The 72,089-nt window shown below is 37.4% G+C and overlaps 2 protein-coding genes across 8 annotated transcripts; both read left to right on the forward strand.

The window, feature by feature from the left end:
• The first annotated feature begins 16,861 nt into the window (after positions 1–16,861).
• Positions 16,862–20,368, forward strand: SPINK7 (serine peptidase inhibitor Kazal type 7). Its single transcript, XM_004042777.4, has 4 exons — positions 16,862–16,983; positions 17,813–17,838; positions 18,543–18,667; positions 20,089–20,368. Exons 1-4 carry the CDS (start codon positions 16,923–16,925, stop codon positions 20,132–20,134), a joined length of 258 nt encoding a protein of 85 aa, XP_004042825.1. The 5' UTR covers positions 16,862–16,922; the 3' UTR covers positions 20,135–20,368.
• Positions 20,369–24,431: 4,063 nt separating this feature from the next.
• Positions 24,432–44,245, forward strand: SPINK9 (serine peptidase inhibitor Kazal type 9). 7 transcript variants are annotated; one of them, XM_055387406.2, is made up of 7 exons: positions 24,441–24,520; positions 26,845–27,059; positions 28,098–28,286; positions 37,066–37,253; positions 40,831–40,862; positions 42,871–42,998; positions 44,060–44,236. In XM_055387406.2, exons 4-7 carry the CDS (start codon positions 37,226–37,228, stop codon positions 44,103–44,105), a joined length of 234 nt encoding a protein of 77 aa, XP_055243381.1. In that variant the 5' UTR covers positions 24,441–24,520; positions 26,845–27,059; positions 28,098–28,286; positions 37,066–37,225; the 3' UTR covers positions 44,106–44,236. The 7 variants fall into 7 exon arrangements, 6 of the variants coding, with proteins under 6 accessions (XP_063562930.1, XP_063562932.1, XP_063562931.1 ...); XR_010133962.1 differs by lacking the exon at positions 26,845–27,059 and having other exon boundaries at positions 24,432–24,520; positions 37,066–37,243; XM_063706860.1 differs by lacking the exon at positions 26,845–27,059 and having other exon boundaries at positions 24,432–24,520; positions 44,060–44,245.
• Positions 44,246–72,089: the final 27,844 nt, after the last annotated feature.

A 72,089-nucleotide genomic window follows, 5' to 3' on the forward strand; every position in this document is an offset into this window, starting at 1 on the left:
GAGTTTCCTAATTTATCTAATAAGGTTAAATAAATAAAATTTTTAAACAGGTTTATCTAAAATTAAGATAATTCTAAAAATTAAGAAGATATAATATAAATTATTCTATTTTTTTGGACTGTTATACATTTTGAGGACAAGTAGTGCTGGAAGAAGGATGAGCAAAAGCCCTAATTTGTACCATTTGTTCATTTTCACAGGGTAAATACTCTCAAGTGGTCAAATTCAAGCTTTGTGCCCTTAGCAATCAGTTTGCAAAATCCCTGAACACTTACTTGAAAACCAATTCTCAAGGGCTGATGTAAGGTGACTCCAGCACACTACCTTAAGTAAAAAAACTAAGCTTAAAATACTACATATTGTATCTTATCGACATTTAAAGCTATTTAATTCTTTCGCTTTGTTAAATAGCCTATTAAAAAGATGGAAAGACAAACTCTAGACTGCAAGAAAACATTTGTAAACCACATATCCACTAAGAACTAGTGTTTAGGATATATAAACTCAACAGTAAAGAACAAACAACCCAATAAAAAATGGACCAAAGTCTCTCTCAGGGTGTACTGTCTATTCTACACCTAACTTCCAAATATTATTTTTCCTTTGTAATAAATTGCCCTGTGCTGCACCTCATTTGCTGTGTGTCTCTTGTTTCAATTCATTTAAACTATGAAGACAAGAACCAGGGTCTCACAACAGCCATCAACATTGTTGGTGATAGGTTATGTTATTTAAACTTTTATATACTTAGCTATATTTTATCCCCTTTGACAAGCGAATGTCTAATACTAAGAGTGATGTGTTAAAGTTTTCTATTATTATTTTGTTTCTGAACACTTCTCCTTGATAGTTCTGCATCATAAAATTGGCTGTATTTATTGTAATTGGAGGCTTTAGCATTGTAAAGTGTTCATATTTGTCTTAATTTGATGACTTTTGGCCTAAATTCTACTTTGTCTGTTATTGACTAAGGATCAAGGGGCTAAGAATAGCAGAAATAAGCATCACTGGAGGATGGAGTTCATACATACATAATTTATCTTCCCATGTTTCTTCCCTTGCTGTATTACTACAGTTGCCAACAACAACAACAACAACAAAATCTGCCACCTACTACTGTGTTGCTTAGGACAGATCCCTGATCCTCTCTGAGATCTACCTTCATGTGTAAAATGCAGGTATCACTTCTTAGTGCTGTTGTAAAGACTAACAGCACTGACAGCATTGGCAAGTTGTGAACTTTTTTTATGGTTATATTTGAAAATGAGAGTGATACAGGCTTCATTATCAATGATAAGGTAGAAATGTCTTCTAGAAAGGGTACTGTGTTGTCACAATATCCTGGATCAGCCTCCACTGGTAGAGGAACTCACAGGAAATCATCCACCCAGACTGGGCCTAGATTTACTTCCATGGCACTTTGATGTTCCCTTCATGTGCTCCAGAATTAAACAAAGATATCCCAGACAACCTGCAGGGAATTCATTGAACGTACAAAAGACACATGGATATATCCAGTCACACTCACAGGAGAGTGAGGGAACACCTAGTTGTATTGACTATTTCTTTCCTGTCTCAGAGAAGAGACATGGGTAAGAAAAAGACTCAAATAATTGAACCAACCCTTTATTACATACTTTGCTACCAATAAGTCTATACAAATCCCATGGATACAGATTCTATCTCTGTGACTTACCATGACACATGACCACAGAATTATTAAGTAGGTTGATAAAGTGTGTTATGGAAGCATGAATGTCACAAACCAAAAAGAATACAGAAAAGGACTGAACAACGTTTCTAACGAGCACAGTCATGGGTAAGAGAATGAAGACAAGACAGATTCCAGCCCTTTCCTCTTAATCCAGGAAGGCTTCTTAGAGGAGGCAGGGTTTCACAAGCCAATTGACTATATAAACAGTTGAGCTAGGTTGGTTCTTGCATTGCTATAAAGAAGTGCCTGAGACGGGGTAATTTATAGAGAAAAGAGGTTTAATTGGCTCACGGGTCTGCAGACAGTGCATGAAGCCTTGTGCCAACACCTTCTCTTCATACCTTCTGAGCTCTGTTGCACTCTCAGATGCAGCCCTTCATGCTCTCTGGTTCCAGTAGCCTTGGCTGCCACTGTCTCTTTCACTTTCCCCTCTTGCTGTCATTTCTAAGTTTTTATTTCTGGAAGGCAGATATTCTTCTTTTACTGACTTGTATCTCCTAAGATCATTTGGTTTATTTTCCTTCTTGGCCTTCAGGGGCCAAACTGCCTAATTCTCACAGCTATACCATTTCCTGTAAGTCTCTTGCCTTAGGCTTTACCCCATTTTTCAATGACTCAAGCCTCTTCTAATTGGGCCAGTCCTGCCTCTTGGGCTCCTTTCATCATCTGGTTTTCCCTTCTGTATTACTAAATGTTCCCAGTTCCTCGGCTCCCTCTATCTTCTGTGGCCTCACCATTTGTTCTTTTGTCATTGCTCTGGCTTTACGTGTCACTTCCATCATTCTGTCTCTTGCACAGTTCTTATTCATTTAGCTACTCCCTCACTTCAACTGCTTTCATTTCCTCACTGCCCCAGTTGTCACCTCATGGAGAACTAGAGTAGAGATTCATACGCACATTAGAATTCCTAGGAATTTTATAGACCATATCTGTCTCCAAGCTCCTCCACTTTGTTTTTCTACTCTGTTTTCATATCAGTGAATGTCTATTCTCTCTACTGTCCTTATGTCAACTTTCCCTCTTTCTAAATGCTATTCATCTTCCTTGAGCTGATTTGAAAAGTGTTACGCTCCCCCAGTGCCATTTCTTGCTTTGGTGATTTAGCTCTTCTCAGCTACACAGCTTGTCAGCTAATCTCACTGACCACATCTCCATCCCTTCCTCAAGACACACTTATTTTGCCCTCAGCTACTTTTTACTCCTCAGTTGCTCACCTATCCCAGATGCTCTGATAGTATGGAACCACATCCATTTCCTGAACTTTTCTCATCTTCTCCACTATATAATCCACCGTTGTGCTGTCCACCATTTCCACTCTGCTCATTTCTTCAACTTTTCATATATCCTACTAAAATGTTCCTGCAGCTATAATCTCTTGCCCTTGCCAAGCCACTTGAGTTGTCCTGATGTTCCTGATCAATTGTCAGAAACTGTCCTCAAGGGCTTTTAAGAAATTTATTTCTTCATTGCTCATTATACTAATTGTCTCCTTGCTCCTTTAATTCTTTCAAATTTCTAGTTGATGCTAAACTTCAGCCTTTCTCAGACTCTTAAAACTGTTCCCAGCTGTTCCTGCTAACCTCAGTCACAAAGCATATTTACTATCTTGCTCTATGCCCTAAAAAGTGCACTTTCCTATTGTTTGCATTTTATTGTATTTGTTTTGCTTCTAATTGATATTTAAATTATGCACATGTTCATTTCCTAAATTGTTCCCGTATCCCACATTACTCCCAAATTCAGTAATTACCCCTATCTGGAGTTAGCCAAACTATGGAGATCAAGGGCATAGTCCTTCACAACAAGACTGCTCTCACTTCTGACACAAATTGCAAGTTCAGAAGTTCCTATAACCACTCACGGGTTCAACAATTTGCTTGAAGGACTCACAGAACTCCCTGAAAGCTATTATACTCATGCTTATATTTTATTATAGCAAGAAGATACAGATTAAAATTAGTCAAAGGAAGAGACACAGGGCAGGGGAAGGCAAAGCTTGCTTTGTCCTCTTTCTGTGGAGTCAGCACACATTACTTTCTGTGTAGCATCAATGCGTGACAATACATGTGGAGTAATACCAACCAGGGAGTTTCCATAAGCCTTGGTGTCCAGAGTTTTTATTAGGGCTTTATAGCAAAAGCATGATTGATTGATTGCTTGATTGCCCACATGGTCGAACTCAGTCTCCAGGTCAATTGGAGCCCTCAACCTAAATTACATTGTTGGTCTTTCTGGTATGAACAGCCCTACCCTAAATTGTCAGGTGTGGCCAGCCGCATCCTAAGATCTGTTGTGGCCAGATGCTGCTCTAAACAAGGACACTCTGACTTAAATTACATCTCAGAAGTCAAGAATAAAGGCCATATCCTTTTTTGGAAAAGACCAATTTCTTCATGACACAATTCCGTATTCTCTTTACTACACAATTCCATATTCTCTGATGCTACCATGTCCTATACAGTTTTGGGGTTAATTTAGTACTCATTTCTTCAGCTCTTTTTTGTCTGTATTTGTGCTATTATTACTCTTTAGCTTCTTTCACTTTTCCTATTTCTCAGACATTGCCCAAATAATCTCACTTCTTTTTCATGGTTCCCATTTCATCATATACTTTAGTTTTTTTCATCTCCTACATAAAACTGGAATTGGAGTTTGTAAGGAGGTCCCATTTTTTAAATTGAAAAGCTACCACTACCTGGCTGGTCACGGTGGCTCACACCTGTAATCCCAGCACTTTGGGAGGCCGAGGTAGGTGGATCACGAGGTCAGGAGTTTTGAGACCTGCCTGGCCAATATGGTGCAACCCCGTCTCTACTAAAAACACAAAAATTAGCTGGGTGTGGTGGCGTGCGCCTGTAGTCCCAGCTACTCAGGAGGCTGAGGCAGAAGAATCGCTTGAACCCGGGAGGCAGAGCTTGCAGTGAGCCAAGATTGTGCCACTGCACTCCAGCCTGGGCAACAGAGCAAAACTCCATCTCAGAAAAAAAAAAAAAGGAAAGAAAGAAAGCTACCACTACCTTTACCTATATGTTTCTAATCCTCTTGCCATCATCAGGAATGCATTTTCTGTTGCAGTGCTTTTCCTTCAGTACTGTCCCAGGGTTCATAAGAGCCTGATTCCTTTCTTTCATGCTTTCTTTTTCTCCCCTCAATCCATCTCCTGCATCAAGGCTTTTATCTCAGGGTCTGTCTCATTTCCCATTATCATTGTTTAAAAAAAATGTTTTCCAATGTGGAAAAAAAGCTTAAGGATGTTTTTCATAGTTTAAAATTTGGGTCAAATTATAACAAACCCATTAAACAACAATGTCATTAGTAACAAAGAACCAGCTGAGATGGGTGATATAATAACACCCATCTCTGAAAGTTAACAAGACATTTCATTTTTATTGCATCAATGCATCATGGATTTTTCCAGCAAAGCATTTTGATTTATAATATTTATTTGTATTCAAAATGGAAGCATTACCTTGTCCTGTTTAATAATTTAAAATATCATGCATTATGTTAAGGCAAGTTAAAGAGTACTACTAAATTTTAATAATTGTATTTGCCATTCTATTTGCCATTAAGAACATTTGTGATTCATGGGAGGAGCTCAAAAGAACATTAGCAAGGGTTTAGAAGGTGAATACAACTGTCATGGACAACTCTGAGGGGTTCAAGACCAGTAGAGGAAGTCGCTGCAGTGTGGTGGAAATAGCAAGAAAACTAGAATTAGATTGGAGTCTGAAGATGTGCCTGAATTGTTGTAACCTCATGATTAAACTTCAATGGATGATGAGTTTTTTCTTATTAATAAGTAAAGGAAGTAATTTCTTGAGATAAAATCTACTGCTGATGAAGATATTGTAAACACTGTTGAAAACACAATAAAAAATTGAGAATATCACCTAAACTTAGTTGATAAAACAGTGGCAGTTTGAGAGGATTGACAATTTTGAAAGGTCTTTGGGTAAAGTTCTATCAAAAATCACTGCATGCTATAGAGAAAACTTTCTTGAAAGAGTCAATTGATGCAGCAAACTTTACTGTTGTCTTATTTTTAAAACTTTCCACAGCTACCCCAACCATCATCAATCACCACTCTGATCAGTAAGCAGCCATAAATATCAGATCCTCCACCAGCAAAAAAACAACAACTTGTTAAAGGTTCAAATAACTGTTAGCATTTTTTAGCAATAAAGATTTTTTAATTAAAGTATGTCTATTGTTTTTAGACATAATACTATTGTATATTTAATAGACTACAGTGTAAACATAATTTTTATATCTACTGGGAAACCAAAAAAAAATCCGTGTGACTTGCTTTATTGCAATAATCACTTTATTTTTGTGCTCTGGTAATGATCCTGCAACATCTGCAAAGTATGCCTGTATATCAGACATGAGTAAAGGAAAGTCTTTTGAATCCACAATACATTGACTGAGTTTAACTTGGGTATAACCACAGGTTTTCAGAGTTGAATGAGGACTCAGAGACCATCTAAATCATCTCTGATTTCTTTCGCAGTATTCCTAGTGGACCAGCATCTACAGGATTTTCCACAAAAAGGAAATGCACCTCATGATGAAGCATGAACGTTGCTATAGAGATCTGATTGATAGGCAGCTCTGCTTACCTTAAATCCACAGCTACATTTGTGATGCTTTCAACCTTCAGAGCCTTTCACGACAGAACAGGTTTTTACTCTCTCCCAGTTAGTCATATAAAATGCATATTCCTACTTCTACTTAATGCATTCTCAAATTTTTCTTCTCCATTAAAAACAAAAACCCTCAAGTTACTAGAGTCATTTCTCACGACCTTTTTTTTTTTTTCTTTCTACCCTGGGCCATTTGATCTGGACATGCTACATTTAGGCAGTATCCATGTTTTAAGTAAGTAGATACAACCTTAATTAATAAAGCCTTTTGATTAGCTGATAAATCTTTTTATAGACTATGTCTGGGCACTCCTAGGACTGGTGTATTCCTTGTATTGATGCAGTGATGGTAGCAGCTAAGGGGGAGTAGGCAATGGTTCTCCTTCAGCCCTAAGGCATACATTTATCCTTTGGCCTTCTCTCCTAACAGCAGCTCTGCAAAGGGGTCTCTGCATGCTCAGATAATAATTATTTCAACTTAAACATTATTATGAGTCATTGGGGGGGAAGTGAAAGAAAATATGTTAAACATCTTAGTTTCCTCTTATTATTGAAATTAAATTCAATAAAAAATGGTTAAATTATTTTTAATTCCAGTGAGGTAAGTTTACTTATTTTGTTTTAATCCACTAAAGGAAAAGATATGATTTCTCCCGAATGCTGGATGAACTGTGAGTTACTCTACAATTTGGCTAATGTTGTGGAATCTTAGGGCTATTTATTAATTTAGCAATTATTTATTGCCTAGTTCCTACTCTGGGCAATGCACTGTGTGAGGTGCTAGATAGGCAAATTAAAAACAGGCAAGAGCCTGGTCTTGTGGAAGCTGAATTCAAGTGGTGAGATACAAATAGTACACAAATAAATAAATAGGTGATGTCATATAGTCAGTATGTCAGTAATGAATGCTGTCGTAAAAATGAATTAAAAGTCATATGATAAAAAGTGAGGCATATAATAGGAATTGAATAGATAGATGTTGAATGGAAGTTTGAGACTATAAACTCCTGGACAGAGACTCCAGCTGAAATCACTGGAAGGAACACTTGCAATAAAAAATAAGAAGAGAGAACCAAGGAAAAAGAAAAGGTGATTTAAAAAAGAAACTAGATGGAAGAAGTTTTCAACTCAATGCCATGTAGAATTCAGTATAAGACATTTTGCCTAGTTACAGAAGATACAGGCTACAACTTGCTTGATTTCCAAATTGAATGTTTTAAGGAAAAAACAGCCATTTTATATAATGCTGGAATTGAAGAAAACAGAATCCTTTAATGTGTTACCACACCAGCTATTCCCTCTTCACTACCTGAGCTTTTTGCACTCCCAGACTGGCTCCTCATAATTAAGTTGTCCTTCAAATATCACCTTCTCTGAGAAGTATTCCCTAGTCACCCGATCCAATTCATCCCCCATTTCCATGTTACCTCCTATCTCAATATCATGATACATATTTTTAAGATACTTGTCAGGATCTGGAATCATCTTATTATATTTTCTTGATTTTTTTTTCTTACTCTACAATAAAGTAAGCTTCATGAAGTAGGGATCCTGTGTGTCTTTTTCAACTCTGTATCTCTAGTGTGGGGAACACTGCCTGGAACAGAGAAGGGAAATAGTAAAATTGGTTATTACTTGGTATTTCATTTTTATGAAGCAAACTTGTATTAATATGTCAGCATAGGGAGGACTTATAAGACTATGTACTATAAGGGGAAATATTAAGAGATCTATTCATCTGGAGAAAAAAAGACCTTGACAGGGCACTCTAGAACTGCCTTTGCAGGTCTGAAGGGCTATACTTGAAAAGAGGGTGCAGACTTGTTATGTTGGGCTCCATTGTTGAGAACTAGAATGTTGGAGGCCACATCCCAGTGGAGCTCTGTTCAATGTGATAAAGAACTTCTGAGCGGTCGAAAAAGACCAAAAATTCAGTGACCTTCTTTGGTGATGAATCTGGAAAATTGGAGTAAATCCTTATTTTTTTTTTAATGTTCAAGAAAACACTGGCACCTTTTAGATGTTAGTAAGTGTTCTATAACATGATAAATAAACTGTAGCCGGTTAAGTTTTGGAAAAATTGAGTTAAATAAAGTGAAAACTTTCCATATTGCAAAAAAATGTAATTGAACCTTTAATAAAATAAAATGTATTGTGAATTCCTCAAAAAGAAATGGAGTACCCAGAGTTTCCCATGTCTGGTTGATCAGGGAATCTTATTTTCAAGAAACACTTATTAACATTTTATGAAATACCAGGGTCTTGAAGATCAAAAGTCTATAGTTCTCCACATGTGAAAAGAATATGCATATTGAAGGTCTGGGGGTAGAACGTCATGGACTGAATTTTGTGTCCTCAAAATGTATATGTTGATCTCTGATTTAAAAAAAAAGAAAAAAAGAAAAACTTCATCTGAATTACATTTAAAGAAGTTGAGTTTAACCGAGAAATGAATGATTTGCAAATTGGCAGCCTCCCTAGCAAGAGTAGGCTCTGAGACTCCGGCGCAGTCATGTGGTGGAAGAAAATTTATAGACAGAAAAAGTAAAGTGATGTACAGAAAATGACAGTGAGGTGCATAAACAGCTGGATTGGTGATGGCTCAGCCTTTGCCTTATTTGAACACAATTCGAACAGTTGGCTACATTTGATTGGCCAAAACTCAGTGATTGCCACAAGTGTAGGCTATGGTCTGTTTACACCTCCACTTGTAATAGTTCACGATGTACAGAGAAACCTTTAGACTGAACTTAAAATATGTAGGGAGGCAGCTTTAGACTAAACTTGATTTAACATCTCCAATGTGACTATATTTTGAAATATGGCCTTTAGGATAGTAATTAAGGTCGAATGAGGTCATAAGAGAGGGACTCTAATCCAATAGAACTGGAGTCCTTATAAGAAAAGGAAGAGACATCAGGGGCATGTACACGGAGAAAATACCAGATGAGCACACAGTGAGAAGACAGACTGTCTGCAAGCTACAGGGAGAGGCCTTGGGAGAAACCAGACCTGCTGGCATTTTGATTTTGGATTCTAGAAGTGAAAAAATTTCTGCTGTTTAAGCTCCTCAGTTTGTGACATTTTGTTACGGCATCCCTACAGACTAATACATTTCCTGCTGTTGGCTAACTCTGAGGTTACAGGTATCTTTTCAGCACTGAGCACAGGAAACATGATTATTTATTTATTTTTAAATGTTTTTTTAAATTGACAGATAACATTACATATTTTTATCTTGTACAATCTGATGTTTTGAAGTACATTTACACTGAAGAATGGTTAAACCTAGCTAACCAACAAATGCATTACCACTAATAGTTATCATTTTTGTGGCAAGAGCACATAACATCCACTTTTTTGATATTTTTTCAGAATAAAAATGAATATATCATCATTAACTCTAGTCACCCTGCTGTATAATAGTTCTGCTGAAATGTATTTCTCCTAACTGTAATTATGTCTCCTTTGACCAATGTCACCCCATCTCAACCTTCTTCCTAATAACTCTAGCCTCTGGTATAGGCAATGTCCTACACTTGCTTCCCTGGCCTTCTCCCAAGCAGGTATCTATCTCTCTCCAAGCTGTGCTGCCTGGGGTTAGAGGAGGGGGTTGTGGGTAATATAAAACTGTCTTTTCTACCCTCTTCAATGTATATTTTCTTCTTCTTATTTTTAAACTAGGTACTCTTACCTGGTTTATTTAGCTCTTGTCAAGATTTTTCCTGTATGGGTAATTGTTACAAATCAATTTTTCTGTTCAGGGACAATCACTGGAGAATCCTACTCTGCCATCACGCTCTGCTCCTTCCTAGTAAACATGATTTTTACCAATTGGAGCTGGGAGCTGTGTGTGTGTGTGTGTGCATGTGCTCATGTGCGTGTGTGTGTAAAGAGTCTTCATCCAGATACTGTGAGGTACCCTAGGAACAACATAAATTAAGAAAAAAAAATAGTTGTTACTGTTCATCCAAATCACCTTGTTCCATGATTGGAGCTATTTAGTCTCAATAGCCCAAAAAGAAGTGAAGGCATTCAAAGCATAAGATCCCTGGATGTGCTAACTCCCTGCTCTCATGAGACGCAGGGAGCAAAGTCTTGCCAGACACAAAGTCAAAATGCAAATATCCAGATTCCTAGGTCACTGTGCCCTCAGTGGTCACAAGGACATGATCATAATCAGGGCTATCTTGAAAAATAAAAAAGAAAAGAGTTGGTATGTGAAGGGGCCATAAAGGGAAAGAAGAAGAGACAAATCTAAGCCAGTGATTTTTAAACTGTCAAAAGACCGCTTGAGAGTGTTCAGTGGTTTGTTTGCTGGATGTCAAGAAGAAAGGCACCCTGGTGGGGGTGGGTGAGAGGTGCTGGTGAAGCAATAAGGAGGGAAAACCAGAATCAATTAATAAAGTTCCACCCTCCCCTTCCCACCTAGCCTCACTCCTCAGCCTTATTTATTGTATAAATTAGTGTACCATGGATGGCTTTTTAACTCGAAAATGTGAACTACCAATCTAGGCTAATCTTACTAGATTTAGAGGAAGTAGAGAGCTCACATTGGAGAAGGGATTGTCACAGCGTTGCTCCCTAGATAGATGGGGATGGGGGACAGGATAGGAACCCTTGGATCCTGGCTCTCAGTCCTCCCCTCTCTCCACTGGAGTGAACCCTCTTTCCAGATGATCCTCACAGATGAAAATGTCACACACTCTGCCCCAGTGTTCAGCTCCCTCTGCTGCTCACTCAAAACTGAGCTGTCCTTCCTGACTACTCTGATTCTGCCAGTTACACTCCTATTATTTCAGTGTCCAATGAGTCTACAAATCTACCTTTTAGGTTTAGATTTAAAGGTAATACACAGGAGTGATTAAAAAGAATCTTTAAGCTCTTTACCTTAAACTAGTCATATCTCTTAAGTTCCCATTATTGCAGCCAAATAGCAGGGAGAATAGCCATTCCTATTTCCTAAGATTGTTTTAAGTATGAAATGAGATAATGCACACAGCAGGTGTAGTGCAGTTCTAGCACTTCATAAGTGCTGAATATATGGTTAATTTTCTTATTATAACAGTCCATCCTTAACGCCACTATTCTATACCTGGATTCCTGCACAGCTACAGTGCTGGCTTCCCTATTTCCCTCCAGCTAACTAACCCAAAAACTCTTCATACAGACCTTGCTCCAATTTAATTCCCTCACCCTTCTCTAACCCTCTAATGAGTTATCCCACTCTTCCTTGTGACAACCCAAATCTATAAGGGAATAAATCCCCAATACTCTCAATTTTTTACATTAATTTTTTATGCTTTTCTTCCAAACCTTTTCCCATGTGCCCTGAGAATACTCGCTGGTAGCACTTGTGGCTGCAGCATTTACCCCAAGAAGAAGGAGGTGACAATGCTGTCAACATTCCACAATTGTCTTAGTCCATTCTCACAATGCTATAAAGAACTACCTGATACTGGGTAATTTATGAAGAAAAGAGGTTTAATTGACTCACAGTTATGCAGGCTTAACAGGAAGCATGACTGGGAGGCTTCAGAAAACTTACAATCATGGCGGAAGGCAAAGGGGAAGCAAGTACCTTCTTCTAATAGTGGCCAGAGAGAGGGGGAGGGGGGAAGTGCCATACACTTTTAAACCATCAGATTTCATGGGAACTCACTCACTATCATGAGAACAGCAAGGGGAAATCTGCCCCCATGATCCAATCACCTCCTACCAGGCCCCTCCTCCAACACATGTAAATTACAATTCGAGATGAAATTTGGGTGGGGACACAGAGCCAAACCATATCAACCATGATACTGTGATTGAAGTAGACAGCAGAAATGGAAAGAAAACTAAGGAGCCATGTGCCATTGTGGATTATAACAAGAATATGGGAGCGGTGGATTTGGCTGATCAGATGCTCACTTCTTAACTAACTGAGATCAAATGTTTGGTATAAGAAATTATTTCACTACCTTCTAAAAATTACAGTGCTGGACTCCTACATCCTGTTCAAGAAGGACAATCCTGAGCACACAATTAGCCATGTAAACTTCAGACTGACATCGATTGAAAGAATGCTGGAAAAATATCACAGACCATAGCTGTAATATCTTTGAGGTTGTCCATGCTCTGATGATGTCACTCTTCTTTGCCTGTCTGGAAGACATCTCCCCAAGAGCACACCACCAACATCAAGGGGGTGGAATCTAACTGGTCACTGCAAGTTTGCTGCTTACACAATGACAAGCATAGCAAGATCTGGAGAGAAACGGAATATTTTTGTGTATAATATGATGTTCTGCTTTGTGTTGTTCTGTGCTTTGAAATTTACTAAATTGAAAAAAAACTACTAAATACTGATCATCATTTACATTTCTGTTACATTAGGATTAGAGATAAGTTCTGTTTAGAAATAACTCCAAGAACAGTTTTTGTATTTTATTTTCACATTGAAAATTAGATTTACTTCAGCCTCAAAGAGCATGTTTATGTAAAAATAAATGAATGCCGGCAGCAAGCTGCACTTTTTTTTTTCTAAATGGGAAAAGAGCTAATTTTATTCTGCCTTCTTCATGATGAAACCAGGACCATAGTTATTCTCTCTTACAAGGCCTCAAGATTTTCTCCTTGGAGAACTATAAGGATAAATGAAAAAACTATCCTGAAATGGACTGCTTTTATCTTCACAGGCTTTGACTCTCATTTTAAAAGCCTCCTCCATAATTTGTGCCTCAGTATCCGGCTGGAAAATTTCCTCTCTATGTAAACGGCTTCCAAAACCCAAACCAACCCCTCTTCTGATCCCTTGACCTCACCTTTCCTCATCCTTTTCAATCGAGAGACGTTTATCTCCACCCACTGGATACATCCTGAGGATCATTATCTCAGCCACACCCCTGAGAAATAGTATCCAACAACTTGATTCCTAGCCCTGTCTCAATAAACAATTGTTCTTATTTCCTATACCTACCACATTTTGCCTAAACCTTGATCTCTAAACACTTAAATGCCTGTACCTTGTGTAGCCCATCAGAAACTTCTGGAACATTTAACTCTCTTTCAAGCTTTGCCACCTCCTAATGCAGTCTTTACGGTATCCTCAAGCCTCTGATGTATCCATTCCCTATCTATAAAATCACTGTTCCCCATTTCTCACTCTGTGTCGCACAAACTTTGGGAGAAATACGAGGAATAGTACTAATTGGGCCTTCTAAAATCTAGTTCTAACTTGTCCAGTGGCCATTAATCTTTAGATCCATTGCTGACTATCTGACATGCTGCCAAGTCTTCTATCATCTTTCTCAAGTTCCCAAACGAACCCAGTTCTCCCAGTGCAAAAAAGCAAACCAGCACTGAACAACTAGAGCCTACCTTACAGTGGGCTTCCCCCATCTCTCCTTCCTTACCCTTCAAAATATGCCTGTCTCTACATTTATCCACTCTTCTCTCTCTCATGTGTCAGAGAAAATGGTTTTTCATCTGTGCTCTTAACCTTATTTTCTCTTTCTACATGCATCTAATTAGCCACTCTCTACCATGTATCTAAAATTTCTTCTTCTCTTTGGTTTTAAGACATGCTCAGTCTATCCTAGATCTTTCTGTAGCCTCAGCTTCTTCCATTCCTCCTTTGACTATCAAAAATTAAAAAAAAAAAATCTGTGATCCTATCTTTTACCACCATTTTGACCACCCTTTGACCCTATTCCCACTCCTCTTTGATAAAAGCACATTTTCAAACTGCAATAAAGATACCTCATCTTGAAACACAATGGCTTTTTCTTAGGATTCATTCTTTTCAAACATTCACGGCAAACAATGAAACCTACAATTACCTCTCCTTATTGGAACCTTCACTTTGCTTCTTTTCCTTGACTGAACTCAGCAGTTTCCTCCATTAATTGTATCATGATCCTTGGAAGATTACTTAAATCCTCTGAGTCTTAACTTACTCACTGGCAAAACTAGGGTAACAAAAATTCCTTCCTTAATGAGTTGTTATAAAGAGCACATTCCATATTATTAGCTACCATATATCAAGATCTAATTATGAGCTTGGTGCCCTAATACACAAATACATACAAACCACACAAGCATACCACACAGACACCTCACAGACATGCATCCATAAGAGATTATATGCACAGTTGACCCTTGAATAAAATTGGTTTGAACCGCACATGTTGACTTATACATAGATTTTCTTCTACCTCTGCCACTCCTGAGACAGTAAGATCAACTTTTCCTCTTTCTTCTTCTCCTTAGTCTACTCAAGATGAGGACAACAAAGATGAAAACTTTTATGATGATCCATTTCCACTTAATTAATGTAAATATATTTTATCTTCCTTACAATTTTCTTAATAACGTTTTCTTTTTTCTAGCTTACTTTGTTGTAGGAATACAGTGTATAATACATGTAACATACAAAACATGTGTTGATTAACTGTTTATGTTATTAATAAGGTCAACAGTAGGATATTAATAGTTACATTACTGAAAAATCAAAAATTGTATGTTAATTTTTCAACTGTGGTGGTGTCAGCACCCCTGGACCCCATGTTGTTCAAGAGTTGACTGTATAATGTGTGTGTGTGAGAGTGTGTGTGTCTGTAAAATCTAATTTAACACTCAAAACAACCTATGAGGTAAATATTATTTCTGTCATAAGGATGAAGACACTAAAGTATCAGATGTTAAGCTAAATACTAAAAGACACACAGTCAACATTTTTTAGAAGAAAGATTCTAAATGAGATCTACTCAATGCCCATGCTCTTAACTACTAGATTACATTGCCTCCCAAACAGATATAGGAGTAAAATATTAGGAGATTATGCAATATAATTTATTAGTCACTTAATATGTCTTGTAGATGCTAGTTTTAGAATGTACTAAAATAAACCTGCCAAGCAGTAAACTAGGGGGACAGTCTACTGCCTTCCCCCAGGTCTTCATACATATGTCCTTAAACTCAATAAGCAAACTGCAGCTATTTGGACAGTTGTGCATGGACAATACAGTTTACAATCTAATGTCAGCAACTCATAGCATTAACTCTTGGTTTGTAAATAATAATAACAACCACAATAATATTATTACATGCACTATGCTTTAGAGCAGACTTTTATGTATATGATTCCAATTATGTGAACTCTATTGTGGCTAACAACAGGCCCTATTGGACTGGGATGAAACTCAGTCTCTGGGATGGTCTCTGTTGTTTGCCAACTATTCTAGTTCTTCATCCAACCTTCTGGTCAGGGAACAGGTCAGGAAAAGGTAAGACTGTGTACTAATCTGTTTTCAAGCTGCTGATAAAGACATACCCAAGATTGGGTAATTTATAAAGAAAAAGAAGTTTAATGGGCTCACAGTTCCACATGGCTGAAGAGGCCTCACAATCATGGCAGAAAGTGAATGGCATGTCTTACATGGCAGCAGGCAAGAGAGAATGAGAGCCAAGTGCAAGGGGAAACCCCTTATAAAACCATCAGATCTTGTGAGACTTATTCACTTCCATGAGAACAGTATGGGGGAAACTGCCTCCATGATTCAATTATCTCCCACCAGGTCCCTCCCATAACATATGGGAATTATGAGAGCTACAATTCAAGATGGGATTTGGGTGGAGACACAGCTAAACCACATCAGACTGATTGCACTCACTCCATACATAACAAAGCATGTGATGGCCACGAGACCATGAGGGGAAGTGACAGCAGTATTGCTCTGGGCTGGAAGTTTTAATTGCTAAAATGAGAACTCCTTGAGAACTAACTCAACTTCACTTCACCTTGACTACAGTGTTCCAAATAGTGATGATTCTGCCCACTTGGCATCCACAGTGAAGGCAATGTAGCATGAACAGCTGACTACCACACAAGTGTAGCTTGAGTAAGAAACAAAGTTTTGTTTTAATTCACAGAAATCTTGTGGTTACATGTTATCATGACATAATCAAGCCTTTTGGATTGATAAAGGCTCACAGCATATAACTACTTATCCAAGATTATACAGGTAGAAAATATCAGAAGTATTATGTTAGTGCTTTTCTCCATACCTCATAAATGCTAATGTCAGTGTTCCTTCCATTAGGTCCCAGTTTGCTTCATTGGTTCATTGCCTCAAAAATAAACAATATTTCCCCAGGTGCCAAGACATAAACGTAGGTGTAATCAGTCTAATCTGGGTTTAATAGATTTCAGTTTTGTAAAATAAAGGAGGTTTGAGATTTTCACTTATTTCATAACTAAGTCAAGAAGCTCATACTTAGTCTCTTCTAGTTCATGAAGTTTAGAATTCTTAACAGTCCCACCTTTGGGGAAGATAGAAAATACTTCTTACCTCAAATAATCAAATCATTGGTCAGATAAGAAGTGGCAGTTCAGTAACAAGGACTGTAACACAGCCCAGGGTGTGGCACCGTGCTTTGAGATCCTCTGGATGACCTCACAGGAAAGGTGGAGAAACCAAGCCTTGCATATATATAAACATGACCCCTTACCTGGGATATGGTCGATGCAGCTGTAGTGACAATCTCAGAGCAGCTTCTACACCACAGCCATTTCCAGCATGAAGATCACTGGGGGTCTCCTTCTGCTCTGTACAGTGGTCTATTTCTGTAGCAGCTCAGGTAAGTTAAGGTCAGACAGTGCCCTATATAGCCATTAAGATTGTTTTCACAAATAATCCCTCCTGCGATGTGAGCATCTCAGAAACATCTGGTTGTAAGAATTTAAAGTGTACTGGTTTGTAATAGGATCTTATGTTCCATCTGGAGTTTGAAAGACTTGAGTCCAATGTCTTCACTTTCAAGGATTCTTATTTGCATCCATAGAACAAAAAATGATCTAATTTCTCTGTAAGTCTTCCATTTCTATGTTCATATGGACACTGGAAGTTGTCAGTGTTATTAGATATACGATTTCTTAGTGCAAAGATACAGAAAAACTTGGATGTCTTCCCAAATCAGTTTGGGGGGATTAAAATAAAACACAAGTCTCAAAAAGCCAAGGGTCAACAATTAGACTTTTATACTGTGAAAAATTAATTAAAGTGTCTCCAACCACATAAAGACATTCAATTGCATTTCTTTATGTCAATTGGGAAGGAAAGGATATCAGAGATGATCCTTCAGGCTCTTAGGAGTGATGATTTTAATACTTCTTATTGCTACTTGACTTTGGCCATTATCAAAAACACTATGAGGTTCAGAAAACATTCCATGATCAATAAATAGAGGAAATTTTTATAATTCTCTTACCTAAACCAAGGGTTAACCTAACCCATTGGCCATTCAACTTCCTCAGCAAACAACTAGGATTTTGCATAAGGATGGAGAGTGTGCTGAATCTCATTGCTAAAGGAAATGTAGAGTAATTATATAGGATGAAACTTATATTAATTAATGAGATTTAAAGTTTGCTTTATTTTTAACATCTTCACCTGTATCTCTTTTTCAGAAGCTGCTAGTCTGTCTCCAAAAAAAGTAAGTATGTTGAATAACATTTTAATGTCAATAACTATTGACTGTCATTTAGTCAACATATATGTAGGATAAATTCAGTATGTTTAGGGGGATTCGAGAGGGAGGCAAACACACATGGAGAAATGGTATCTGTTCTCCAGAAGGCAACTGAAGAAATATGACATACATATAAACAACCATATTTTAAAAATGTTTTTTAAAAATGCCAGAGTTAAAGAAGGGAGAACTGCCTTCCAGCTGAGAGGTTGGTGATGTTTTCATAAAAGGCATAACGTGTAAAAGGCAGAGCAAAAGTACCCCGATAAATTGCACAGGCTCTGGATTCAAATCCTAACTCTACTACTTACCAGCATTTATCTTCAACAAGTTATCTCTATTTCTAAGCTTTAATTTTCACATTTGTAAAGAGAGGTAATAGTAGAATTTACTCTAGTTGTTCTGAAGATTAAACAAGAAAATTCACGTAAGATTTAAGTTTAATGCCTAGCCCAGAAATGCCCAGCAATTGTTAACTGAGTGTAGTAGAAAAAAATAGAATACCAGTAGTGCTAGTATTTGTCATAGTGATAACAGTAGTACTTAAAGAAGTGGCCAAGCAACATCTGAATATCTGAGCTGGGACTTCCAGCCCTTGTAGTATATCTAATAGTGGCCTAGCTTGGGGTCTGGGAGAAAAACAGGACATTTGCTTGTATATGACACAGGTGGACTGCAGCATTTACAAGAAGTATCCAGTGGTGGCCATCCCCTGCCCCATCACATACCTGCCAGTTTGTGGTTCTGACTACATCACCTATGGGAATGAATGTCACTTGTGTACCGAGAGCTTGTGAGTACCTCATAAGAAGAAAATGAGATCTGGAGTCAGTGCTCTCTACTACAAACGCTTCTACTTTCCACGATCCAGCTTAAATCTCTATAAGCTGTAATTTATAATTATTCCCACCCAGAACAGCAGGTGGGGATAGAAAACTGACTGTTGCACAATCAGACAGGGTGGAGTCACCTGCTCTGCCAGTTTGGACTAGTCCCATCCCATCACAGAACCTCCAGTTCCTGTCTGTCAATTGTGAGAATCCAGTAAGACTGTGGATTCTCAAACTGCTGTCCCCAGAGCACAGAGGTTCTATAGAGGCAAGTCAGGCGTCACCATTAGGGTTAAAGGGACCATTTGGGGTAGTTTACAACATAAAGTTCAGCTTTGACTATTTTAAGTAGTGGAGTGCCATACAATATCATGTTTGAAGAAAGGGCCCTGAATCCCCACCCCCCATAAAATAATTGAAAACTACTACACTACCTGACTTAGATTCTAAGATAATTAACATTCTCACTGCAGCTTGATTCTTAGACAAAGCGTCCCTAGAGGTTCTTTATCTTCGAATTTCTAGAGGCTCTAAGTATCTGTAGCTTTAAGGGGGGAATAAGGCTACAAAAGTGATTACTTTTCCTTTATCTAAAATAAGGGATGCAAGCTGTCAGTATTTGGACCAGAATACCACGGACGTGTTTTGTTTAGGTATTTTGTTTGGCCCACAAAATGTTTTTGCAGAAATGTAGCTAGGCAGATGTCACTTCTTTGGTACAAGACATGCAAATTACACTTAACTGTCTCATAGCAAGTCCGCTGTGATCATCGTTAACTCTTTTAGGCCACTGGATTTTGGACACTTAGATCTTGCGATCTAAGTTTTCATCTTTGTGATTATCTTAACAAGTGAGAACAACAAGCCCTTAGCCCAAAAGGACATGTCTATGTATTTATTCCTATTTGGGAGGTTTTATTTCACAAAAGGGAAAATTCTGTAACATAGGCAGACTGGGAAACTAGCCCTTGGCCAGGAAACTAGCTGTTTTCAAGGGACACTGGAGAGAAACATGATGAAAGTCCTCCTCACTAATGCAGGATCCAGCTTCGTCAAAGGACTTGCTGACCAGGAAAAGCTGAGAGACAAGCCCTCTCAATTTTGTCAGAGTACTCTTTCTTTGTTGTTTTAAGACACTGGGTGGTCAGCAGGGCTCTGGAATCAGAGGAGGCAGCAGAGGGGTGGAATTATCACTGGACTAGGGAAATTCTGCTTCTTCCTCTGTCAGAATGTGCTTTGGCAATGTCATTCATTTTCTGAGACTCAGTTTCCTTATCTGTAAAATGAGGTGCTGCCTCATAATCTCTATAGTTCCTTTCAGCTCTAACATTACATAAAATTTCCTCTTGTGCTAATGAATCTTGTGAACTGTGTCTTCCCTTAGGAAAAGTAATGGAAGAGTTCAGTTTCTTCACGATGGAAGTTGCTAAATTCTCCATGGACATAGAGAGAAAGGAATGATATTCTCATCATCATCTTCATCATCCCAGGCTCTGACTGAGTTTCTTTCAGTTTTACTGATGTTCTGGGTGGGGGACAGAGCCAGATTCAGAGTAATCTTGATTGAATGGAGAAAGTTTCTGTGCTACCCCTACAAACGCATGCCTCACTGACAGACCAGCATTTTTTTTAAACACGTCAATAAAAAAATAATCTCCCAGAAAGTTTATCTTTGCTTCTGTTTGTGTTTGTTTCTTAGATCGGGGTATAAAATAACACAATTATAAAAGAAAATTGAAAAACACACAAGTCTTGATGTTTAGGAAATACTTTTATACAAAGAATCCCAATCAGCTTCCAAGAAACACATGCACATCACACACACAAACACACACACACGATACATAGACATACACGCACACACAAATGCCAGTGAACACCACACCTTCTCCTGGAGTCTTTATCCACTAGCGACAAGTCTATGTACCATACTGTTGCTTTACATTGGTCTCTTTTTTTAAAAGACCCTTAAAAGAGAACCTCTCTTGTTCCAAGAAGTCATTTCTGGAAGGGAAGTTTTTCTTCCTATTCCTTTCCAGAAACATACCACAATTTCTCATAGGCCAGCTCTTCTAAAGTGCTGATGGGAAAGCCACTGCTTCAACAGGAAGCATGTCCATTGTTGTAGAGATCTGATTGTTGAGATGTTCTACTTGTCTAGAATTGAAGACTACATTCATGAGGCTATCAACCATCAGCACCAGTGAGACTATATAACAAAGAAGTTCACCCTTTTTGCCAATTAACAGAATTTTCATTATTTAAAAATGAATATTCTGTCTCCATTGAAATTTATTTTCTCCAGGATAAAATCTCTGGTTAATTCAACCCTTTTTTCTCAAGTGTTATTTCCCTTATAATATTTCTATCCTGGACCATACTCCTTGGATCTGTTACAATTAGGCATTGTCCATCTTAAAATATGTTGGTATGTTGTCCAAAAATAGACTAATCACCAAAATGTTTTTGGTCTGACAGATACAGAGAAATTAAAACTACCACCTCTCTACTAAACCTTCCCTTCTATTAATGCAGCTGAATACGCCAAGGATCATGTTTACAATATAGAAACATCATTAGAATAAAATCTGATGTGTTTGCAAATACCAGGCTTGCTGCATAAGAATAATGAGGACTGAACTAAAATAAAGATGCCAGGACTCCACCCTACAAATTATCATTCAATAGAACTGAAGAAAGCCCTAAACAATCTAATTTTTTTTAATTGGTATATATTCAGAATTAGAAAATTCAGAGATAGATGTCTGACCCAGCTCAATACAAGAGGGTCCCGGTTGAAAGCAACATCACTACTGCATGAGATTAACAGGAAATCTCTCTTAGAGAAGGTGAAATTTCATTTGAGCCCAGCATGGCAGAACTGTGGTTATTCACCAGAGTCCTTCCTGGCAAGTGAGAATGGAACCCAACCTCTACTTCTCTTACTAATTGGCTCATAACAACTCACCCTCTCCCAGCAGCCTCTGTGCAGATCCATGCAAATAGGTCTATTTGGACGAGAATTTAGCCAGAACATTCACTCAACACAGTATCCACAGCAAAGAAACAGTCTTCTCCAAGTTGTTGGTCACATCCTGCTTGTCCTCATTCTGGTATTTTGGTTTTCCTCTGGTAAGCATCTGGTTATTAATGAGCACTCCCTCTCTGTCATCCATAAAGTCTACGACCATACTTAGGGTAAAAAATGGTAAGTGCTAAATCACATCACAAAATTGTCTGATGGAAAATGGAAAATAGTTCTTACATTGACTACAAATTTTAAAAACTTCTTGTCTGCAAATAATTTTAAAGAGCAATTTTTGATCCTTTTCACTGTTTTCTTCTTTTTTAGATATTCTTAGTGAGACCAAACATTAGTTTGAGTCTGTATATGATTTATCAAGTTTTGTAAAAGTTGTTTTAAAGCTATTGCATTCATTTAAATTTTTAAATCTTGTTTTCAAACAGAATTTTATCATTTTAAAACATTTATTTGTATTTTTTTAATTTTATTATTATTATACTTTAAGTTTTAGGGTACATGTGCACAATGTGCAGGTTAGCTACATATGTATACATGTGGCATGCTGGTGTGCTGCACCCATTAACTCGTCATTTAGCATTAGGTATATCTCCTAAAGCTATCCCTCCCCCCTGCCCCCACCCCACAACAGTCCCCAGAGTGTGATGTTCCCCTTCCTGTGTCCATGTGTTCTCATTGTTCAATTCCCACCTATGAGTGACAATATGCGGTGTTTGGTTTTTTGTTCTTGCAATAGTTTACTGAGAATGATGATTTCCAATTTCATCCACGTCCCTACAAAGGACATGAACTCATCATTTTTTATGGCTGCATAGTATTCCATGGTGTATATATGCCACATTTTCTTAATCCAGTCTATCGTTGTTGGACATTTGGGCTGTTCCAAGTCTTTGCTATTGTGAATAATGCCGCAATAAACATACGTGTGCATGTGTCTTTATAGCAGCATGATTTATAGTCCTTTGGGTATATACCCAGTAATGGGATGGCTGGGTTAAATGGTATTTTTAGTTCTAGATCCCTGAGGAATCGCCACACTGACTTCCACAATGGTTGAACTAGTTTACAGTCCTACCAACAGTGTAAAAGTATTCCTATTTCTCTACATCCTCTCCAGCACCTGTTGTTTCCTGACTTTTTAATGATTGCCATTTTAACTGGTGTGAGATGGTATCTCATTGTGGTTTTGATTTGCATTTCTCTGATGGCCAGTGATGGTGAGCATTTTTTCATGTGTTTTTTGGCTGCATAAATGTCTTCTTTTGAGAAGTGTCTGTTCATGTCCTTCGCCCACTTTTTGATGGGGTTGTTTTTTTCTTGTAAATTTGTTTGAGTTCATTGTAGATTCTGGATATCAGCCCTTTGTCAGATGAATAGATTGCGAAAATTTTCTCCCATTTTGTAGGTTTCCTGTTCACTCTGATGGTAGTTTCTTTTGCTGTGCAGAGGCTCTTTAGTTTAATTAGTTCCCATTTGTCAATTTTGGCTTTTGTTGCCATTGCTTTTGGTGTTTTAGACATGAAGTTCTTGCCCATGCCTATGTCCTGAATGGTAATGCCTAGGTTTTCTTCTAGGGTTTTTATGGTTTTAGGTCTAACGTTTAAGTCTTTAATCCATCTTGAATTAATTTTTGTATAAGGTGTAAGGAAGGGATCCAGTTTCAGCTTTCTACATATGGCTAGCCAGTTTTCCCAGCACCATTTATTAAATAGGAAATCCTTTCCCCATTGCTTGTTTTTGTCAGGTTTTTCAAAGATCAGATAGTTGTAGATATGTGGCGTTATTTCTGAGGGCTGTGTTCTGTTCCATTGATCTATATCTCTGATTTGGTACCAGGACCATGCTGTTTTGGTTACTGTAGCCTTGCAGTATAGTTTGAAGTCAGGTAGCATGATGCCTCCAGCTTTGTTCTTTTGGCTTAGGATTGACTTGGTGATGCGGGCTCTTTTTTGGTTCCATATGAACTTTAAAGTAGTTTTTTCCAGTTCTGTGAAGAAAGTCATTGGTAGCTTGATGGGGATGGCATTGAATCCATAAATTACCTTGGGCAGTATGGCCATTTTCACGATATTGATTCTTCCTACCCATGAACATGGAATGTTCTTCCATTTGTTTGTATCCTCTTTTATTTCATTGAGCACTGGTTTGTAGTTCTCCTTGAAGAGGTCCTTCCCATCCCTTGTAAGTTGGATTCCTAGGTATTTTATTCTCTTTGAAGCAATTGTGAATGGAAGTTCACTCATGATTTGGCTCTCTGTTTGTCTGTTACTGGTGTGTAAGAATGCTTGTGATTTTTGTACATTGATTTTGTATCCTGAGACTTTGCTGAAGTTGCGTATCAGCTTAAGGAGATTTTGGGCTGAGACAATGGGGTTTTCTAGATATACAATCATGTCATCTGCAAACAGGGACAATTTGACTTCCTCTTTTCCTAATTGAATACCCTTTATTTCCTTCTCCTGCCTAATTGCCCTGGCCAGAACTTCCAACACTATGTTGAATAGGAGTGGTGAGAGAAGGCATCCCTGTCTTGCCAGTTTTCAAAGGGAATGCTTCCAGTTTTTGCCCATTCAGTATGATATTGGCTGTGGGTATGTCATAGATAGCTCTTATTATTTTGAGATACATCCCATCAGTACCTAATTTATTGAGAGTTTTTAGCATGAAGGGTTGTGGGGGCTGGAGCCAAGATGGCCAAATAGGAACAGCTCCGGTCTACAGCTCCCAGCATGAGCGACACAGAAGACGGGTGATTTCTGCATTTCCATCTGAGGTACCGGGTTCATCTCACTAGGGAGTGCCAGACAGGGGGCGAAGGACAGTAGGTGCAGGGCACCGTGCGCGAGCTGAAGCAGGGAGAGGCATTGCCTCACTCAGGAAGCGCAAGGGGTCAGGGAGTTCCGTTTCCTAGTCAAAGAAAGGGGTGATAGATGGCAGCTGGAAAATCGGGTCACTCCCACCCTAATACCGCGCTTTTCCGATGGGCTTAAAAAATGGTGCACCACGAGATAATATCCCGCAGCTGGCTTGGAGGGTCCCACGCCCACGGAGTCTCGCTGATTGCTAGCACAGCAGTCTGAGATCGAACTGCAAGGGGGCAGCGAGGCTGGGGGAGGGGCGCCCGCCATTGCCCAGGCTTGCTTAGGTAAACAAAGCAGCTGGGAAGCTTGAACTGGGTGGAGCCCACCACAGCTCAAGGAGGCCTGCCTGCCTCTGTAGGCTCCACCTCTGGGGGCAGGGCACAGACAAACAAAAAGACAGCACTAACCTCTGCAGACTTAAATGTCCCTGTCTGACAGCTTTGAAGAGAGCAGTGGTTCTCCCAGCACGCAGCTGGAGATCTGAGAACGGGCAGACTGCCTCCTCAAGTGGGTCCCTGACCCCTGACCCCAGAGCAGCCTAACTGGGAGGTACCCCCCAGTAGGGACAGACTGACACCTCACACGGCCGGGTACTCCTCTGAGACAAAACTTCCAGAGGAATGATCAGACAGCAGCATTCGCGGTTCATGAAAATCTACTGTTGTGCAGCCACCGCTGCTGGTACGCAGGCAAACAGGGTCTGGAGTGGACCTCTAGCAAACTCCAACAGACCTGCAGCTGAGGGTCCTGTCTGTTAGAAGGAAAACTAACAAACAGAAAGGACATCCACACCAAAAACCCATCTGTACATCACCACCATCAAATACCAAAAGTAGATAAAACAACAAAGATGGGGAAAAAACAGAGCAGAAAAACTGGAAACTCTAAAAAGCAGAGCGCTTCTCCTCCTCCAAAGGAACGCAGCTCTTCACCAGCAATGGAATAAAGCTGGACGGAGAATGACTTTGACAAGTTGAGAGAAGAAGGCTTCAGACAATCAAACTACTCCAAGCTACAGGAGGAAATTCAAACCAAAGGCAAAGAAGTTGAAAACTTTGAAAAAAATTTAGACGAATGTATAACTAGAATAACCAATACAGAGAAGTGCTTAAAGGAGCTGATGGAGCTGAAAGCCAAGGCTCGAGAACTACATGAAGAATGCAGAAGCCTCAGGAGCCGATGAGATCAACTGGAAGAAAGAGTATCAGTGATGGAAGATGAAATGAATTTTAAAACATTTTAATGATAATTTCTTAATTTTATTCTCTGTGATAGGATGGACTGGTGCAATTTTTTTTTTTTTTTTTTTTTTTTTTTAACAAACGAGGGAAATTAAGCTAGAAAGCATAGGTGGGGACCTAGGATTAAATGCCATATATTCTAATTCCAAGTCCAAGTCCAATCCTCTTTTTATTATGCCACCCTGATTTTCAACATCAGTATGGTATCATTGACTTAAAATCTAGGGAAAATAAGTTATAACTAAAATATCTTTACATTATGTCTAACATATGACCTGTATGAGCAAAAATCAGTTTTGAGAAAGCATCAATGAAGCTGAGATCTCCCCAAGTCATTACTTACCCACAAAGAAAAGCATTGTTTCCCAATGAATAAATAATTGCAGGAAATAGTTTGCAGTAATCAATTTGTATGAGTAAAAATAAAGATATTTTATATTGAGTATTTCCTCACAATGACTGTATACTACTCAAAAGCCCTAGCAATTTTTTTTGTCTAACTTTCAAATAATCTAAGATAATGATGGCTAACACTTGTTTTAGACTAGAACTTTTGAAATATGTTTTATGTTTGTTATTTCATTTATTTCTCTCAATTATACTATGAGAAATTTCCTGTTATCCACTGAGATTTGGCAAGAAGGAATTTATAGAAAACCACAAAGTTAGTTAGCATTTTTGCCTTGATGATTTGACTTTATACCCCATATGTTTAATCACGATAGTCTACAGCCTGTGTACATGAAAGCTTGCAGGTAAATTGTAATAGATATATTGATATGACACAGGTGTACTCTGTAATAGATACATTGATCATGACACAAGTATACTCTGACACTGGGAGCTCATCTTTACCCCTATGTGTGGTACACATAGAAAGACTTATGTCAATCCCTGCCAACTATACATGAAGATCAGGTAAAGATATCAATGGAAACATGATATAGAATGTGCACAAAATATACGTCTTTACTTTAATAATTCCTCACTGTCAGGAATGGAAGAGAGCCAGTCAACAGACTCATTTTATGGATGGAAACACTGAGCTCCAAAAGCTGAAAATGCTTCATTGCTTATGTGGAAGACCAAGAGAAGAACCCAGGTCTGCTTAGTCCCAATCAATTCAGGGACCAAATACTATTTCCAGAGTTTTATCCACAATATCTTATGATACCTGGAAATCAAATTCCTTCTACTATGATATGACCTAGTACGTATATCTATAAAGCACTTTATAGTTTACAAAACACTTTCATAGCCCAGTTGTAGGGCTGTAAGTGGCAGACGGGTCTACTGGCTCAGGGTCTAAATAACGTTTGTTCTGCAGACTTACATAAGAAAGCTAAGGAAACATCTAGCTTCATAGGAGACCAGGGCAGGCTTAGTTCTGCAATCTATATGACATCCAAAGTGGACACCAGACTGTTGATAATGCTGACCTTTTTCTTCCAGCATTTATCAAAACTCACGACCTTAAAAGTATCCCCAATCTTTCTGAAATTGAAGTCTAGATTTGGTCTACAATGGATACATTCCCAGAATCCTTTTAATATTTATAAATGAATTTAAAAATAGTTATTGCTGTTCAAATTTTAAAACCCACCTATAAGCAAAATATAGAAGATACAATTATGGAATACAGAACAGAACATGCATATTTTTAATGTATGAAATATAAAAGTAAAAATAGAGGTGAAAAATCGCTAGACAAAAATGCTGATTGAGGGAAGTGTATGGAGACAGATGAACTACTTATTGGGTTATGAGATACTGTCTAAAGATGATGACATAGAAATAGTGACTAAAGTACATTACTTTAGGTTACAAAGTTAACAAGCAGAATTTTAAAAAGTCATGATATGCCTATCAAAAACTGGGATGAATGAAAAGGAAATGTAAATTAATACTTTTTTCCTGCATAGATGGGAGTCAACAAATAATTTTAGCTTGTAAGGCAATAGATGTATATTATTAAGAATTATGATGGCAATAATCTAAAAACAGAAATGGTTCAAATGAATTCCCACTGAAGTGTGATGCTGATGATAAAAGACTGGTTTTTCATTATAAACTGTTTAATGTCAATGGAATTTATAAGTATTTCTTACAATGACATATATATTAACTTTATTAACTTTCTTTCCTTCTTTATTCTTAGGAAGAGTAAATCATTCCCACATGGGAAGCTGCTAACTTGCCGTCATATGAATGTGAAGTAAATTTGTTTTTAAAAGTTTACCTTTTGAAGTTTAGGTATTGGAGAAGAAGTGATTTCATTGAGATTTGTCTCTCTGTGTGATCATCAGCATTTGCATCTTTATGGTCTTTATGAATCCTTCTCATCATTGTTTTCATTATAAAACTCCACCAAGCAGCTCAGGAGAACACAATGAGCCCAGGAGACTCATGGGCTTAACCCAACCTGAACATTTACAAGGTATGTAGCCCGCGAAAGTAATTTAATGTGTATCTAAAGTATTTCTTTCCTTACTTATAAAATAAAGAGAATAATCACCCCTAATTAGACATGTATATTGTGGGAGTCAGATGAGATAATGCATGCAAACATGCTTTGTAAACTATAATGTCCTACAAAAATCTAAAGAAACAATTATGATCTGAATGCCCATCCTTCTCCAATATTTACTAAGGCCTAAAAACATAAATCACTTTCTTTGCAACATGCCTGGCATATTAAAGAAATACAACCAGTAATTTTTCAAGTTTTTTTCCCCTTGCTTGAAAAATGAAAACATTTCTATTCGTTAGAAGTTGATATTAGAAAGTGAAAAGGAGAATGTATAACTTGGAACATACAAAGATTATACACACTCGTTTACATAGTTTGTCCCATTAAAACATGGCCTATTGAGCTCAATAGTATGGGTTTGCAACATAAAATGAGATATTTACATAATCTCAAAGAATCTCGTCATAAAATGTTTATTAATTATGAAAGAAGAGTAACTTTATAGTAGAAAAATCATTCAGACACTGCCCTTACTCAAGTGATCAAAGTTGACATCATTAATGATAGGCAAATCAACATCATATATACTGGCTGAAAAGATACAATATGCAGAACACAGAATAACGTTTGGATTTCTCTAACAAAAATGCACAACCTGAATATAATCATTATGAGATATCAGACAAACTCAAATTCAGAAACATTCTACAAAATCACTGGTCTATAACTTCCAAAACCAAGAAAGCACTGTTTCAATGTTATGCCTTGAAGAAGACTGAAGAACATGACAATGCATGATCCTGAATGGGTCTTATTATTATTATTATTAATGGGAAATAATTCACAAAGCATAAAATTCATGGCTTTTTGTACCCTCAGAGAGAGAGAGAGAGTCAAAATTCATGTTTTTAAAATATAAATTTCAGTAGTTTCTGGTCTGTTAACAAAATTGTGCAATCATCACCGCTATCTAATTCCAGGACATTTCATTACACCAAAAAGAAACTATTCCCTTAGCAGTCACTCCTATCTACCCCCCTACTATCCTCCCAACCCCTGGGAATCACTAATCTAATTTCTGTCTGTGAATTTGCTATTCTTGACATTATATATAAATAAAATCATGCAATATGTGCTTTTTGTGTCTGGCTTCTTTTACTTAGCATTAAGTTTTCAAGGTTAATCCATGTTGTGGCATGTATCAGTATTTCATTCCTTTATACAGCTGAAATATATTCCATTGCATGGATATATGACATTCAATCATTCATAAATTGATGGATAGTTGGGTTGTTTCCAATTTGGGGTTTTATAAATAAAGCTGCTATGTACATTCATGTACAAGTTTTGTGTGGACATGTTTTCAATAATCTTGAATAAATACCTAAGAGTGGAATTGCTAGTAATTCTATGTTTAACTTTTTGAGGAGCTACCAAACTATTTTTCAAAGCAGCTTCACCATTTTACATTTTCATTTACATTTATACCAGCGATGTATAATGGTTCCAATTTCTCTACCTATTCACCAACACGTCACCTGTCTTTTTTATCTTAACCATCCTAATGGATGGGGAGTGATAACTGATGTTGATTTTCATGTCCCTAATAACTAATGATGTTAGCGGTCTTTTCATGTGCTTATTGACCTTTTGCATTTCTTTGGACAAATGTCCATTCAAATCCTTTGCTCATTTTTAATCAGATTGCCTTTTTATTATTGAACTGTAATTTTTTATATATATTCTAGATACCAGTCTCATCAGATACATGATTTGCAAATATTTTCTCTCATTCTGTGAGCTGTCCTTTGAGCCACAAAATCTTTCAATTTTCATAATGTCCAATTTACCTATTATATCTTTTGTCTTGTACTTTTAGTGTCATATCTAAGAAATCATTGCCTATTCAAAGGTTACTAAGATTTACACTTTGGGTCTTTTCTAAAGGTTATTTCGTTTTTAGATTTTACATGTACTCTCTGATCCATTTTCAGTTCCTTTTTATATGTGGTATCTTACGTTATTTTGCATGTGGATATCCAGTTGTCCCAGCCTGAATTTTCAAAAAGATTATTCTCCAAAGAATTGTCTTGGCACCCTTGTCAAAAATCAATTCGCCATATATCCAAAATATACAAGGAACTCAAACAATTCAGTGACAAAAAAACTATTAAAATTGGGCAAAGGACCTGAATAAACATTTCTTGAATGAAGACATACAAATGGTCAACAGATATATGAAAAAATGCTCAACATCTCTAATTACTAGAGAAATGTGAATTAAAACCACAATAGTATATCACTTTGCACCTGTTAGATTGGCTAGCATCAAAAAGATGAAAGACAACAAGTGTTGGTGAGAACGTGAGAAAAAGGAATATGTACACTGTTGGTGGGATTGTGAATTAGTACAGTCATTTTGGAAAATGACATAAAAGTTTCTCAAAAACTAAAAATTGAATTACCATGTTATCCAGCAATCCCACTTCTGGGTATACATCCAAAGAAACTGAAACTGGTAGTCAATGAGATGTCTGCATTTCCATGTTCATTGCAGCATTATTCACAATAGCCAAGATATGGAAATAACCAAAGTGCCCATCAACAGAGGAATTAATTTTTATTATTATTATACTTTAAATTTTAGGGTACATGTGCACAACCTGCAGGTTTGTTACCTATGTATACATGTGCCATGTTGGTGTGCTGCACCCATTAACTCGTCATTTAGCATTAGGTATATCTCCTAATGCTATCCCTCCCCCCTGCCCCCACCCCACAACAGTCCCTGGTGTGTGATGTTCCCCTTCCTGTGTCCAAGTGTTCTCATTGTTCAATTCCCACCTATGAGTGAGAATATGCGGTGTTTGGTTTTTTGTCCTTGTGACAGTTTGCTGAGAATGATGGTTTCCAGCTTCATCCATGTCCCTACAAAGGACATGAACTCTTCATTTTTTATGGCCGCATAGTATTCCATGGTGTATATGTGCCACATTTTCTTAATCCAGTCTATCATTGTTGGACATTTGGGTTGGTTCCAAGTCTTTGCTATTGTGAATAGTGCCGCAATAAACATACGTGTGCATGTGTCTTTATAGCAGCATGATTTATAATCCTTTGGGTATATACCCAGTAATGGGATGGCTGGGTCAAATGGTATTTCTAGTTCTAGATCCCCGAGGAATCGCCACACTGTCTCCCACAATGGTTGAACTAGTTAACAGTCCCACCAACAGTGTAAAAGTTTACCTATTTCTCCACATCCTCTCCAGCACCTGTTGATTCCTGACTTTTCAATGATTGCCATTCTAACTGGTGTGAGATGGTATCTCATTGTGGTTTTGATTTGCATTTCTCTGATGGCCAGTGATGATCATTTTTTCATGTGTTTTTTGGCTGCATAAATGTCTTCTTTTGAGAAGCTTATGTTCATATCCTTCGCCCACTTTTTGATGGGGTTGTTTTTTTCTTGTAAATTTGTTTGAGTTCATTGTAGATTCTGGATATCAGCCCTTTGTCAGATGAGTAGGTTGCAAAAATTTTCTCCCATTCTGTAGGTTGCCTGTTCACTCTGACGGTGGTTTCTTTTGCTGTGCAGAAGCTCTTTAGTTTAATTAGTTCCCATTTGTCAATTTTGGCTTTTGTTGCCATTGCTTTTGGTGTTTTAGACATGAAATCCTTGCCCATGCCTATGTCCTGAATGGTACTGCCTAGGTTTTCTTCTAGGGTTTTTATGGTTTTAGGTCTAACATGTAAGTCTTTAATCCATCTTGAATTAATTTTTGTATAAGGTGTAAGGAAGGGATCCAGTTTCAGCTTTCTACATATGGCTAGCCAGTTTTCCCAGCACCATTTATTAAATAGGGAATCCTTTCCCCATTGCTTGTTTTTGTCAGGTTTGTCAAAGATCAGATAGTTGTAGATATGTGGCATTATTTCTGAGGGCTCTGTTCTGTCCCATTGGTCTATATCTTTGTTTTGGTACCAGTACCATGCTGTTTTGGTTACTGTAGCCTTGTAGTATAGTTTGAAGTCAGGTAGTGTGATGCCTCCAGCTTCGTTCTTTTGGCTTAGGATTGACTTGGCAATGCGGGCTCTTTTTTGGTTCCATATGAACTTCAAAGTAGTTTTTTCCAATTCTGTGAAGAAAGTCATTGCTAGCTTGATGGGGATGGCATTGAATCTATAAATTACCTTGGGCAGTATGGCCATTTTCACAATATTGATTCTTCCTATCCATGAGCATGGAATGTTCTTCCATTGCTTTGTATCCTCTTTTATTTCATTGAGCAGTGGTTTGTAGTTCTCCTTGAAGAGGTCCTTCACATCCCTTGTAAGTTGGATTCCTAGGTATTTTATTCTCTTTGAAGCAATTGTGAATGGAAGTTCACTCATGATTTGGCTCTCTGTTTGTCTGTTACTGGTGTATAAGAATGCTTGTGATTTTTGTATATTGATTTTGTATCCTGAGACTTTGCTGAAGTTGCGTATCAGCTTAAGGAGATTTTGGGCTGAGATGATGGGGTTTTCTAGATATACAATCATGTCATCTGCAAACAGGGACAATTTGACTTCCTCTTTTCCTAATGGAATGCCCTTTATTTCCTTATCCTACCTAATTGCCCTGGCCAGAACTTCGAACACTATGTTGAATAGGAGTGGTGAGAGAGGGCATCCCTGTCTTGTGCCAGTTTTCAAAGGGAATGCTTCCAGTTTTTGTCCATTCAGTATGATATTGGCTGTGGGTTTGTCATAGATAGCCCTTATTATTTTGAGATACGTCCCACCAATACCTGATTCATTGAGAGTTTTTAGCATGAAGCATTGTTTAATTTTGTCAAAGGCCTTTTCTGCATCTATTGAGGTAATCATGTGGTTTTTGTCTTTGGTTCTGTTTATATGCTGGATTACATTTATTGATTTGTGTATGTTGAACCAGCCTTGCATCCCAGGGATGAAGCCCACTTGATCATGGTGTATAAGCTTTTTGATGTGTTGCTGGATTCGGTTTGCCAGTATTTTATTGAGGATTTTTGCATCAATGTTCATCAAGGATATTGGTCTAAAATTCTCTTTTTTGCTTGTGTCTCTGCCAGGCTTTGGTGTCAGGATGATGCTGGCCTCATAAAAATGAGTTAGGGAGGATTCCCTCATTTTCTATTGATTGGAATAGTTTCAGAAGGAATGGTACCAGCTCCTCCTTGTACCTCTGGTAAAATCTGGCTGTGAATCCATCTGGTCCTGGACTTTTTTTTGTTTGGTAAGCTATTAACTATTGCCTCAATTTCAGAGCCTGTCATTGGTCTATTCAGAGATTCAACTTCTTCCTGGTTTAGTCTTGGGAGAGTGTATGTGTTGAAGAATTTATCCATGTCTTCTAGATTTTCTAGTTTATTTGTGTAGAGGTGTTTATAGTATTCTCTGATGGTAGTTTGTATTTCTGTGGGATTGGTGGTGATATCCCCTTTGTCATTTTTTATTGCGTCTATTTGATTCTTCTCTCTTTTCTTCTTTATTAGTCTTGCTAGCGGTCTATCAATTTTGTTGATCCTTTCAAAAAAGCAGCTCCTGGATTCACTGACTTTTTGAAGGGGTTTTTGTGTCTTTATCTCCTTCAGTTCTGCTCTGATCTTAGTTATTTCTTGCCTTCTGCTAGCTTTTGAATGTGTTTGCTCTTGCTTCTCTAGTTCTTTTAATTGTGATGTTAGGGTTTCAATTTTAGATCTTTCCTGCTTCTCTTGTGAGTATTTAGTGCAATAAATTTCCCTCTACACACTGCTTTGAATGTGTCCCAGAGATTCTGGTATGTTGTGTCTTTGTTCTCGTTGGTTTCAAAGAACATCTTTATTTCTGCCTTCATTTTGTTATGTACCCAGTAGTCATTCAGGAGCAGGTTGTTCAGTTTCCATGTAGTTGTGTGCTTTTGAGTGAGTTTCTTAATCCTGAGTTCTACTTTGATTGCACTGTGGTCTGAGAGAGAGTTTGTTATAATTTCTGTTCTTTTACATTTGCTGAGGAGTGCTTTACTTCCAACTATGTGGTCAATTTTGGAATAGGTGTGGTGTGGTGCTGAGAAGAATGTATATTCTGTTGATTTCGGGTGGAGAGTTCTGTAGATGTCTGTTAGGTCCGCTTGGTGCAGAGCTGAGTTCAATTCCTGGATATCTTTTTTAACTTTCTGTCTCATTGATCTGTCTAATGTTGACAGTGGAGTGTTAAAGTCTCCCATTATTATTATGTGGGAGTCTAAGTCTCTTCGTAGGTCACTCAGGACTTGCTTTATGAATCTGGGTGCTCCTGTATTGGGTGCACATTTATTTAGGATAGTTAGCTCTTCTTGTTGAATTGATCCCTTTACCATTATGTAATGGCCTTGTCTCTTTTGATCTTTGTTGGTTTAAAGTCTGTTTTATCTGAGACTAGGGTTGCAACCCCTGCCTTTTTTTGTTTTCCATTTGCTTGGTAGATCTTCCTCCATCCCTTTATTTTGAGCCTATGTGTGTCTCTTCATGTGAGATGGGTTTCCTGAATACAGCACACTGATGGGTCTTGACTCTTTATCCAACTTGCCAGTCTGTGTCTTTTAATTGGATTATTTAGCCCATTTACATTTAGGGTTAGTATTGTTATGTGTGAATTTGATCCTGTCATTATGATGTTAGCTGGTTATTTTGCTCATTAGTTGATGCAGTTTCTTCCTAGCCTTGATGGTCTTTACAATTTGGCATGTTTCTGCAGTGGCTGGTACCGGTTGTTCCTTTCCATGTTTAGTGCTTCCTTCAGGAGTTCTTTTAGGGCAGGCCTGGTGGTGACAAAATCTCTCAGCATTTGCTTGTCTGTAAAGTATTTTATTTCTCCTTCACTTATGAAGCTTAGTTTGGCTGGATATGAAATTCTGGGTTGAAAATTCTTTTCTTTAAGAATGTTGAATATTGGCCCCCACTCTTCTGGCTTATAGAGTTTCTCCATGGGCGTAGGACCCTCTGAGCCATGTGCAGGATATAATCTCCTGTTGTGCTGTTTGCTAAGCCCGATGGAAAAGCGTAGTATTAGGGTGGGAGTGACCCGATTTTCCAGGTGCCGTCTGTCACCCCTTTCTTTGACTAGGAAAGGGAATTCCCTGACCCCTTGCGCTTCCTGGGTGAGGTGATGCCTCGCCCTGCTTCGGCTCATGCACGGTGCACTGCACCCACTGTCCAGCACTCCCCAGTGAGATGAATCCAGTACCTCAGTTGGAAATGCAGAAATCACCCATCTTCTGTGTCACTCATGCTGGGAGATGTAGACTGGAGCTGTTCCTATTTGGCCATCTTGGCTCCACCCCTCTAGAGGAATGAATTTTTAAAATGTGATATACACAATGGAATATTATTCAGCCTTAAAAGAAGGATGTTCTGTCATTTGTGACAACATGGATGAAACTAGAAGATATTATGCTAGGTGCAATAAACCAAGCACAGAAAGACAAATAAATACTATGTGATCTCACTTATATGTGGAATGTAAAAGAATCAAACTCATAGTAGGAGAGAGTAGAATGGTGGTTTCCAGAAGCTATGGTTCGGGAAGTGGAGAGGGAAAAGGAAGACACTGGCCAAAGGGTGCAAAGTTTCAGTTAGAAAAGAAGAATCTGTTTTGGTGATCTATTGCACAGCATGAGTACAGTTAATAATAACGTATTCTACATTTCAACATAGCTAAAAAAAGTGGATTTTAAATGTTCTCCAAAAAAATGATAAGTATTTGAAGTGATTGATATGTTAACCAGATTTGATCATTCCACAATGTATACATCCATCAAAACATCACATTGTACTCCATAAATGTATACAATTATTATTTGTCAATTAAAAATAAAATAAAACTATATTTCAAAAAATCAATTCACCATAAAAGAATTTATTTTTGGACTATCCTTATGTCTCTATTATACTGTTTTGATTACTATAGCTTTGTAGTAAATTTTAATATTAGAAAATGTGAGTTTCTTTCTCAGATAGGCAACTGAGATTTTGATAGGGATTATGTTGAATCTGTAGATCAATTTGAGGAATATGACCATTATAACATTAGTACATCTTGCTCTTTGGGGTCAGTTTTCTATAAAGGCATTGATGGCAAATGGCACAGATGGCAAAATTTGAATGTGGCCTTAAGGCAAAGAGTACATATGAAGTTCTTTGGTCTATTCTTGCAATAGAAAATTCAAAAGAAAAAGTTATAAACTTAAAAAGGTGTTCTTCCTGACTGTTGTGTAAAGTGGGTACTAGTAACGTGATAAATCTGTTCCTATGAAGTAGGTCAGCCTCCAAAAGAGCAACCTCAAAGCACAGCAGTTACTTCAGAATGTTAAATGCCAAAGAGAATCTGAGGGGATTTGTCACACAGGCTGAGTTGTTCAGTAAATTCTCAAGTAAACCATAAGGCTGTGCTCACTTACCCCATTCCCAACACACACATATTACAAATTAAGTTGTTTAATCTGAAACCTTGGAAATGTGATTTAACCTGAGACTCATTTACCTTCTGTAAAATGGAAGTAAATAGCGATACCAATAGGTTTTTCTAGGATCTGTGCTAGATGAGCATTCATGACAGATAAAGTGGGGGACATCTGGAAGATTATAATTGGAAAAGTGGTGCAAAAGTAGTAGTATCTAATGGGAACTCAAGTTCACCAGGCTTTTTGAAATATTTCTCAAGAACAAAATATCAATGTTAAACAGGCTTTCTCCCTCTTTTTCAGTAGCTGTAATTTTATTGGACTCTCCTCAGAAAATACCATGGACTATTCTAAAGTTCCACTAAAGTGAAGAGCTGGACTCACCATAGAGGGAAAAGTGAGACTGACAATGAGGCTGCTAAATAACTCACATTAACTTGGATTTTTCTACTTGCTCTCTGAGATGCTCCCTAACAAGTCAGTGAGTAAAGGTCATCTTCGCTCACTGTCAAGAATTATACCCACTTCAAGTCAGAAATGGGACACTAGAGATCATCTTTACTTCACCTGAGAAACTTATACAGTAATTTTTTTTTAATTTAAAGATGAGTCTTAAATAAGGTTCCCAAATAATGAGTTGGTAGCATTTAAAAATTTTTCATATTTTGCCTCATAATGACAAAAACTTTATCACAGTCCGGATTTTGAAATTTGGGAGCTTCTCATCTGGACTAGTGATCTTCCCATTACTCCAAGTAGCCAAGAGGACTCCATGAGCATGATCCAGGGGTCATTGTGGAAAGAGGGGTACAAGGAAACCAGGCTGCCACATACCCACATTCCCACTTCATCTAACAGCACACTTCTTTTATCTGTTTAATATGTCATGTTTTTACATAGCATTTTCCAACTCTACTGATGCACGACAGGCAAGCCCCAAAATTGCGGCTTAGCCAAGGAGGGTTCTTGGTTTCGTGCAGGAAAGAATTCAAGGGCGAGCTGATGGTGTTACACAACATCTTTTACTGAAGTGGCAGTATACAGCAGCAGCACAGCTACTGCTCCTTGCTGAGTTAAACGGGGCTAGCCCATAGGCAGTGTGCCCAGAGTAGCAGCTCAGAGGCAGTTCTGCATTCATATTTTACCCACTTTTAATTATACGCAAATTCAGGGACAGCTTATGCAGAAATTTCTAGGATGAAGGTGGTAACTATGGGGTTGTCAGGTCATTGCCATGGAAAGGGGCAGTAATGTCTGGGTGTTGCCATGGCAATGGTAAACTGACATGGCATACTGTGAGGCATGTCTTATGGAGAAGTCCTTATGCTCTGGACCTGTTTTGGCTAGTTCCCAATTTGTTCCAGTGTCCAAGCTCTGCCTCAGGAGTCTAGTCCCACCTCTTCCCTGACTACTACTTACTCTTATGACCTTGAAAAACTTATTTCTCTGTACCTCACTTCATTCATTTTTAAATTCTTGATTGTAATAATACTTCTCATTAACTTGTTTTGAAATTTAAATGAGTTAGTATACTTATAGCAGTTACACTAGTACCTGAGGCATAGTATGTGCTCAGTAAGTATGCTTACTGTTATTGCTATTATCATCACCTTTGCAGGGTGATTCCTTTAATTCTAATATAATAGAATCATTATAATAGGAAAGAGAGATTGGGCTCAACTCTGGACACAACAGGGACAAGTGGGGATTTATAGCCAAGAAGAAGAATGAGGGGGTCAGTGGATAGAAAACTACTTAATAGAAGACATTAAGGGTTGGGGGGGGGATTCTTGATAAAAAGACCTAATAGGATTCTTACTAAAGGCAGGCTAAGCAATTGTATGTCAGAGGTGGAGGATAAGGAACTTTATCAGATATCAAGGGTGATCAGATATTAAGAATTGGGGGGGGATGATTATGATTTAGTAGGATTCTTTACTAAAACTAAATTTAGTAAGTTCTTTACTAAATTGGGAGCTGGGGAGGCCAAAGACAAAATGAGGGCCAATGCCAAGGCCTAGTCAAGAAAAGGGTCCAGAGGACCTTAAATAAGTTTGATCAAGAAGAGAAGAGTCTTTCGGTTGGGCACAGAGGTTCGTGCCTGTAATTGCAGCACTTTGGGAGGCCAAGGCAGGCAGATCACTTGAGGTCAGGAGTTCAAGACCAGCCTGGCCAATATGGTGAAATCCGGTCTGTACTAAAAATGCAAAAATTAGCCAGGTGTGGTGGCATGCTCCTGTAATCCCAGCTACTTGGGAGGCTGAGTCAGGAAAATCCCTTGAACACAGAAGGCAGAGGTTGCAGTGAGCTGAGATCACGCCACTGCACTCCAGCCTAGGTGATAAAGCAAGACTCTGTCTCCAAAAAAAAAGAAGACGGTCTTTCTCAAACTACATGAGAGCAGTCAGTTTTTCATGGACTGTGGCATATTCAAGATAAAATACAGTCTCTAAGACAGAGTAAATGCTCATTAATATTTATGAGATGATCAAATGAAGATTAAAAAAAGCCAAAGCTTATAGTGGATAAATGGCTTGTACAAGGTCACATGGAGAGTGGTGTAGCTGGCAATTAGTTCAGGTGTGCAAGATTCCCAAAGTTTCAGCTCTCAGAGATAGTATGATGATCTTGTCCCCAGATCATACCAGAATAAGTTCCAGCTATCTCTTTACTTTAGAAGGGAAATAAATGTGAATTTCAGCCTTAGAAACTAATACTTCCATTAGTAGTATAGTGTCCTCCAATTCTACCTACAACACCTGCAAGAGCTTCTTCCAGAGTTTTCTCATAGTCACTGTATCTGAAACCTAGCACATTCCAAAATCAGCACCTTTGTAGCCTTTATTAAAGAATTCAAATGACTCATGGTTTAATTAAGGAACAATTAAAACTTATTAAACCATGGCCAAAAGATTGGTGGCTTGTCTATTGCAAGTTATTGTATGAAATGAAAAATGCCACTGATTATGTACGTAATTGTAGTTCAAAGCAAAGTTACCATCTCATTCTTCATCCATCAGCCTGGGTTTGGGGACTAGCTATTAAAATGGCATGTGCAATTACCTGTCTTTCACAAGAAAAGAATCCCCATGGCTCGCAGACATTTCTGACCTCTTTCTGGAGTTGTACTACTTAGAAATTGCTATTTCACAATTGAGGCAGGAATTCTTGAAAATATATAAGGCAGGATCAAAGTGAGCTGGACGGACACCAGGTCACTTCTTTTCCCTACATCTGACTGCCTTGGCCACTTCAGTACTATGAGAGCAACAGCCATTGTCCTACTCTTGGCTCTGACACTTGCAACCATGTTCAGTGAGTATCTCTGATAATACTGCCCCTGCCCTTGTACTAATAGCTCATGCAGTCTTCTGCCTATGTAATTCTGGGATATATGCAATTCATCACATAAATAATAAGGGAAACTTTTTAAAATGAATCTTTTGCCTCAACCAACAAATCGCTAAATCACATCACCTCAGGGGTAGAGTGGATGTTAACAGTCATCTAAAGTCAAATGCTTATTCATGACAATACTTTGTGTAATTTTTTAGGGAGAGGATCATCCAGACTCTGCTTTGACTTGATGTCACCATTTACAGGGAACTCATTTATTCATAAAACATTACAATCAATTGTTTGGCACCATGGGCTATTCTTCTATTATTGAGTTAAAATTGGCCTCCCTAGAATTTTCAACCACTGTTCCAACATCTATCATCTACACCTGTCCACAATAGCACATCTCCCTAAATATGACTCACTTATTTCTTCTGTCTCTACTGAGCTCTGGTTACGAAGTAGAAAAGATTAAGACAAAATTCTCATTCATCGTGGCATCTTTTCCATTTCTTTGACTAGATTCCACTCCCACTCCAAAAAAGAAAAAAAATTTAAAGATACGTGTGAAGAGCTTCAACCTTTGATACAATGCTGATACACAGTTGTGAAGAGAGACTTACATTTTTATGACAGGCTGAAAGCTAAAGCATAAATCAAAGATTATTTTTCTAGTAAGATTAGGTTCTTCCAGAGTTTAATATTGTCTTGTCTTTGTTTTTCTTCCAGGTATAGAATGTGCCAAACAGACGAAACAGATGGTCAGTACACCCATCCTACTTTTATGTAATTTTAAAGTCAATATCAGTAAGGAAATATTTGATACTACACAGTAATTAAATTTCTATATGTTTGAATATTTACTTTATGTGTATGAAAACCGGTTTTATTTCAAAAATTGTAGGCAGATCTTTCTAAAATGGAGAGAGTAGAACAAGGTGGTGAGACACTAGCAACAAAGTTAGAAAGGCCTGGTCTTTAATTCCACGTTTTTGATCACGTGGCCATGGGCAACACACTTATAACATTATTCCAAGACTTGAAGCCACAGTATTTGAAAAGAGCTTAGCACAGTGCCTGGCACAGAGTGAAACTCAATAAGGGCAAGTCATGATTCTTATAATTTTTAAATGGGTCACACATATCTTTGTTCTCTGTCTTAGAAAATAAGGACTTTAATTTAGCCTTCCATTCATGACTCAGGTTACAGTAATGAGTATTGTTGAAAAAATCTAGGTGTGGTAGTAAAAATCTTATTTGGTACTCAATTTGAGTTCCACTCTAAACTCTGTTGCTTATTAACTGTGTGACACTGGGGCCTGGGAAATTTATTTCATGTCTTTGAGGCTTCTGTTTTACCTATTAAAGAAAATAATAGGGTTAAGGATATAAATTTTGGAGTCAGATGGGCCTGAGTTCAAGCCATCCTTCATGATTTAGTAGCTGTGAGAGGATGTAAAGGATTACTGAAAGTTACGAGCTTGGTAGTTTCCCATCACGTTGTTGAGTATCACATAAACTCTGTCTCCCTGGGATTTGAGCAGGCAAGAAGAGGAAGTGAAATCACGCTGGCATATACTTATCATCAGGCACTGCTGTTTCTATTCTGCTGCACTAGCCTCTAAGGTCCTCCTGCCATTATGCCATGCATACCTATCTTTGCATCAGCTCCACTAACCTTAGACCGAAAACAGGAGGTGTATGGAAGCTGATGAATGAATGAATTAATTAATTAATGAAGCATATCTGGAGGGAAGGAAGAATTCAACTTTAAGTTTGAGTATATTCCAAGCTATTCAAGTAGAGACAGTCAACAATTAATAAAATATCATGCCTAGACCTCTCAGACAAAACAAGCTGGAGATGCAGTCTTTTGTATACAGCTGGAGTTTGTGTAGACCTGAAAGAGAAATCAAAAGATAAAAAATAGTGCCTATTATTCATTCAATATTTTCCATGCAATGTAGTGCTAAGCATTGTACACATACATATTTTTTACTTCCACCCTACAATGTGGTTATTATCTTTATTTTACAGATAAACTAAAGTTTAGAGAGGTAAAATAATTTTTACAGGGTCACATAGGATTTGCATTCAGATGTGTTTGACTTTACTCTATATGCTCTTCTATATGCTCATAGATTTTTTAAAAAATATGAAAAACTTTTCTTGGGAATTGCCTACTTACTTCCACAGGCTTTGCTCTAGGAATTTAGAACACTGGTTCCCAACTACAATATTAAGATACATTCATCTATGTGCTGGTGAAGTATATAACAAGTAAATTGTTACCAATAATTAGTAGTAAAAATCTGTCAGTAATGTACTAGTCATTAAAATGATAGTAGTTATCCCTATATTTCACACTTGCATTCATATTGAGCTTTTTCAGTGAAAGACAGAAATAGGAGGATAATTCCTACAGAAAATATATCACACTTCTGAGTACTCCCATGAGAATGGTTGCATTTGAGAATATGCCATGTATTTTAAGAACTGATACATCAACCAGTATTGTGAGAAAAAAATCTATTTTTACATTAAGGTATGATTTGGGAACCAACTATGGTAAAGATGTTTATCAGTCATGATTTTATATCTGACATAAAACATCTTTACATTTGAAATGTCTTGAAGGGGGTAGATGAGAACCAACAATTGTAATAAGAAACATGCATTGAGAGCCCTCTGAGCTTGCTTGAAAAATCCTAAATCCTGATAATAAAGATTTGGTTGAAAGAGTTGAAGGTTTTCAATATGTTTTTTCAGGTTGACTGCAGTCATTATAAAAAGTTACCACCAGGACAACAGAGATTTTGTCATCATATGTATGATCCAATTTGTGGATCTGATGGCAAAACTTATAAAAATGATTGCTTCTTCTGTTCTCAAGTTAAGTAAGTATTAAAATGTTTTCTTTTTCATATTTAAGGTAAAAGTATATATTAAGACAAATTAGAAGGTGTGATGTAGGGCCTAAGGAATATGTGAATCATATCATACTGTCTCTAACAAACGGAACCTTCCAGTTGGTAGAATTTGGGAGTCCCTGATATCACAATATCCCCACATATTCTGGAAGCAAGAGTGAATCAGAGAATTCTAAAATCTCCAAGTTGAAAGGAAATATATGGTCATCTAGTTCAACTTCCACTTGATAATCTATTGCTTAAACTTCCTCTACAGAAAAGTTACCAAGTAGTCTCACAGTCCACCTGGATTATTTCCAGGGACAAGGAATATCCTCCCTCCTAAGCATCCCATCCACATCTGGTAGAATGAGCCATGTTTTTGTTCAGCTTTAGCAACTAGGCTCGGATATGTTAGAGCCCCCTAATGCCTGGTACAACGGGGATAATATCTGCAAAATCTGAAGAACTTTTTCTGTTTCAGAGTATTATATCTCAACAGAATATATGTTGGTGCTATAGTAAAAATTACACTTAAAAAATCAGGTAGCCAAAAGTAGTTTAAAGATTATAAACTAATCATCTCCAAGATATATTAACATTAGTTCAAAAATTATAAAATAATGAATGATATGCTGGAATGTATAAAAACATATGGGTCATTTTAAATATTTTAAAAAATATAGATGAATTAGATGAAATACAAATGAGCATCTAACATATGTGGCATATTGTTCTGGTTCTTTTTTTAATAAAAGAAAAATAACAATTTTTATGAAAAGAGACTTCTAAGTGTGTGTTTCCCTTAAATTAAAAAGAAATTAGAACATTTCTGTTTTCAGGGATATAAATTGTGATGTATTTGAGCATCATCCTTATATAATCAGCACCAGTTTCAAAAATATTTCTAAATTGCAGTCACTCCTTTTAAAAACATCAATAAGCGGGGAAACTTGAATACATTTTTAGGATTCATTAGTGAAGTTTGGATGCTAATGAAATGCCTATGGGCTCAGCATTTCTCATTTGTTGCTATATTCTCTCCACAGGAAAACTGACGGCAAACTTAAATTTGTACATTTCGGAAAATGTTAAATCTATCTTGTGAGTCCAAAATATCTTTTAATGCATCTATTCACAAGAGTCACATTTCTGTTCCCATATTATCTATGCCACATTGCCTACTCATCACCATATGCAGATTTCTTTGTAGAATAAAGCAGATATAAGGGAAATAAATGTGCACCTGACTCTTTTTTGGGGGGGAACTGAGTTGAATTTTCTAGATTTGTTTTTTACTTTTGGGTGCTGTCTAATAGATAATTTTAGGGAGAAAAAAAGGGCCAATTAAGACTAGTAATAGGAACTAGAAAATTAAAGGCCCTGAAGCTGATGCACTGTTCTTACCCAGGCTAGGAAAACACTCCATGTACATTACTCAGTTATTGAACATCCATGAAATGTGAACAGATAAAGAGAGACCCTTCAGGCACAAGAATCAGAAAACACTGCTTTGCTAGATGTCTCTTGGGTTTAAGACACTGAGAATTGCTCTGGATTGGGACTGCTCTCCAACTGTTTCCTACCAGAGAATATGTTTGTAAAATGTGGCTGGTAAAAAAAAAATGGTTGGTAAAGTTGTGCAACTTCTCACATATTAGTTGACATCTCTGATATTTTTCTTTCTTGAATGTTTGATCTCAGGTCTGAGACCTGAAATTTAGCTTATCCTACTATTATATCATAAGTTTCTTAAAGACCAGAGAATATGCCTTGTAAATCTTTGTAACCCATTTGTGCATATATTCAATCACAAATATTTATTAAGGCCTACTTTGTCAGTGTCAGTGTTCTGCCTTGGAGAATACAATGTTGAGCAGAGTACATATGGTCTTGCCCCCTTGGAGTTTATATTCTGTGAAGAAATTTCCTATGCTTGGTACAGTATCTTGCATAAAACTGATATAGAAACATGCTCAGTAAATTTAATTGAAATTAAGCAACATTTTCATTAGATTATAACAGAGTCACCCATGAATTTAACATATGAAAACCTACCTATATATTATCTATAATGAGGGAGAAAAAGAAAATGTAGTCAAGCCCTTTTTGAGCTATGATCTGGTCTTGTAAATTCATCAGAGATTTAGGGAACAAGACTGTCTATCAGAATGACCCATGTTAACCTCCACAGAATTCAGGTACAATGGTGTTTGTTGTTTCTTTTCTTTTCTTTTCTTTCTATTTTACATTTTTTTTTTAACTTTCGGAATGATGCAAGACCATCACTAACATTACTTAAAAACACTCTCTTTAAATTTGTTGATTGGAATTTAGGGAGGGAAAAAAAGTGCTCTTCAAAGAAACTCTTTAAAGGAATTAAAAATATTAACCTAGAATTTATTCATCCATCTTTTCACCAAATATTTCTTAAATATTCACTCTGCCAGATGCTGCTAGAAATGAATCAGAGAGCAAATAAATATAAACATTAGTCTTTTCTTCATGGAGCTTTAAGTCTAGAGGGGAAGAACTATGTTAACAATACATCAATCTTAAATACACATATTTGAAAAAACTAGACTTAGACTGGGTAATCAGGAAAGACTTCCCTGAGAAGGTAACTTATAAGCAGAAACCTGAAGGATGGATAGAAGTCAGCAAAAGAAAATGGTGGGCAAGAGCAGTGAGTTGGAGTTGGGGGAGGTTGGCCATGGGGTTGAGAAACGAGAAGCAGCCAGGCACAGTGGCTCGCGCCTGTAATCCCAGCACTTTGGGAGGCCGAGGCAGGAGGATTGCTGGAGCCTAGAAGATAAAGACCAGCCTGGGCAACACGGTGAAATGCCATCTTTACAAAAAATAGAAAAAATTAGCTGGTGTGGTAGTATATGTCTGTAGTTTCAGCTACTTGGGTGGCCAAGGCAGAAGAATCAATTAAGCCTGGGAAGTCCACTTGAGCCTGGGAGTTTGAGGCTGGATGTCAAGGCTGCAATGAGCTGAGATTGCATCCCTGCACTCTGGTCTGGGTGACGAAGTGAGACTCTGTCTCAAAAATAATAATAATAATAAAAGGAAAAAGAAAAGAAAAAAAAAGAGAAGCATCATTCCAAGCAGAGTGAACACATGAGACTGCAATGTAGAAAACCAGCATAAAGAGTTGTTGGCCAATTCATGTTTTCCAACCACTCTTCCTTGTTATCCTCTCTACCACCCACTTCCCACAATCCATTTTCTAACAGCCTTCAGAGTGGCATTTCTAAACATAGACCTCATCATCCATTCCCCTGGTAAGGTTGCTTCAGTGAGTCTCACTGCTTACAGCCCCATCAATATCGGCCACCTCACTCTCCAAACTCATCTCTCTCCATTCCACACTTTGCCCCAGACTGGTCACCACTCTCAGAACCTCCCATGCACTCTGAAATTTTGCACATGCTCATCCCTCTTTCTACAATTCTCTTTCCCACTTTTCCATCTTACCAATTTCCACATCATCTTTCAGCCTTAATGTCATTATCTTTAAAAAGTATCTCTTATGTATTTGGTCCTCCTAAATTAGCATACTTTATATTATTTTCACTTTAGCTCTGTAACCATCTGTTTCCACTGGCATATTGCAGGCTTGCAGTTGGCATGCCATAGGTGTTCAATTAATACCTTATAAATTAAGTTAAATTAAAATGAATTGAATTTGGCTTCTGTCAACAAGTAAGCAAGGAAACCATGATGTCTTTTCCCAGATAACTCTGAAGTCAAGTGTCTTCACTCCCGATCCAGCTCCAACATTAGAATATATATCTATTTGCATTCTGCATCAACCCTAACTCTGCTTCTTCAAGCTCCCTATAAAGAATCCACAAACATACAAACAATAGAGAGCAATAAATGCTTTTCTGGAGATTGTGGAGGAGTCATCAAAATGGCCATTACCTTGCACAGCCCACAGCCCAAGATTCCTTATTACATTCCTTTCATCTCTTGCAAAACCACCTCGTAAAATCCTTGTCATTTGTAACATGAAAAAAATTACCATAAATTTTTAAAGATATACAAATAAAGTAAGATGAAAACAATTAAATAATTACCAAAACCTGTTGCTAGAACTGAAGCCTACACAAATTCTAAGAAATCTCACTTTGTTTCATTTTTAATTAGCTCTTCCTCACATTTAAGCAAACCACACATTACTATATCCAATAAACCAGTCCTTGTAAAACAGGTAACTCATGTCTGTCAGAGAACAATTTTAAGCTGAAGTATTGACTTTGGAATGTTGATTAACAATAAGGGTGCAGATCAAGGAAATGGAATCCAGAGTTATAAATACGTTCCTTAACAAAACACATCCACATGGACACATTCTGGAAATATTTCAGAACTTCCTTTAAAAAGAACTCTAAATCCAAACACAGCAGTCAATAAAAAATTAAGCTTTTTAAGAGCACCTGCTTAAAAATAGGAAAAAGGTTACTGGAGTTCCGCGAGATGCTTCTGGAGAGTTCAGGAAACTGGTGCATCACTCCCAGTTGCCAGACTCGAAGTGCTCCTTTCTAGGACATGAGGCATTTCATGCTCACAAATAGGTGTGGAGGTTAAAACAACTGAGACCCCACCCAGCCAAGCCCTGCATGACTAATCAAAGAGTAAGCCTGGCTTTGGGTTTCTTTCTATCCTTGTGCCCAGTTTCTGAATCTTATTCTGCCTGCCCGTGAAACTCTGGTGACTGCTGCATCCCCAGGCTGAGCCCCTGATTCTGTAATGTGCCCAGGAGCCTAGTCCTCTGGTACTTTGCACCTCTAGGTTGTGCTCCTTGCTTCTCTCTTCTCCACTTTACTAGTTCTAGAATGGCAGCCCAGTGGCAAACACCCTTAAAACACTGGCCACCCTACTTCTGTTTTGGCTGCCTGTCTGGGCTCCAGTTGTTTCTTATACATCTCTGAGGCCCACCAATTGCTTGAACTACCATCTGTTTGCTGCCACACCCTTTAGATATTAACTTGTCCTCCCTGTCAAACTAAAATTATTTGTGAAGCCTGTAGAATATAAAGGTGAAGAACTAAGGGGCTTTGGGCAGAGAAAGTCCTGGGGTCAAATTTAGGTTTGCCACTTCTAAGTAGCCTTGAGTTAGTGGCTTAATCTCTTGAGTTTCGGTTCCTGCATTTCGAATGGAGACAATAACAGTTCCTTCCAGATTAGCATGAACTAATATGTATACAGCACATAATATTGTGCCTGGCATGTAATTAGCTAACAGGAAATGGTAGATTTAAAATATAATAACAAAAATCTGTAGTTGTAATAAGTTTGCCTCGTAAGCCTATGGTGGTTCTAATTTAGGTTCTGGCACTTCCTAGTATTTTCTGCAACCCCACCCTATCGCAACCACCACTCCCACTTGACCCTATCCTGACATACAGCACTGAGAGCCTCCTGTTAGAGTAGATAATCACAGGGACAGCCACAGAGGTCAGCAGAGAGGCTTGACTGCAATGAAATGAAGACACAAACCTCCATTAGGGCTTCTGGAAGGACATTTAAAAAATTATCCTAAATGCTTTTTAGAAACAAAATAAAATTATATATATATCTTCTGGTTTCGAGCCCCTTAAGAGTAGGGAATTGGGTCTTGTTCATCCTTGTGTCTCAAATAAATATTCATCTTTTCTGCCTGACGCATAGTAGGCAACGCCTGACATATATATGTAATTTTTAAACTGTCAGAGTAAACGACATCAAAACAAACTCTACTGTGAGGGAAAACAACATCAAAACCAACTCTAGGATAAACATATTTAAAAACACATACGTAATATCCTAAGGGCACAAAGAGCCCCATAGTGAATTCTACATTGCCTGAAAATTACAAAAGAGACCAGTATTATTTAGCCAAGGCCAGAGAACAACACCAACTGAATACCTCCACAGATGAAGAAATGTTTCTAGAATCTGTGGTTGTGTGAGTGTCCTTCCTAAAAGAGAGGAAGATGGAAACAGAATTAGAGGAGAGCTGGTAGCCTGAGCAGCAGTAAAGAATGGCAGCTGGAGGGGAGGCATACAAACAGTTTAAAAGATAGAGCCCACGTGCTATTTCGTAAACTGACTGATAAGACGTATGAGTATGTGTATTGTCATTATTATTTAAACTGTATATTTATTATATACATTGTGTATATACAATATATGACGAAATAGAGAAAAGATTAGGACAAGGAGAAAATAAGTAGGTGTTCTCAGGAATAAATTGGCCATGAATTTGAAAACATTTGCTTTGTGAAAAGCATCAATATATTTGCATTTAAGGTATTTTCTTAAAGACACCTTCTCTAATATCTTCAGTCCTCTTTGATCACAAGGACTTTTTTCCCTCAAGGGAATTACTTTTCTACTAAAATAGTATTAAGTTGACCAGGAAATCCATCCACATAGGGGCCCACTTTACAAAGAATGTAATGCAGACTGGAGTAGGGCATTACGTTGCTTAACTGTGGTGAATATTTCCACTTTCTCTGTGACAGCTTCCATGAAGAGCAAAGCAAAGCATCAAGAGTATTTTCTGACAGAAACTTTTGGTCAAAGAAGACACCTTAAATATTGAACCAGTGATTCAGAAATCTAAAGATTTCTGGATATCACAGACCAATTACATTTTTTATAATTATTTATTGTAAAATAAAGCAAAAACCAAAATAGAAATTCTATTTGTTGCAAGACAAAAATCACCCACAATTTTTAGGAAACTATGTCATCATTTTAGCCCTTATCTATATAAAGGCACAAAATTCACATATTGGCAATAATATAATAAATAAATGTTGTATTCCCTTTGGCTTAATGTTAAAATGCAAGAATACTTGCATTTTTGGGTCTGTTTTTCTTTCCTCCCAAACAATAACCTCCTAAAATAACTGAAACAAGCAGTAAACATAATATTTATATAAAGTAACTACCGGAAGAGTAATAGTGGCATTTAACAACCACTGAGGAAGACCAGTGGTCCTCAAATGGCATTCTAAGGAAATTTAGGAATTCCCAAGTATGCTGCAGCAGCTCAGTAAAGAAAAAGCAGGACCAACAAACTAGACTTCTCTACTCCAACTTCAATTCAGAGATGCATCTCTTTTATATATTTTTTATACTGGGTTATGGTTAGATTCCCAGCTTCACCACCGGCTAGCTGTATGAACTTGGGCAAGTGTTTAATTTCCGGGATTCAGTTTCCTCTTCAGTTACATAGGGATCCTGTTTGTGCCCACTTCATAGAACTTGTGTAAGCATTAAACAACTTCATGAATGAAAGTGCTTAGAATATTTATGGTACATAATTAGCATTCAACAAGTATTAGTATTACTGTTAAAAAGTACAAAATACTGATGGCTACAATCCTCACACTCAATGCAGGAATTGTCTCCATGGGATTCCTAACAGATATTCATGTAACTTCATGGATCCCTGGAGTGAGCAGGAGCTCATCATTTCTGGAGGCAGTAATTAATGAGGAATTTTACTACCAAAAGGTCATCAAGTTAAATTGACCATGTATTATTTACCCCCTCATGTGTCCTAAATGTAGCTCTTGGGGCCACAGAGAAAAAGTCTAGTTGAGAACACTTTTGGTATTTTTAAGATAGTTCTCGCATGCCTCCTGAGTTTACTAACATTCATTGAAGAATATCTGATACCAGGTTCTTACTAAATGCTTTACATCATAATCTTATTTAAACCCCAAAACAACCTTATGAATACAGACCTTTTAATATCACCAGCTTGGAAACTTCCTTGAAGACAGTGTTTATAACATTTACTAGGGTATACCTAACACCTAATATAGTAATGAACGTAGTAGGAGTTCAAAAAACCAAAAACCAAAAGTAATAAGTTAATGAATGAGTCCTCTTTTTTCTCACTTGTGAAAAATGAGATTCAGTGAAGACAGACTATGTTGTTCAACACAAATAGGAAATTATGGAATTGTGATTGGCAAGGGCATTTACTGGGTCCAGAACCCAAGCTTTTAAACACTGCTGTACTCTGTTCCCTAGGCAACATCATAATTCCTATCCCCACAGCAGCTCATCTGAACAGATTCTGGCTGTTTTATTGATTTACAGGGAAATAAATGTAAGTAAGCTCTCTGTAATCCAACCTTTTCAGGCTGTAGGTGCTACGTTCATTAGTGTCACAGAGTGCCTTCCTGCCCATGGACACAAAAGGCCAGAGGAACTGCCAGTGGTTTTATTGTAAAGCCATAGAATGGCTCTTTGAAAATGCCATTTTGCACAGTCAAAGCCAAAGGGCACAAATTAAGAATATTTTCTTAAAATCTTCATTCCTGGTAACTAAGTTATTTCCTAATGTTTGGCATAGTGAGAAGCGCAAATGTTGCCCTTCCTTTAGAAATGGCAATGCAGTTGATGATCACTAGCTAAGTATGCCCCTTGAGACTGAACACAATGGAGGTCTCTGGTTCTTGATGCATCAAAATATATGTGGCCTCTTAGAGTTAGCCATGTTTGGAGATATGACAATCATGGTCAAAGCATCAGGGACAGTCCAGCTTCTGTACCATCTGATTCTTAAGATATACACACGGATCCTTATTCTAGTGCCTGAGAATGCTACTGATCTTCCCTCTAAGGAAACTTATATAAGAAACTTCCAACAGAGAACAGGTAGATTCACAGCAGGTGTTCAGTTAGCTCTCTCCCTATCTCCATTATTGCACCACCAAATTCTACACTCTTAACAAAGTCATTCTCTGTTAAGAAGATGGGTTACTAGTTGAGCCTTGTCGACCAAGATCAGTGAATGGATTCCTCTGCTTTATGACCAGTGTAGAACTTGACCTGACAGGGTTCCAGAAGAGGGATCTGGGTAGAGAACCAAGACAGCTGGTGATGAGAGCCTTACTGATCATTGCAGCAGACTCACATGAAAATGGTGCCACTGTAGAAAATGAGTTCTGAACCCAAGAATCTATTTTTAAGACTTATTTTAGAAATTCACTAGTTATGAGATTTTGAGCAAGTTATTTAGCTTCTCTAAGGGCCAATTTCCTCCTCTATAAAATGGAGATGATGGTAATATCCACCCCAGACTTATATGTGAGTCTAATAACATAACGTAATATATGTGAACACAGTAAGAATTAGTCATGTACCATTCAAATGTAACATAGCACTAATTTGGGTCATATTATGTAATAATATTCCACAGGAATTATTTCCAATGATTCATTATTTTAAACCTGTTCTAGTGCCATGATCTGGGAAACAGTCATTTCTTAATAGAGATGACACATCTAACTAGGACATAATTCAAGCCTTTAATGGGCTAGGTTAATAACAGCAGGTTACTTCTTTTGCCTCCACCTTTAGCCACTTTAAGCATCATAGAAGCAATAATCTCTCTTGATCCTACCACTTTGATTTATCTTCTGAACTGAGAACCTGAGTCCAAGAAATTCTATCATCTCAAAAATGAGCAAGTCTATTTTGTTTTTGTTTTTGTTATGCATTTTTCTCTCTCCATCAAGAAATCACTGAATCACATTGTCTCAGGAGTGGAGTGGAGCATAAAGCTCATCTAACCCAACTTCTTACTGTATAAGAAAGTTTCCTGTGGGATCCCTGAAGGTGATCACAATCCAATCTCTGCTTTGATGCAACAACTCTCTTGTCAAAACAACAACAACAACAACAAAAAAAAAACCCAGCCCATTATTGACACGTTTGTTTACAGAATATTCTTACTTTATTGAGTAGAAATCAACGTTGATTCAACTCATCATCTATGACTGACACAAGATTTTAAAGGTTTAAAAATATATCATGCTTTTATCCATTCCATATTTATTGAGTACTAAATATGGTCTGGCATTATTTACTAAACTCATCTCTCATGATGATGATGGTCACTTTCCCAGGCCAAGGCCCTTTTTCCTGTATTCTATTCTCCCCTCAACCTCTCTCAAAGAGCAACCATAGCACTCCCACATTTGCTGAGCGAATCAACCCTGATAATTATTTTAATTCAAAGCCTTGAAGAGAACCCTATTTCAGTGGCACAGACTAATAACTGAAGCAAATAACCATATTTTTTCAAAAAATGGTTTTTATTTTATTCTAGATGTAAAACGTGTGTCCCAGAGAAAATGGTCATTCCACAACATGTAGTATATAATTATTATTTTTATGTAATCTAAAAGTTGGGATAAATTTTTCCATCTCAAAAATCAAAAGCCCTTTCATATATTTTTCGACATGTAAAATACATGATTTAGAGTCACCTATCAGAAATATATTTGATATGCCATATAATTTTGTTATGTAGCTAATATTTACCCATTTGAATATCAAAGCTGGTTTCACTGAAAGTATTTTAGATTCAAATCATTATTAAATGAAGTTAATAGAACATAGTAGCCATACATGTACTGGCTTTAGAGTCAGGCAAAATTCTGTCGATTCCCAGCTTTGTCACAATGTGGCTAGAATAAATGACTTTTTCTGGACTTCAGTCTCCTCATTTACAAAATGAAAATAATTACAATACCTGCCTCAATGGATTGCTAGGAGCTTAAATGCCATAAGTCTTACAAAGAGCTCAACATAGCCCTTTGCACATTGTAAAAATTCTAGGAGGGCTCCCATGTTAGGCCATTCTTGCATTGCTATAAAGAAATACTTGAGACTGGGTAATTTGTAAACAAAAGAAGTTTAATTGGCTCATGATTCTACAGCCTATACAGGAAGCATGGTGCTGGCATCTGCCTGGCTTTTGGTGAAGCCTCAGGGAGATTTCAGTCACGGTGGAAGGCAAAGCGGGAGCAGAAACATCACATGGTGAAAGTAGAAGTAAAGGACTGGTGGTGCCACACACTTTTAAAGGACCAGAACTTGTGTCAACTCAGAGCAAGAGCTCACTTATCACTAAGAGCTCACTTATCACTAAGATGGCCCAAACCATTCATGGGAGATCTGCCCCCATGATCCAAACACATCCCAGCAGGCTTCACCTCCAAGACTGGGGATTACATTTCAACATGAGATTTGGGTGGGGACAAATACCCAAATTATAGCAACTACCTCGTATTATTACAAAATGGTCATATATGTCTTTACTTACCCATCAAGGGATGAAGAACATGATTTAGCCTTTCTATTTTGATTCATTGTGAAAATTGTTAATATATTTTAGACAATTCTCATATAAGGCAATAAAAACTTTCAATTAGTGGGCAAGCAATCTAAGCATCACACTTAGTTGTCTTTGAGGCTGAGACTTGTAAGTAAAACAGTATAAAATAAGCATACAAATCAAGATTATTGACTTTAAAGTCATAGGGTTGGGCTCAAGTAATAGGTTCATCAATTAACAGCTATACGATCCTGAAAATTTCACTTAACTTTTCTGTTTTGGTTTCCTTTTCTTTAGGAAAATTTATAGTATTTACCTCAAAGGATTACAAGAGTTAAGCAGTAACCACATGTAGGGTTTTCAGAGGGCTCCTGGTAGCTGGCCATTGTTGGATAAATGTCAGCTATTGCCATTTTGTTTTCCCAAGATGCATGCGTTCTGTAAAAGAAGTGGCAGAGGAGCGTTTGTGAAATGATGAGTAAGTTGGTTTTGAACAATAAGTAGGAGTTTTTTTTTCTAAGCAAGCAATGAGAGGCTGCAAATCATAGGGATTAAAGTACTTTACCTTGAATTGGGAGCAGTGAGAATTTGACTGGAACTAAAATGAAGTGTTTGTCTGAGGGTTGTGGGTACAGGTTTGGTAGTGGGACTCAAGAGCTCTCCTAGCGCTATGAAGAGCCCTGAGGTAGCTTGGGGTAGTGAAGACCACTCCACAGTGCTGGAAAAGTCAGCCTCCATCTTGCAGCCACAGCACCATACATGTTATTAATCGGGAGTTTCTAGCAGGCCTGTGCTTGAGAAAAATTTCTTTCCAGACAGAAGTAGTAAAAATAATGATAGAAAATACATATAGTCTTTTTTACATGACAACTACTATTCTAAGTGCTTAATTCATATAAATGCATTTAATGTTCAAAACAACTATATGAGGTAGATACTATTCCCCCATTTTACCTAAGGAAAAGGTCACATAAAGGTTAAGCAATTTGCCCAAGTTTAGGTGAGATTTGAAACCAAAAATTTAGCAGCACAGTCTCTACTTTTAAACACTACACCATACTGCCTCTGCATAGTAGTGAGGTGAAGAGATGCTGAGAAATAAAAAAAGAAAGGAGAGAAGAGGGCAGCTCTCTGCTGAGTTGTGGAGGATGGAGGATGGGTAGAATGAGGAGAGAGAGCAAAGGAGAAAAGTTAGGAGATATTTGGAAATTATAATGTGGATCTAAATAAAATTAGTCAACAGGAGAAAAAAGCAGGGCATGGAAGATTGGAAATAAATTTCAGAAACAGAACTTAAAAAGAGTTGGCAAACTATTTATATGCATGATTAGGAGAACTTAAATATTTAGGATGGTGTTGATGTTTTTGGTTTGGACCATTGCTTACACGGTAATGTTATCACTTCTCAGTCAGTTTTCTATAAAACTAGGTGCAGAATTTGTTGTCCTTAATGTGTTCCAACCCTTCCTACTTAATGTGCAATGCTGCCTTACATTGTGCAAGAGATTTTGTCATTCTTGTCTCCACTAGAGTCTGTGGTGGTATTTGGCCAGCATTGTGTCTTATATAATCTCAGAACCCTTCCCAGTGCCTTAAAAACAATAGGGTCACAACATGTAGAAGAATAAGTAAGTGGTAGGAGCAGGTTGAGAGGAGGAAGACGAGTTAAATTTTGGACACCTTAAGTCTGCAGATACTGCAAGATACTCAAGTAGAGATGTTTGGCAATTGATTAGAAATTCAGAGTAGGTACTCTGGGATAGTAAAAAATACTGATGGAAATTTTGTAATCATCTGGGTGGATAACTTAAGACAAAACTAAATATAATGACTAAAATTTAGTCCTTACTGTTTGTAACACACTATACCAATCCTAAACATGTTTGATTTCTTTTATTATTCCTCACTACAAATACAGGAGATAGATGTGATTAGATCCACATTTTATAAAGAACAAGAGCTTTGAGAAGGTTAGCAATTCACAGAGATTTGCCCCTTTCATTTATCTCATAGGAGGTAGATAAGACAGGATTTTTTGTACTTACAGTCTCACAGATTTAATTGAAAAATCCAAATCCCTGAAATTAATAATAGCTCAGAACAGTTAATATTCATCATTTAAAAATATAAAAATATTTTCCTAGAAGAAGCTGTCACTAACAGTGGTAATTTACAAAAGATGACAAACCTATAGGCAAAATCTATTCCAAAAATTAACATTTTTGCTCCAAAGTTAAATATATAAAGGGCTTATTTCCTATACTTAAGTTTTAAAGTAAACTTCATTTCAGAGATTTCTTTTTAGAATTTAATGTGTCATATGGTCCCTCTAAGGAACAGTATTCTGCTGATGTACAGCAGGTTTAGAAAAATTATGTTGTTTTTCTCATAGCACAAGCTGGTTACTAAGATGAGCCAGAGGATCATAAAATATCCTCTCATCAAATCTACTGCTTCAATTCTTTCCCCAGGAAGCCCACCAAATTGTCTACCAGGCCACATTAAATACTTCTACTGACAGGAAACTCACTTTCTCTGTTTGCACAACACATTCCTGAACAGCTCTGACAGCTAGAAAGAGCTCAGATTTTTTGTTCTTAACGTTAAAAATTAGCAAATGGTTTAAATGTTTTGCTAAACCTAAGACACTTTCCTTGTGCTAGAAGCCTCAAAGGTGGATATGAAGGATTTATGATATAGACTGAAATTGTCTAATAGTTTCGAAGTGATCATCTCAAAAGACACATTAATACTATATCAAAAAGTTAATAAAATTACAGTCAAATCTGAAGAAGTACATATCCTTCATTTTAATTATTTGCAAGACATAATATTTGTGAAGAAAAACAAGCATAAAATTTATCTGGCAGTTTATTCAGATCCTCTCACCCTCTACCTACCCCCTGAGAAAACACTAATAATCTAGAATAAAAGGAAGCTTCTAAGCTATTTTGATCACCTTGAAAATAAAAATTAATAAAAATAATGACAAAAGTTATTAATTAAAAGATATTTCTATTTAATACATTACATCAGTCGCTAGGATATTATTGGGCTGCAGTCCTTTCCATTAAAATTGACAAGTTGCAAGGAGTCTTCTGAGTCATGATGGCGAAGTGTAATGCTAAGAAAATGCTTACAGGCTTAGTATTTAGCATTTGTCTTTCTTTTCATGAAGCACATATTAATGCATGTAAGTGTTTACAAATGGGAAGGTAAAGAGGTTCTAAAATGTCTTACAGTGCATTATGAGCACAAGAGGCAATTATTTTCCAGGAAAAGGATGCTTTTTTAAGTAAAAGGCTTAAAAATTATTTTTTAAGTAAGATGCTTTTTAAGTAATTGCACTTAAAGGAAATTCTTTTGAAGTAAAATGCTTAATTTTAAGCACTGCTTAATTTGATTTTTAAATAAAATGGAACTTAAGGAAATTCTTTCTAAAAATTTTGGTATGGAATTATATCTTTTGGATTTACTTTAGTCATAAATAATAGCTAATAGCCTCTTTCTGCCAGAAATTTCCCTCTTGGCGAATCATGGGAATCAGTAGCTCAAGAGCCCAAAACATGCTTTTTTCTAACCCAGGCCATGGAAATAAACCCTATGGTTTGCTTGCTTTGTGTAGATTCTTTACTGAAACCTGAAAAAAATAAAGGAAAATGTTTCATAAATAAGAAGATTGCAGCCTCAACTTCTGATAGCCAGAAAATGTACTTTTACCAGCAGCAGCTGACATCCCCTGAAGTATGGCATAGAGAACTGCCCTAGATTAGGATTCTGACTCTTCCTACCCTCCCAAGTGGATTGGTCTGAAGTGTAGAGAAAGACAATCAACATAAAGTCATGCATGTTCCATTGGGTCATTTTTTTTTTTATCTTTCCACTACTTTTTAAAATTTTTGATCCCTAAGACCAGGTCTGAAATTTGTCTTACACCCCTAGTTGGATACATAATTTTTGGAGATCAAGGAAGGTGCCTTGATCATCCTTAAAACTCTTTCATATATTAGTCATCAAACAAAAATCATTCAATTCCTAAATACATGGTATTGTGCTGACATCTGGGGATAAAACAATGAACAGCATCGACATTATTTCTGCTCTTACTGAATTTTCTTTGTGGTTGAGAAGATATGATGTACTTGGAAGATATAACCTAAATACAATTCCTTACATTTAATTGCCAATCGATAAATACTTTTGAATGAACAACAACTGAGTTTGAGCAGCATTTTCATTGTGTTACTTCTTACTTGAAAACTTCCAATGGCTACTCTTTAGGAATTCAAAGAAACATAAAGTGTTCCTGACTTTATGGAACTTGCATTTGGGAGACAGGTCATTTGCAAAAAGAAAGAAATAATACCAAAATCCAGAGGATAAATACAAAATAACAGATTCTACATATTACAGGAGATCAGAGGATGAAACAATCACTAGCCAGGGACACTGGGAGAATGCTTTCAGAAGACATAGGCCTTACCCTGTAAATGTGACTAAAGACTGCTTCCCCATCCTTCAGCTAGAACCTCTTCTTTGATGACTTATTTGCTCACTCTCCTCCAACAATATTTGCTGTCTCAATTTTTGATACCACTACTATACTAAATGTTATATATTTTTCTGTTATTTGCCACATTGAAATGTAATTGTCTGCTGATAAGCAAAACTCCACTACTGGAGTATGGACCTCTTGAAAAGTGGAATTGCATCTAAATTATCTCCTGCTCCCGTGGCCTAACACAGAATGTAAACAAACTTAGAGGTCACATTTAATAAACACATGTTGAACAAATGTTAAAGATTATTCTAGAAGACACACTCTGAAATCACCACAGGATATCACTGGACCCAGCCATGTATTCAATAGCCTGATAAAATAGTTCATCTTCCTTCCATAATGGGTTCCTAAACACTTGATGATGGGGATAAAGAAATAAATGTTAGTGAGTTGCCAAAAAAAAAAAAAACCACTGAGAGTGTAACTGTTACTTGATTTCTCCACAGGCAAAAAAAATATTAGGGTCCTTAATAAGACGAGGTCTCCAGAAGTAAGGTAGGACTAATAAAAAATAAAAGCTAGGTAGTTTTCATATCTTGGCTATTGCAAATAATACTGTAATGAACATGGGAGTGTAGATATACCTCTGAGATCCAGATTTCAGTTTCTTTAGATACATATCCAGAAGTGGGATAGCTAGATCAAATAGTAGTCCTATTTTTAATTTTTTGAGAACTCTCCTACATAAGATGCACCAATTTCCATTCCCACTAACAATATACAAAGGTTCCAACTTTTCCACATCCTTTCTAACACTTCTCTTTTGTTTTTTCACTGATAATAGCCATCCTAACAGGTGTGAGATGATATCTCATTGTGGTTTTGATTTGCATTGCTCTGATAATTAGTTATGTTGAGTACCTTTTCACGTACCTGTGGGCCAGTTGTTCCTCTTTGGAAAAAAATGCCTATTCAGGTTATTTTTCCCATCTTTAAACAGGTTATTAGGTTTTTTGCTATTGAGTTACAGGAGTTTCTTATGTATTTTGGAATTTATTCCTTATTAGATATATGGTATGCAAATATTTTTTCCTATCGTGTAGGTCACCTTTAAATTTGTTGTTTCCTTTGCCATGTAGCAGCTATTTAATTTTATTTAATTCCACTTGTCTATTTTCCTTTTTGTTATCTGTGCTTTTAGTACCATTTCCAATCAATTATTGCCTAGTCCAATGGCTATAAGCTATTTCCCTATGTTTTCTTCTAAGAGTTTTATTGTTTTGTCTAACATTTAACTTTTTAATGTATTTCAAGTTGACTTGTGTACATGGTGTGAGATAAGGGTCCAATTTTATTCTTTGCAAGTTGATATCTAATTTTCCCTACATCATTTATGAAGGGCATTATCTTTTCCCCATTGTGTATCCTTGTCATCCTTGTCAAAGATCAATTGACTATATATGTGTGGGTTTATTTCTGGGCTCTCTACTCTGTTCTATCAGACATCAATAAATGAATGAATTTTTAACATGTGCTACATACCATATATATAATGAAATATCATTCAGCCTTTTAAAAAAGAAGGAAATGCTGCCATTTGCAATAACATGGATGACCTGGCAGACATTATGCTAATTAAAATAAGCCAGACCCAGAAAGACAAAATATCACATGATCTCACTTACATGTATAAACTAAAATAGCCAAACTCATAGAAGCAGAGAGTATAATGGTTGTTGACAGGGAATGGAAGGAGAAGGAAATGAGGAGATGTTGATCAAAGCATACAAAGTTTCAGTTATGCAAAATAAGTAAGTTTTAAAGATCTACCTTACAACATAGGGCCTGTGGTTAACAATACTGTATTTTATATTTAAAATTTTGCTAAGAGGATAGATTTTTATTTTAAGTGCTTTTATCAGAAAAGGAAAAACAAAAGAAAACAAAGCACACAGTAAAAGGAGGCAGAAGGAAACTTTTGGAGATACTGGATAAATGTATTGCATTAATTGTTATGATGATTTCAGAAGTATATACTTATTTATCTTCAAATACACTAAGTTCTATATTTTAAATATATACAGATATTTATGTCAATCATATTTCAATAAAGCAGTTTTAAAAATTTTAGTCTCACTTTATGATCATAAGAAAGTTACTTGGTATCTATCTCAGAATTTTTAACACACTTTTAGAGTTAGAGTAATATCCAGGCCCATTCCTAACATGTGTTGGGCTCCAGGCAAGAATTAAAATGGAAGCTCTTGCATTCTATATCTACAATGTATTTAGAAACTATTTAAAATTTATAGATAACACATGTTTAAATACAACTCTATTCTTATATCTTGGCAAATATGTCTTCATTGCAACATGAAAGCTCAGACTCAAATTTAAGATTCTCAAACTCCTTAAATGTTTCTTGTGGGAATCTAGCAGCATGAGAGAAGTTAGCTACAGAGCATCAGTCTCTCTCCTGGTCTGCCACTGGTCTCTATCCAACTCAGTTCTGTTATGCCTCATAAGAGCAGTGTGAACATGGGCCTGCATACCAAAGCCTGCATGTCCAATCTTCATCCAAACTACTGTAAATATTCACCCTTAGGTCATACTTTGGAGTAAAGAAGGTGCATATCAGAAACATAGTCTTCCTTCAGGGAGATGACCTGAAGAAGAAGTTTACATAGGCCCTGTAAGCAGGTTAAAGTTTGCTTAGGAAGCGAATTCAAAAGTTTAGGATTCCAAGTTATAAACAAGAAGGGGACTAAAGTCTTGTGCTGGGCAGATGTCCTTGACCTACAAGCTCCAAGCACTTTGGAGAGAGGCATGGATGGAGAAGACCTGGAGAGAGGCTCTTTAAAACAGGGCTCTAGGGCAAAGGAGACCCTCTTGCATAGATGTAAAAGTGGTATTAGTGATACCTACTTTTCAAAACTATTATGAAGATTAACAGATATGGAAGGAAAGTACCTAGAAAATATAACAATTTCAAATTATGTAAATGATGTTGTTTATGTTGTTGTTATTGTTGGCATTGTTATTAGAATATGCTTGCAAAACCATTAGGTGATACAGGAACACAGGTAGTATTTCAATAAAACTAATTACTATGGACCCTATAACACATTGAAAGACATTTTCATTAGTTATTATATGAAGGTGAATCTACATTTGTGATGGCTGTTGATTTGAAGAAGCTCTCCAGATCAGCAGCATAGGGGGTATTCCTGAGGGATTTGAGGTCATGTATCCCCATATCTGTTTTCTGGTTCTAAGCATTCTATTTCTAAATGAAGCCTTCTCATAGGTCTGCAAATATAGTTGGCCCTTTATATCCATGGGTTCCACATCCATGGACTCAACCAATTGCATATCAAAAATATTTGGAAAAATAAAAGATGATTATATCTGTACTAAACATGTATAGATTATTTTGTTTTATTCCTTAAACAATATAGTATAATATTTACATTGCATTTACAATGTATTAGGTATTATAAGTAATCTAGAGATGTTTTAAAGTATATGGGAAGATGTGTGTAGATTATATGCAAATATTACACCATTTTATAGAAGGGACTTGGGCATCTGTGATTTGGGTATCTGTGGGGAATCCTGGAACCAATTCCCCATGGACACTGAGAGACAACAGTATTTCTAGCGTGTGTTTTACTACCTTGAATTACTAAAAGGTAATTTAATAAGCGACATGGAATCTCTTGCTTGAATATAATGGGAGTATGGGGATTTGGCTGATATTACCAGGTCACCTCTTTTGAATCCACCTTACCACCTTGGTCACCTCAACGCAAGAGAGTGGCATTTGCCTCCTGTCCCTTTCTCTTTGCCTTTGCCTCTGCCTCTGTCTTCAGTGTATATCTCCCTTCCACCATTGTCATTACCCTTCCCAAGGCAACAGCAGTTCCCTGAATACCTTCTGTCCACAGAGTTTAGAGATACTGTCGTCTCACAGATGGGTGAGTATACTTTTCAGCTGGAGGGAATTTTGGAAATTCATTTCTAGGACTATTGAGAAATCTTGAATCATAGAATCACAGCGTCTGAAAAAAGACTATGTAAAGACCTTCTCCTTCAACTTTTCACTCATAAAGAAACCTTATTCCACATCTTTGAGAGATCATCATTCACCTTTTGCTTCTGTCTCAATAGCCCTGAAGACGAGGTATTAAGGCCTCCATAAGGCAGCTTGTTTTAATTGTTAGGCATCTTGAGTGTTCAGAAAATCATTCCTTCAAGACACCGTGGCTTGCGCCTATAATCTCAGCTACTTGAAAGGGTAGGTGGGAGGACTGCTTGAGGCCAGGAGTTTGAGAAAATTGCTTATTCACTTAATCTTTTAACCCATATAATGTGTCAGGCATTGGGCTAAGAGCCCAAGATGCAATGATAAATAGAATAGTCTGTATCTTCAATGAACTCTTTCTGTTGAACCAAAATGCTAAATAATATAGTAAAGTTGGCAAGCGCTGGAGTCAGATTTCCTAGGTTTGAATTCCACCGATAACACTTGTTATCACTGTGGCCTTGAGAGAACAATTTAACCATTTTTGCCTCAATCTTCTCATCTGTGTATTGGAGATACTTATATTAATACTAACTACTAACAGAGTTTTTATGAGAAATAATGTAAATGTTAGCTATTTGTCCTAATCTGTGTCTGGAGACCAAAAATGAGCTATTTATTCTACTTGAAGGCCCTAAGGAGCTGAAAGACACCTCATGTCTTCCTAAATATTTTCCTCTCCATAGTAAATTATCCCAGTTCTTTTATCCATTCATGAGACTTAAGTGTCCAGATCCATCAACATCTTGATCTCCCTAGAGCTTCACTCCAGGTGTAGCATTGGAACTACTCCAAATTTGGTCTGATTGGAGAGTATTTTCCTATCTGGTCTAGACACTATGCCTTAGAATTTTTTTTTTTTTGGTTTAGTAGTTGTTCTTTATTATTATTATTATTATACTTTAAGTTTTAGGGTACATGTGCACAATATGCAGGTTTGTTACATATGTATACATCTGCCATGTTGGTGTGCTGCACCCATTAACTCGTCATTTAGCATTAGGTATATCTCCTAATGCTATCCCTCCCCCCTCCCCCCCCCTCCACAACAGTCCCCGGAGTGTGATGTTCCCCTTCCTGTGTCCATGTGTTGTCATTGTTCAATTCCCACCTATGAGTGAGAACATGCAGTGCTTGGTTTTTTGTCCTTGCGATAGTTTGCTGAGAATGCTTGTTTCCAGTTTCATCCATGTCCCTACAAAGGACATGAACTCTTCATTTTTTATGGCTGCATAGTATTCCATGGTGTATATGTGCCACATTTTCTTAATCCAGTCTATCGTTGTTGGACATTTGGGTTGGTTCCAAGTCTTTGCTATTGTGAATAGTGGTGCAATAAACATACGTGTGCTTGTGTCTTTATAGCAGCATGATTTATAATCCTTTGGGTATATACCCAGTAATGGGATGGCTGGGTCAAAGGTATTTCTAGTTCTAGAGCCCTGAGGAATCACCACACTGACTTCCACAATGGTTGAACTAGTTTACAGTCCCACCAACAGTGTAAAAGTGTTCTTATCTCTCCACATCCTCTCCAGCACCTGTTGTTTCCTGACTTTTTAATGATTGCCATTCTAACAGGTGTGAGATGGTATCTCATTGTGGTTTTGATTTGCATTTCTCTGATGGCCAGTGATGATGAGCATTTTTTCATGTGTTTTTTGGCTGCATAAATGTCTTCTTTTGAGAAGTGTCTGTTCATATCCTTTGCCCACTTTTTGATGGGGTTGTTTTTTTCTTGTAAATTTGTTTGAGTTCATTGTAGATTCTGGATATCAGCCCTTTGTCAGATGAGTAGGTTGCGAAAATTTTCTCCCATTCTGTAGGTTGCCTGTTCACTCTGATGGTAGTTTCTTTTGCTGTGCAGAAGCTCTTTGGTTTAATTAGTTCCCATTTGTCAATTTTGGCTTTTGTTGCCATTGCCTTTGGTGTTCTAGATATGAGGTCCTTACCCATGCCTATGTCCTGAATGGTATTGCCTAGGTTTTCTTCTAGGGTTTTTATGGTTTTAGGTCTAACATGTAAGTCTTTAATCCATCTTGAATTAATTTTTGTATAAGGTGTAAGGAAGGGATCCAGTTTCAGCTTTCTACATATGGCCAGCCAGTTTTCCCAGCCCTATTGATTAAATAGGGAATCCTTTCCCCATTGCTTGTTTTTGTCAGGTTTGTCAAAGATCAGTTGGTTGTAGATATGCAGCATTATTTCTGAGGGCTCTCTTCTGTTCCATTGATCTATATCTCTGTTTTGGTACCAGGACCATGCTGTTTTGGTTACTGTAGCCTTGTGGTATAGTTTGAAGTCAGGTAGCATGATGCCTCCAGCTTTGTTCTTTTGGCTTAGGATTGGCTTGGCGATGCGAGCTCTTTTTTGGTTCCATATGAACTTTAAAGTAGTTTTTTCCAATTCTGTGAAGAAAGTCATTGGTACCTTGATGGGGATGGCGTTGAATCTATAAATTGCCTTGGGCAGTATGGGCATTTTCATGATATTGATTCTTCCTACCCATGAGCATGGAATGTTCTTCCATTGCTTTGTATCCTCTTTTATTTCATTGAGCAGTGGTTTGTAGTTCTCCTTGAAGAGGTCCTTCACATCCCTTGTAAGTTGGATTCCTAGGTATTTTATTCTCTTTGAAGCAATTGTGAATGGGAGTTCACTCATGATTTGGCTCTCTGTTTGTCTGTTATTGGTGTATAAGAATGTTTGTGATTTTTGTACATTGATTTTGTATCCTGAGACTTTGCTGAAGTTGCGTATCAGCTTAAGGAGATTTTGGGCTGAGATGATGGGGTTTTCTAGATATACAATCATGTCATCTGCAAACAGGGACAATTTGACTTCCTCTTTTCCTAATTGAATGCCATTTATTTCCTTCTCCTACCTAATTGCGCGGGCCAGAACTTCCAACATTATGTTGAATAGGAGTGGTGAGAGAAGGCATCCCTGTCTTGTGCCAGTTTTCAAAGGGAATGCTTCCAGTTTTTGCCCATTCAGTATGATATTGGCTGTGGGTTTGTCATACATAGCTCTTATTATTTTGAGGTATGTCCCATCAATACCTGGTTTATTGAGAGTTTTTAGCATGAAGGGTTGTTGAATTTTGTCAAAGGCCTTTTCTGCATCTATTGAGATAATCATGTAGTTTTTGTCTTTGTTTCTGTTTATATGCTGGATTACATTTATTGATTTGTGTATGTTGAACCAGCCTTGCATCCCAGCGATGAAGCCCACTTGATCATGGTGGATAAACTTTTTGATGTGCTGCTGGATTTGGTTTGCCAGTATTTTATTGAGGATTTTTGTATCAATGTTCATCAAGGATATTGGTCTAAAATTCTCTTTTTTGGTTGTGTCTCTGCCAGGCTTTGGTATCAGGATGATGCTGGCCTCATAAAATGAGTTAGGGAGGATTCCCTCTTTTTCTATTGATTGGAATAGTTTCAGAAGGAATGGTACCAGCTCCTCCTTGTACCTCTGGTAGAATTTGGCTGTGAATCCATCTGGTCCCGGACTTTTTTTGGTTGGTAAGCTATTGATTATTGCCACAATTTCAGAGCCTGTTATTGGTCTATTCAGAGATTCAACTTCTTCCTGGTTTAGTCTTGCGAGGGTGTATGTGTCGAGGAATTTATCCATTTCTTCTAGATTTTCTAGTTTATTTGTGTAGAGGTGTTTGTAGTATTCTCTGATGGTAGTTTGAATTTCTGTGGGATCAGTGGTTATATCCCCTTTATCATTTTTTATTGCGTCTTTTTGATTCTTCTCTCTTTTCTTTTTTATTAGTCTTGCTAGCGGTCCATCGATTTTGTTGATCTTTTCAGAAAACCAGCTCCTGGATTCGTTAATTTTTTGAAGGGCTCTTTGTGTCTCTATTTCCTTCAGTTCTGCTCTGATTTTAGTTATTTCTTGCCTTCTGCTAGCTTTTGAATGTGTTTGCTCTTGCTTCTCTAGTTCTTTTAATTGTGACGTTAGGGTGCTGACTTTGGATCCTTCCTGCTTTCTCTTGTGGGCATTTAGTGCTATAAATTTCCCTCTACACACTGCTTTGAATGTGTCCCAGAGATTCTGGTATGTTGTGTATTTGTTCTCGTTGGTTTCAAAGAACATCTTTATTTCTGCCTTCATTTCGTTATGTACCCAGTAGTCATTCAGGAGCAGGTTGTTCAGTTTCTATGTAGTTGAGCAGTTTTGAGTGAGTTTCTTAGTCCTGCGTTCTAGTTTGACTGCACTGTGGTCTCAGAGACAGTTTGCTATAATTTCTGTTATTTTACATTTGCTGAGGAGTGCTTTACTTCCAACTATGTGGTCAATTTTGGAATAGGTGTGGTGTGGTGCTGAAAAAAATGTATATTCTGTTGATTTCGGGTGGAGAGTTCTGTAGACGTCTATTAGGTCTGCTTGGTGCAGAGCTGAGTTCAATTCCTGGATATCCTTGTTAACTTTCTGACTCATTGATCTGTCTAATGTTGACAGTGGAGTGTTAAAGTCTCCCATTATTATTGTGTGGGAGTCTAAGTCTCTTTGTAGGTCACTAAGGACTTGCTTTATGAATCTGGGTGCTCCTGTATTGGGTGCATATATATTTAGGATAGTTAGTTCTTCTTGTTGAATTGATCCCTTTACCATTATGTAATGGCCTTCTTTGTCTCTTTTGATCTTTGTTGGTTTAAAGTCTGTTTTATCTGAGACTAGGATTGCAACCCCTGCCTTTTTTTTGTTTTCCATTTGCTTGGTAGATCTTCCTCCATCCCTTTATTTTGAGCCTATGTGTTTCTCTGCATGTGAGATGGGTTTCCTGAATACAGCACACTGATGGGTCTTGACTCTTTATCCAATTTGCCAGTCTGTGTCTTTTAATTGGAGTATTTAGCCCATTTACATTTAAAGTTAATATTGTTATGTGTGTATTTGGTCCTGTCATTGTGATGTTAGCTGGTTATTTTGCTCGTTAGTTGATGCAGTTTTCTTCCTAGCCTTGATGGTCTTTACATTTTGGCATGTTTTTGCAGTGGCTGGTACTGGTTGTTCCTTTCCATGTTTAGTGCTTCCTTCAGGAGCCCTTTTAGGGCAGGCCTGGTGGTGACAAAATCTCTCAGCATTTGCTTGTCTGTAAAGGATTTTATTTCTCCTTCACTTATGAAGCTTAGTTTGGCTGGATATGAAATTCTGGGTTGAAAATTCTTTTCTTTAAGAATGTTGAATATTGGCCCCCACTCTCTTCTGGCTTGTAGAGTTTCTGCGGAGAGATCCATTGTTAGTCTGATGGGCTTCCCTTTGTGGGTAACGTGACCTTTCTCTCTGGCTGCCCTTAACATTTTTTCCTTCATTTCAACTTTGGTGAATCTGACAATTATATGTCTTGGAGTTGCTCTTTTCGAGAAGTATCTTTGTGCCGTTCATAAAACCCTTAGGATCCTTTGGGATAGCTATTTATTTCACAGGTAAGAAAACATGCCCTGAAATGAGGCAGAATTTAACATCCTATCAAGTACTGAGAGACACAGAATGAGAGTCCAGGCCTTTTGGTTCAATCTTTCTTTCTACTCCATTGCTCTATAGAGGAATTTTCGGTTCTAAGATACTCCATTTTTTGTTATTGAAACTCTCCTATTAATGAACCAAACTGGGTCCGTTTGCCGATGTGCAACAGGAAGCCAAATACTAAAGTGCCAGGATTTTGCAGCAAGAAAGGTTTATTGCGACTTGACTGGCAAGAGGACAGGAGGAAAATGATCAACTCTGTCTCACCAAGCTGGGGGCTGGGTTGAGTTTTATTAGCATAGGGTAATGAGGTGTGATCTGATTATGTCTTGCAATGAGGTGATGCCAGTAGGCAATGATCTGATGGGTCCTGGATCCTACTATGCAGTGTTCACTTTTTAATTCAATTCCCACTCCTCAGTCGAAGCACTTAGGTTCTGCTTGTGGTTGCACCCTTGGTTCATATGGGCATGCTCACTTCAACCCAGGGATTCACAGCAACTGAAAAACAGCTTACAACTTTGTTACATATAAGTTGAGCCAAATTGGTCTGGTGCAGTTACACCAGCACTGAGAGGAACCTGGTATCCCTAGGAAATCTGAAAACCATTCATTTTTTTAAGACTCACTTCCTTAAGAGTTAGACTACATTTTCTCATGTCTTTGATTTGGTAACACTATGAACTAAGCCCCACTGCATCTGATCACAACGCAATCTTCAGTATAGAATCACTGATTTTACAAGATCTCCAGGTCCTTTCCTTGTTAGGCCAGGTATTATACCAAAAATCATACATAATGGCCTTAAGTTTCCATGGATACTCTTTTTATTTATTTAATATGTTTTATGTTAAATATAAGATAGTAGGTGCTACATCTAGGGAGGTAGGAATGAGTACGATAATAAGGGAAAAAGAGTTTGCTCTGACAGAACAAATGCCATTAGGGAATAAGAGAGAAAAAGATCTAGAAAATTAGCCCTTTAGTGTAAAATTGTGGTCCCCTAATCTATCATTCCTTTATTAGAGGTGAATCAGAATCTCCTTACTCAATTCAAATACATATGTATGTATACATGTGTATGTGTTGTGTGTGTGTGTACATATATATATATATATATATATATATATATATATATATGTACACACACACACACTCACAAGTAGCCCTCCAGATCCCAGGGTTCAACTAACTGTACATCAAATATTCTTTTAAAAGACCATAAAAACAACAATACAACAATAAAAAATGGTACAAATAAAAAATACAACATGACAAATATTTACACAACATTTACATTGTATTATGTATAAGTACAGTCATCCCTCATTACTCTTCGGGATTCAAGGACCCCTGTATATACCAAAATCCACTCAAACTCAAGTTTTGCAGTCGGTCCTGTGGAACCTGCATATATCAAGTAGGACTTGTATACTCCACTTTCAGTTGAAGTTTGATTGCAGATGTGGAATCTATAGAAATGGAGAGCTGACTGTATTGTTGGGAAAAAAAACCCTGCATATAAGTGGACCCATGAAGTTCAAACCTAGCTTGTAGAGATGATTTAAAATATACAGGAGGATATGTGAAGGTTATATGCAAATACTATGCCACTTTATATAAAGGACTTGAGCATTCACAGATTTTGGTTATTTACAGGGTACTAGAACCAATTCCCTACAGATACTGAGGAAGGACTATATATATATATATGCAGTCTGAGTCATACTCAGAATCTACCAAATAAGAATCTTGAGATTGCTGAAGCAGAATTAGAAGGCAAACATGTAAATTTTGAAAACCTTCCCCAGAATTACTCATACTAAGTTAATCTTTTTCACATTTGTTTCTTGCAAGAAAAAGCAGAATGTACTTCCATAGAACTGAATAATAATCAAACCATCAAACAAAACAATGTTAAATCACGCTGTCATACCACAGCGCTACAGCCTGTTAAGGATGAAATATTTTCCCCTGGAAGCCTTCTTGGTCTTTGATGGCCTGATGCTATGGTATTGATGTGACTTGTCCCCACCAAAATTCACATTCAAATTTGACCCCCTTTGTGGTGGTATCGGGAGGTATGGCCTAATGGGAGATGTTTGGATCATTAGAGTGGATACCTTATTAATAGATGAATGCCCTCTCTCAGGAATGGATGAATTCTAGATCTCCTGGGAATGGATTAGTTCCCTCAAGCTAGTTATTAAAAAATCTGACTTCCGCAACTTCTCTCACTTGCTGTCTCCCTCAACATGTAATCTCTTCGCACAAGTTCACTCTCCTTCCATTTTCCACCATGAGTGAACACAGACTGAGGCTCTCCCCAGAAGTCAAGTAGATGCCAGCACATGCCTCTTGAACTTGCCAACCTGTAGAACTGTCAGCTAAATAAACCTCTTTCTTTAAAAATTTATAAACCCAACCTCAGGTATTCAGTTATAGCAACACAGAGCAGACTAAGACAACTGGTGACTTTGTCCTAAGTGCCACATGTAAATAGATCATTTGCCAAGTGACTTCATAATGGGGTCTGAGGTTCTCACAATAGAACCGTAGTCTTAGATTCAGCAAGAGAACTCAGCCTTTAGGAATTTGCTAGAAAACTCTGGACTAAAAAAACTCAGGTGGATGAATCACTTTGTTCCTTATGGAAAAGATGGAAACATTCGTCGTGGTTATCTTGGCTACTGACTATTTTTCATGTAAGGATTTGTTAAAGAAACTTGGGGAAAGAATAAACATTTGATATTCCAGGGGAAGTAACAAGCTAACAATAACTGCTTTCTAGATGTTGTAATTTTCGAAACTTCGAGACTTTTCTCAGAGATGAAAAATTCTCTATCTTAAATAGAGTAACTATCAGCGGTTTAATCCATTTTTAATATTCCAAGAATTCTGCCAAAGATAGCTTCAGAATTGAGATATCTTAAGGAATGATCTATGAAAGTTGTACTCAATATCTGACTAATAATTTGGCCTTCTAAATTCATAATCAATTTTGGTTCTGCTCCCTCTTTTTCCTAATTATTTCCCATCATACTCTCACACACACTGGTATTTTGTTGTTAGCCTGTACACAGAAATGCATTCTATGCAAAGCAGTGTCAGTTTTTTACATGGCTTACTATTAGGACACCACCAGATGTTATCAAATTCCAAGACAGCACTCGACTTTTTCTAATTAACTCCAACAAAATGGCACCAATAAGGTAAGCCCATGTAAGACTCGATCTGCTAGCTGAATGGTGCAGGTTGAATGAGGAAGCAAGGAGAAAGCTCATCTGCAGTAGCTGAAAGAAGTCAGGGCTCTCAAGTAAAACATAAAATATGAAGGTTAAATACAGTGTTAATAGTTTGGGTAAACAGATTTTGACACAGAGGTCCCCAGCAAAAGAGGCTTCCTTGTATGCCAGTTGAATTTAGAGAAGGGGTACATTCAAGATGCAATAATCTGAAAACAAAAGCAGGTATCTAAGATTTCTGTCAGTAAATAACCAAGATGACTATGAAGAATGAAACCTTTCTCTAAAATGAGACTACATGATGTTTGAACAGCTCAGCAATGGATGATACTGCTGAGCCCCAGAGGATAATGCTTGGGTTTAAATACCCCCTGCCTAAGGTCAACATTAAACCTAGGAACAGGATAAGGTTGAATTCCCAGGTAAGACATTAGATGTCCCAGTAGGACATTAAGAAGAAGGAGGAAACAGTGTTTGGGTAACAGAAGACATGGCCAGATATTTTTGTGTGTGAAGAAGCCACTTATTTTTTCATGACTTTCATGGTTATTAATTTATCTGTGATTACTTAATAGGGCTAGTTAGCTATACACGTTTCAACACTGCATTGTTTAATATTTTATTCCAA

Source organism: Gorilla gorilla, chromosome 4 (genome assembly GCF_029281585.2).
Source record: "Gorilla gorilla gorilla isolate KB3781 chromosome 4, NHGRI_mGorGor1-v2.1_pri, whole genome shotgun sequence".
In the NCBI taxonomy this organism is placed as follows: domain Eukaryota; kingdom Metazoa; phylum Chordata; class Mammalia; order Primates; family Hominidae; genus Gorilla; species Gorilla gorilla.

Coding starts and splice junctions, on each gene's coding strand:
- SPINK7 (XM_004042777.4), top strand. CDS start 16,923: ATGAAGATCACTGGGGGTCTCCTTCTGCTCTGTACAGTGGTCTATTTC. Junction 17,839..18,542: donor CTAGTCTGTCTCCAAAAAAA/GTAAGTATGTTG, acceptor TATATGACACAG/GTGGACTGCAGCATTTACAA. Junction 18,668..20,088: donor CACTTGTGTACCGAGAGCTT/GTGAGTACCTCA, acceptor GTCTTCCCTTAG/GAAAAGTAATGGAAGAGTTC.
- SPINK9 (XM_004042778.4), top strand. CDS start 40,023: ATGAGAGCAACAGCCATTGTCCTACTCTTGGCTCTGACACTTGCAACC. Junction 40,078..40,830: donor GACACTTGCAACCATGTTCA/GTGAGTATCTCT, acceptor TTTTTCTTCCAG/GTATAGAATGTGCCAAACAG. Junction 42,999..44,059: donor TTCTTCTGTTCTCAAGTTAA/GTAAGTATTAAA, acceptor TTCTCTCCACAG/GAAAACTGACGGCAAACTTA.